Source organism: Microtus oregoni, unplaced genomic scaffold (assembly GCF_018167655.1).
Source record: "Microtus oregoni isolate MIOR12 unplaced genomic scaffold, Mior012 000107F_000, whole genome shotgun sequence".
Taxonomy (NCBI): domain Eukaryota; kingdom Metazoa; phylum Chordata; class Mammalia; order Rodentia; family Cricetidae; genus Microtus; species Microtus oregoni.
In genome coordinates, this window is record NW_024544722.1 from 1,743,799 (window position 1) to 1,815,887 (window position 72,089).

General features: G+C 36.9%; 3 pseudogenes; all 3 read left to right on the plus strand.

Annotated features, from left to right (window-relative positions):
- Positions 1 to 7,341: 7,341 nt before the first annotated feature.
- LOC121443448 lies at positions 7,342 to 8,289 on the plus strand (annotated as a pseudogene).
- Positions 8,290 to 29,302: 21,013 nt separating this feature from the next.
- LOC121443441 lies at positions 29,303 to 33,216 on the plus strand (annotated as a pseudogene).
- A 1,534-nt stretch (positions 33,217 to 34,750) lies between these two features.
- Positions 34,751 to 36,591, plus strand: LOC121443430 (annotated as a pseudogene).
- The last annotated feature ends 35,498 nt before the right edge of the window (positions 36,592 to 72,089 follow it).

A 72,089-nucleotide genomic window follows, 5' to 3' on the forward strand; every position in this document is an offset into this window, starting at 1 on the left:
GGTATTATGTAGAATTTCTTCTCTTTATCTTGTCTTATCAACTAGTAGTGTTCATCAAAGAAAGGACTTAACCTAGTATCCTAGCATTTAGCCTTTTTAAGTTTAACCTGAATTTAAGAAACAATGTAACAATAAGTTTTACAGTATATTGGGTTTCACATTCAATCTGCTCTTACAATTTAAGAAACTGCATAGCTTAAGTGATACACTCTTCCTCACCCCAACTCAGAATAATGTATTTGTACATGTATTTATTTTGGTAACCATTTGCTGAAAACAATCAACAGGTCAGAAACAGCATTGCTGTGGGACAATGGTCTTATACCCTGTAAAGATTTGTCACTAGTATTGGTTTAATTAAATGTTGATTGGCCAGTAACTGGAAGGAAGTATAGGCTGGGCAACCAGAACAAAAGAATTCTGGGAAGAGGAGAGGTCAGTCTGAAGTCATCACCCAGACACAGAGGAAGCAAGATGAGAATGCCTCTCTGATAAAAGGTACCAAACCACGTGGCTAACAGAGAAAAGAATTATAAGTTAATGCAAGTTTTAAGACTTAGTTAATAAGAAAGCCTGAGCTAATTGGCCAACCAGTTTATAGTTAATGTAGGCCTCTGTGTGTTTCCTTGGGACTGAATGGCTGCAGGACCAGGTGAGACAGAAGCCTCTGTCAACACATTATACTGCAAATATTCAACATAAATATTGGGAATGAAAAAAATGAAAACAGCCTGTTTTCCTGTATTGCTCCAACCCAGGGATGCTTAGCATGCATGGGCAGCCTGCATATAGCAGTTCTGTTGAAATTGGTTCATATTGGGTTTCATGGTTGATGAGGATGACTGACCAGGTCTCTCCCTCAAGAGTATACCAGATCTCATTACAGAAGACTTTAGGCTCACAAATGAAATTAAGTATTGCGAACAACATATTAATACAGTGTGTTAGTGTGTTAGCAGTAGTGTTTGCCTTTGAGAGTGTTTTAAGAATTATCTGTTGTCAGCAAAATTTCTTCAGAAAACGTGGTGATTTAAAGAAAATAGCCCAAAAGGGAGTGAAACTATTAGAAGGTGTGGCCTTGTGGAATAGATGAGTGTGGTCTTGTTAGAAGAATTTTATTACTGTTGAGGTGAGATTTGAGGTCTCTTATATGCTGAAAATACTGCTCAGTGTCTTGGATCACTTCCTGTTGCCTATAAACTGTAGGATTCTTAGCTCCTTCTCCAGCACCCTGTCTTCCTGCATGCTGCTATATCCCACTATGATGATAACGGACTGAACCTCTGGACTTTAGGCAAACTACCCAATTGAATGGTTTCTTAAATAAGAGTTGTTGTAGTCATGGTGTCTCTTTATAGCAATAGAAATTTTAACAATGACAAAAGTTGTTACCTGGGACTGGGGTATTACTGAGATAAGATGGACAATGTTTTTGTTTGGAGTATTATGGATTTGGAAATTTGGGTTAGGAAAGCAGTAGAATGCTTTAAGCACTGCTTAATGGGCAATACTAGTAGAAGCATGGAAGGTAGTGGTGCTAAAAGTTATCTAAACTTTTGGGGCCTGGATCAAGATGTTTCAGAGGAGAATAATATTAATATGGGGCCTAGAGATAGCACTTTTGGTGAAGAATGTAACTGCCTTTTGCCATTGTCTGAGAAATATGCCTGATGATAAAGTGAAGAGTTTTGGATTAATTCCCTTGGCAGAGGAAATCTCAAAACAGCCCAGTGCAGACTCTGTCAGATGGTTATTAGTGTTAACTCTAATTAAGATTTATATTGAAAGGGGTAAGCTGAAAAGGATAAATTACAAAATGTATACTTTGAGGAGAAAATGACTACTAGGTAGTGAAATGGAGCTAAGAAGAAAAACAGGTTATAAAATGGAATAAAGGGTGTGGTGACTTCAGGGCAAGAAATTTTCCAACTTTTGAAAAAGAATTAAGGAAAATTTTGGAGCACTGTTATGTTACACACATTTAGCCCTAGCACTAAAGAGGCAGAGAAAGGCAAATCTCTGAATTTGTAGCCAGACTGGTTTATAGAGCAAGTTCCAGCACAACCAAGATTAGGCAGTGAAGGAAATAATCATAAAACACAAGGCTGGTGAAAATGTTTTTGAACAAGGGGACCGTCATGTTCCAGCCCCAGCAAGTACCAGAACTTGGCAATTTTGGCTACATGGTTCTGGCTTTAGAGACAAGGAGCTACTAAGGAAAGCTACAGAGTCCAGGCATGTGGCAGGGGTGTTCCTTCACGAAGACCTAGAAAGACCATTGCATGAAACTGTGAACGTGAAGCCAGAGTTGTGAGATACCTGTCAAGGAAAGTTGCTAACCAGAGTGGAAACAGCTCAAGAGAAAGAAATATGTTTTAGTCAACAAAGCTGAAAGGTGTTGGAGATCTGAGGAGTATTTTTTTGCATGAGACAAGGAGATGCAGAGTTTGGAGTTTGACTGGCTGGTTCTTGGTTTTGCTTCATTCCAGTATTTACTCACTGTAGTAGGAGACTGCTTATTTGTTTCTGGCTACTCAGCCCCAAAATAATAGCACAGAAACAGTATTAATTAAGTCACTGCTTGGCCCATTATTTCTAGCTTCTTATTGGCTAACTCTTGCATCTTAATTTAACCAATTTCTATTAATCTGCGTATCTCCACATGACTGTGTCTTACTGGGTAAAGTTCTGTCCATTGTCTATTTCTGGTGGGACTACATGACTTCTCCTAACTCCGCCTTCTTTCTCCCAGCATTCAGTTTAGTTTTTCCCACCTAGCTCTCTATTCTGCTCTGCTCTATTATAGTCTCAAAGCAGTTTCTTTATTCAATAAAAGCAACACATAGACAGGAGCTCTCACACCACCTCACTATGCTTCCTTCTCTAAGTTTTGGAATGGTAATGTATATCTTGTGCAATCATATGTTGGGAGTATGTGCTCTGTTGATTTTACAGGTGAATGAAATTAAGAAATTGCATGACCCTCAGAAGAGACATTGAAGTTTGGACTTCTATACATTGTTGAAATTGTGATAGAGCATGGGGACCTTTGAAGTTGGACTGAATGCTGTTTTTGCATTATGATATGGCTAAACCATTGGGAGACAAGGAGTAGAATATGGTTATTTGAAAGAAAATGACCTCCTCAGGGAGTGGTGCTATTGGGAGGTATGGCCCTGTTGGAATAGGTCTGGTCTTGATGGAGGAAATGTGCCACTGTGGGAGAGAGCTTTGAGGTCTCATGTATGCTCAAGATATGACTCAGTGTCTTAGACCACTTCCTAGTGCCTGTAAGATGTAGGACTCTTGGGTACTGTCTTGTGTTAACCATGTCTATCTTCATGCTGCCATGTACCACTAATGGACTGAATCTCAGAAATGTAAGTGAATATCCACAGCTAAATATTTTCCTTGATAAAGATTGCCATGATCATGGTGTCTCTTCACAACAATAGAAACCCAAGTCACATCATAAAACAACAATTTCTGTAAAGAATCATATTCCTTCTTAAAATTATTTTTGTACTGTTCAGTAAATACAGATATGATGGTTTGAATAGGAATGGCCCCATAGACTGATGTGTTCTAATACTTTGCCAATAGCAACAGGCACTATTAGGAGGAGGGGTTTTGTTGGAGAAAGTAAGTTAGTAGGGGCAAGCTTTAGGTCTCAGAAACTCAAGCCAGTTTTCTTCCTGCTGCCCATAGATCCAGATATAGAAATTCCAACTCCTTTTCCAGTACCATATCTGCCTGCATGCTATCATGCTTATTGTCATGATGATAATGGACTAACTCTGAAGCTGTAGGCCATGTCCAATGATATGTTTTCCTTTATAAGAGTTACCATATTTACGGTATCTCTTTAAAGCAATGTAAGTACTAAATAAGGCAGAAGATGATACTGGGAACTGGGATATTGCTGTGATATGCCTGACTCTGCTTTTGTTTAGGAGGAATATGGGTTTTGGGACTTTGAATGATTTAACTGGGGCTTAATGGGTCATACCAGTAGGGTCATGGAAGACAGTGGTTCTGAGGATACTTGAACTGTGGAGATCTTACTCAAGAGGTTTTAGTAGAGTGGAATATTTGCATGTGACCTAGAGACTGTTCTTGTAATATTTTGGTGAAGACTGTTTGCCCATGTCTGAAAAATCTGCCTGAGATTAAATGAAGAGTTTTGGATTAACTTCATTTGCAGAGGAAATTTCAAAACAATCTAGTGTGGAGTGTATTCTGTGTTTATTAGTGGTCATACTTCTATAGATAGATCTATAAGGAAAAGGAGCAAGCTGAGAAAGGAAAAATATAAAATGCACAAGTTGAGGAGAAAAGGAACACCACAAAGTGGAATGGAGCTAGTAAACAAGATATCATAAAAATGGGAAAGATAGTTTTTACTGCCTTCATCTAGGAGAGAGTTAGTATCTCATATGCAAACAACAACAAAAGACCAACAAAACAAAACAAAAATCCAAAATCAAAACAAAACAAACAAGAAAACAGAAAACATGACTGAAAATAGGGCATAGAACTAAGCAGAGTTCGGAGAAGTTGAAATCCAAATTGCTGAGAAATATTTTAAAACGTTCTGATGTCCTTAGTCACAAGGAAATGCAAATTGAAGGTACTTAGAGGTTTCAACTTATTCAGCCTTTAAAAGTGAAGGACACTCTATGATTTGTGACAACATGAATGAATCTATTGGTCATTTCACTAATTTCAAGCCAGAAGCACAAATCAAATATATCATCTTATATATAGCATCTGCAGTCACAGCCCCCATTTAAGTCAATTTTAATCTTTCAAAACCACAAGTTAATTTCTACATAGCAGAACAGGTAAAAATTTCTGTTTAGTCACATTAGGCTATGAATTCAGTCACTTTTATTTATTATAATGCTCATAATACAAAGAGTAATTGTTTTCTTTGCTTTTAAAAATGTTTACCTAGTTTATAGCTTATATCATATGTGTGAGAAATTTTAGTATGCATGTAATTATAGCATGTTAGGATTATAGTTTCCCACTTCCCTGCACATTTAAGTTTTCTAACTTATTTTTGTGTAGTCAGTGCTATTGAAAGGTTCTTGGTAAACAAACTCATAAACTTGATTCCTAGCAAGTTTTTGTATTTGGTGATCAACTGGTCAGTTTATATAGAAAGCTGTAACGGCGTAAATGAATGCAAACAGATTGTAAAATATATGCACAGCTTTAATGGGGAAATTAGACTTACAGTACCATGGTTGCCGTGGAGAACAGGAAACAGAAGGGGCGGCTGCATGCACTACCAGGTAGATTTATAGGTAAACATTCGCCCAAGGCGGACACGCCCCCTAAGGCTGGGCTTAACCTTATAGAAAGCTAAAACTTAGGACTTGATTTATTACACCTTGTGCAAAATGGTATGCCAAGGAACAGTGTTTTTTTTCCTCCAAAGGTTTTGGTTGGGAAATCAGGGGTTCAGGAGATTTCAGAATTATCAGATTTATTCTGATACAAGCTATGGGATAAGAAACACAGGTAATGACATGTTTTGTACTTTACATTTGTTTAATTAATTATTTCACAAATTTAAAAAATATGTTTAATCATATTCAACACAACTCTTCCCAGATTCACACCCTTTTCCTACCTATACAATTTTGTATCCTTCTTTTCTTAACGTATAAAGACCAATTTGTACTCCTCAAATAGTATAGTGTATGTGGTCATCAACTAGAGTTTTGATTGACTTGCAAGGAATTACATGTTTTCTTTACCGTCAGCATTTACCAATTTCCAAAATAGCTCACTGCTTGGGATAGGATCTTGGGGCCAGCTCCAATCTCCATGTAGTATTTGTTGTGACTGACCTTGCATAAGTTTTGTGCATGATGCCATAAACACTGTGAGTTCTTTATGTGTAGCTGTTCCATTGTGTCTAGAAGACATGACTTCCTTGATATTACCCACAACTAGTGGCTCTTATACTTTTTCTGCTCTTCCTTCCATAATACCCCCTGAGAAGAAGAAGAAGAAGTGTGGCATATATGTTTTATTTAGGGCTGAGCACTCCATAGTCTTTCCTTCTCTTTACCTTGACCAGTTTTGGATCTCTATGATATTTACTACCTACTGTAAATAGAATCTTCTCAGATGAAAGATACATTGACCTAGGTATAATAATAACTCATCAAGAGTTAGTTTAATTCTATGTTCTTTTAACAGGGTTATAGAAGCACATTCTCCTTTAGGGGCTATGATATATCTAGCCACACATCTGTGACCTGACAATGGGGCAGTGTACAAATTTCATCTTGTGGATCAAGACTTATTACCAGTAAGAAAGTGGTTGGTTTTTGGAATACAGTTTTGAGTATTCCTATGCAGTTAAAAACTGATCATAGTCCAGCTAGCTTTTACTAGCAGGAATTTCAAGAAATTCTTTATTAGTGGTAAGTTCAACACATTAATAGAATCCCTTATAATACACAAAGTCAAACATTTATAAAATGAACATATCCCGTTCTCTTTTTTTACTGTTTTTTTTAAAAAGAAAAAAACTATCTTTTTTTTTTCATTTTACATACCAGTTTCAGTTTCCACTACCCCCCCTCTTCCCATTCCCTCCACCTACACCACCCTCATCCACTTCTCAGAGAGGGTAAGTCACATTGTTTTGGGGAAGGTCCAAGACTCTCCCTATTATATCCAGGCTGAGCAAGGTATCTATCCAAAAAGAATAGGTTCCAAAAAAAGTCAATACTAGCAGTAGCAATAAATCCTGGTGCCATTGCCATACAACTACTTTCATCCAGCAACTGATGGAAACAGAGGCAGAGACCTGAATAGGAGCACTGAACTGAGCTCCAAGAGCCCAGATGAGGAGTGGGAGGAGTGAGAATATGTGCAAAGAGGTAAAGACCATGATGGGAATGCCCACTGAAACAGTTTGCCTGAGCTAATACCAACTACAGCCGGACAAGGAAGGAAACAGCATAGGTCCAAACTAGTCCCTCTGAGTGTGGGTGTGTCACATCCAATTCTTAAGAAACAGCTCTTAAAAAATAGAAGGGGGAACTACTCCCCAAGATACTCTCACTATTGTCAAAGGAGCTGCCGGCTGCATTCCTGCGGCCTGGCTCCTGGCTGCCTAGCTAGCTTATGCCCCGAAATAATTACACGGAAACTGCATTCATTTAAACACTGCCTGGGAGTTGGATCAGTAGCGGGAGCAGAGAGCGGACCCCAGAGAGCCCTGAGAGCCCCACCGCTGCCCCCGGCCTAGTCACCATCACACCCCGGGAGGAGCTGCAGCCTTTGCCACAGGCCCCAGTCACCACCACCGCAACCATGAGCAGCGAGGCCGAGACCCAGCAGCCGCACCCTCAACACCGCCAACACCAAGCCCAGCTCCACCGGCAGCGGCGCGGGAGTGGTGGCCAGGGTGGTCTCACATGGGCGGCTCCCGCCGGGGACAAGAAGGTCATCGCAACTAAGGTTTTGGGAACAGTAAAATGGTTCAATGTAAGGAACGGATACGGTTTCATCAACAGGAATGACACCAAGGAAGACGTATTTGTACATCAGACTGCCGTAAAGAAGAATAACCCCAGGAAGTACCTTCGTAGTGTAGGAGATGGAGAGACTGTGGAGTTTGATGTTGTTGAAGGAGAAAAGGGTGCGGAGGCAGCAAATGTTACAGGCCCTGGTGGAGTTCCAGTTCAAGGCAGTAAATACGCAGCAGACCGTAACCATTATAGACGCTACCCACATCGTAGGGGTCCTCCACGTAATTACCAGCAGAATTACCAGAATAGTGAGAGTGGGGAAAAGAACAAGGGATCAGAAAGTGCTCCTGAAGGCCAAGCCCAACAACGCCGGCCATATCGCAGGAGAAGGTTCCCACCTTACTATTTGCGGAGACCCTACGGGCGTCTACCACAGTATTCCAACCCTCCTGTGCAAGGAGAAGTGATAGAGGGTGCTGACAACCAAGGTGCAGGAGAACAAGGTAGACCAGTGAGACACAATATGTATCGGGGTTACAGACCACGATTTCGCAGGGGCCCTCCTCGCCAAAGACAGCCTAGAGAGGACGGCAATGAAGAGGACAAAGAAAATCAAGGAGACGAGACCCAAGGTCAGCAGCCACCTCAACGTCGGTATCACCACAACTTCAATTACCAACGCAGACACCCAGAGAACCCTAAACCACAAGATGGCAAAGAGACAAAAGCAGCCGATCCACCAGCTGAGAATTCATCCTCTCCCGAGGCTGAGCAGGGCGGGGCTGAGTAAATGCTGGCTTACCATCTCTACCATCATCCAGTTTGGTCATCCAACAAGAAGAAACGAATATCAAATTCCAGCAATAATAAATGAACAAAGATTGGAGCTGAAGACCTTAAGTACTTGCTTTTTGCCCATTGACCAGATATGCTAGAACTATCTGCATTATCTATGCAGCATGGGTTTTTTTTTATTATTTTTACTTAAAGATGTCTCTTTTTGGTAATGACAGATGTGTTTTTTTTTTAAAGGTCTGGTTTTTCTCAATACACCTTTAATGGTTTTTATATTGTTTCATATCTGGTCAAGTTAAGATTTTTAAGAACTTCATTTTTAATTTGTAATAAAAAGTTTACAACTTGATTTTTTCAAAAAAAGTCAACAAACTGCAAGCACCTGTTAATAAAGGTCTTAAATAATAAAAATAAATAAATAAATAAACACTGCCTGGCCCATTAGCTCTAGCCTCTTCTTGACTAACTCTCATATCTTTCTTTAACCCATATCTAATAATATGTGTAGCACCACGAGGTGGTGGCTTACTGGGAAAGATTCAGCATGTCTGACTTGGCAGCTGGCTCCATCGCGTCTGTCTCACTTCCCTTCTTCCCAGCATTCTGTTCTGTCTACTCCACCCACCTATGTTCTGACCTATCAGGACAAGCAGTTTTCTTTATTAACCAATGAAATCAACACAAAACAGAAGACCCTCCCACATCACACTATTACTTTATTTATAAGAAATAGAAATTTTCTAAACAGTTCTTTGGACAAAGAATAACATAAGGGATTGCTGATACCTTAGAACACATGGATCCTTGTTTCTGATGACAAAACATCATTCACAATGCTCTTCAACCTAGTATTGCACTTATCATATGTCTTTTTATACTTCTCTTAGGATTTCTATGGCTCCCAAAAGGAATATAAAATCTAAAATTTAAAAAACAAGAAGGTAGAATAAATTGGAATATGGTCAAAATAATGATGTATGGTGAACAATGCCTTAGGAAACTGTGAGAAAGGCTCTAGGAAGAAAGGCAGAGGGCCTTTTACCTCAGGTGTATTTTGTTCCCTGGATTAATCTTGGACGCGCCTACTGTGTTAAACATTTACATTCAATTTATAAGATATGTTTATTATTGGTGGAAGTCAGAACCAAATCTGATTAGTGTGCCGCTAATCTGGATATTGCCCTCTGCCTTGCTTTCCCAGACATAATTTATAGTATTTACAGGTAATTGTATTAAATTTGGTTTGTCTTAAGAAAGTTCTGAGAAAAGGCTACTTTGTCAATATTTAGTATGTGCTACTAGCATTTATTTACATGTTTTTCTGAACTCAAGCAAATTTCCTTGAATTGCTGCTTTCTTTGTTACATTCATATATTTAAGTATACTGAAACTGAAGTAAGGTTGTCTGCAACATTAAACTATAGTCCACTCCATTCTTTTGGGACCTCAGATCCCATGTCCAGAGGACAAGGTTTGCACAGGTTGTCCGAAAAGTTGACAAATTGGTTACTTATGTGATTTTCATGTAACTATTATACCAGCAAACCTATCTTTTCACACCAGTCATTATTGTATCTTGCAGGGTTCACAGCTGAGTATGACTGATGATTATTTTCTCCTCCAATAGTATGCATAGCACATTTTAAGAATATACTAGGGAGAAGGAATTAAACTTTCATGCTGAGTAGAAACTGGATTTCTCCATGTTCTAAATTGAAGGTTTTAATGTAATGATAGTCATGGTTAAAGGGATCTTAAAGTTGCTAGCAATGAAATTTTAAAATACATACGTTAAATTGTAGATGGGGGCTGTTTGTTTGTTCCTGGCTTCAAAGACTTGAAATAATCACACAGAAATTGTATTATTACAACATGCTTGGCCTATTAGCTCACACCTCTTTTTGGCTAGCTCTTATATCTTAAATTAACCCATTTTTTATTAATCTGTGTATCCCCTGTGGTTGTGGCCTACTGATAAGGTTCTGTCCAGCTTCCAGCGTCTGTCTACTGCAGTGGCTACAGGCTTCTCCCAGACTCTGCCTACTCTCTTGCTATATCTCTTTCAGTCTGACTATATTCTGCTCTATCATAGGCCCAAGTAGCTTCTTTATTCACCAATGGCAATAAAACATATTCACAGTATCCAGAGGGGAATTCCACATCACCTCCCCTTTTCTCTAAATGAAAAGGAAGGTTTTAAATTCATATAACAAATCAACTATCAAACAAGACTTATAATTACAATATTTATATCTACTTTATCTTTTGTCATAACTAAGGAAAACCACAGCTATCTATTCTTTTCTATCAATGACTCCAGAAGAATATAATATTACCTAAGTAAACAAGAAGTGCATTGTAAGTAACTTCCAAAACTCTAGAATTGACAGAGACATTTTGCTGCCTGGACAGTCACCCAGAGTTCTTCTTTATCATTGGAGCATCCATATTCATCCCACAGGCCCATAGTATCTGGAAGACTTTCCCATGAAGCAGGAAATTTCAAAGACAGTTCTACCTATATTGGCAATTTGTCAGTCACTTATTCTGTGTCCTGCAGAATGCCTATCAGACTCTTTCATGAAGCAGGAACTCTGAAGGACTGTCTCATTTTAGGCAAGCTCAGCAGTCATTTCTCCATGTGTCCTGCACATCCAGTTCATACAACATTACATCAAGATGTCCAGGCAAGGACAGTTTCTTGGCTATCAAACTACATAAGGAGCCTCTTCAATGCCCATCATTCTCTTGAAGTAGATTGGTGTTGCCAGGAACAGATGTGTCTTATTGTCAAGAAAAAATCTAAGTTATTAAGAAACTTTAACTAACATATTCTTTTAGTTTTTGGAAGACTTGAAAAATACCTATTCATCTGAAATATATCTCTGTGCATCTAGAAAAGCTAACTAACATGACTACAAGCTTGACTATTACAGATGATTATTAACCTGTATTTCTTAATTATACATTACATTTTGAATGAGCTGCATAAACACAATCAAGAGCAGAAATATACATATAACAAAATTGACCTTAAATTTGTATCAAAAAAACCAAGATCTATACCTATGCAAAGCATTCATCTTTATATCATTTCCCCCTTTAAATGAAAACAAACATTTAAAAACAATAATTTAGGAAATTTGGGCATAGTTCTCTCCAAACTGCTTCCTGCTTTTTTTGGGGTAAAATATTTTCTTTTGGGGCCTTAACAGATAACTTTTGGGAGGTCTTGATCCATCAAACCACATTTAGTCTGTAAGGAATCCACAGGTTCTCATTCTCTGTGGAAACAAAAGCAGAACCTCTTTTACAAAGCAACATATCCTTAGACCAATATTTGGAAGTCAAGATACCTTGAAAATATATATGTTGGTTATGCTTAACATCCCCCAGAATCAAATATTTCTCTGTAGTCAAAAATTCAAAGAAAACACAGTAATGCAAACAATCCAGGTTCTTTGTGTATTTTCCATCTTTACATGACTTATTTTTATTTACTTCTTTAATCTATGACTGTCTGTACTCTTTCTCCTTAAAGTCTTCACTTGTTTTTAAACCATTTACTTCTTTTAAAACTATTTTTTCTCTCTCTCAAGACTACATACATTTATCCAATACCATGACCCATTTAGTGGTGTTTTCCATCTCTATTTGTCTTATTGTATGTGTATCTGTAATTATTTTTTGACCAGGAACACTTTTTTTTAAAAAAAAAAATGCTAAGTGGGCATGGTTAGGACCAACTCTGTGGCACTACTTGTTAGCTTCCTCCAGTCCAACATGTTGGAGGCATGTTCACTGCCTTGGAGAGCTCATGCACATTGCCCCAACTCTAGGGTCTCAGTGGATCTATGTCACCTTTAAGCAATTTGTAACATGGGTCTCAGTGGATCTATGTCACCTTTAAGCAATTTGTAACATGCTGCTCATAGACCCTCATTTAATTGCTTGGTCTCCTGAAAGAGCCAGAGTTTTTACTGCAACTAGCATGAACCAGGAAGCTGCCATTTAGAAATGAAATGGAATTTTTTTCTGCTACCACTGAATTAGGAAGACATCTCTTAAAGGAGCCACAGAGCTCCTGCTTGATGCCAGTGAACAAAGCCCATCCAAAAAAAAAAATGCAGCTAAACTTTGTTTTTGTGTGTGTGCCTAGAATTCTATACTAAACTCTCTCAGGTTTTACTTGAATTTATCTGACACATGTTGGCAAAACAATCTGTAGTCCATGGCTGCTTGTTCATTCCTGGCCACTGAGACCCAAAATAATCACACAGAAACTGTATTATTATATTACTGCTTGGCCTATTAGCTCACACTTCTTATTGACTAGCTCTTATATCTTTAATTAACCCATTTCCATTTATCTGTGTATTGCCACAAGGTTGTGGCCTATGGGTACGTCCATTTTCACTAGATTTATGCTAAAATGTTTCACTTCTCAGTTTGGACACATTTGAAAATATTTTTGTTTAATTTTATAGGATAAATATGGAGTTATAATATATTAGTGTAACCAAGCTGATTTAAAAATCTTAATTATATTTTATTTTATGAAGTTTTCTATAGTTATTTATTTTAAATGTTTTAAAATTATTACAGTGTAGTCAGGAAAACAATAATTATATCTAATTAATGAAATTTAAGAAAATAAAAATGTTACTTTGTTACCTAAGTGATAAGTATAAGACAATTAATTTGATAAATTTAAGCACTCAGAAAGAACTGAGCCAAAACTTCTGGCTATTTTGTTTTCAGAGATGTGAAAATAAAGTAGTTAAGGACAAAGGAAGAGGCCATAATATTCATATCTAATACTGGGTTATACAACAGAAAAAAATAGGCTTCTGTTTAAACAAAAATGATATGGAAATTTACCAGGTTCTTATTCTAATCACCAATATAACAACACTTTTATTGACTTCTTATTATATTAATCACTTTGCAAGTTTCAGAAATTCATGTGTCACTTTCTCTTCCATCTAGCGGCTTATAATTTAGTGGGAGGAGGCAAGTTTTATATATATATATATATATAAATAATGTAAGCCAAGCAAGAATAAATGTTAAGTAATGGTTTTAAAAGTTCTTTGGAATTTAAAAAATAAATATACAAGTGACTAGAAAAAATCTTTTAGGACACAATAGAGAATGTCAAGGTCGAAATGAGTGGGAATGGATTGATTTAGAACTAGAATCAGTGGGGAGTGAACTGAGGGCAAAAGAAATAGAATAAAGAGACAATAGACAGTGATGAGAACAATTAGATGCTAAGGATTTTACAGTTTCTGAAGAAACAGTGTTAAAAATTAAACTTTAAAATGAAAAGCAAAAGGACAAAAAAAGGAAGAATTTCCAAGTATGTCAGTTTAGAAGAGGTTTTTCTGCAACTACTGTCTCTTCAAGCATTAACCTAAGCAAATGTGATTCTTCTCTCGAGACTGCAGGGGGCAGTCTGACGCTTTCTACTGTTCTACTGAGGACCAGAAATTAAAAAATTAAAATGTGTATTTATTTTCTCTCTCTCTCTCTCTCTCTCTCTCTCTCTCTCTCTCTCTCTCTCTCTCTCTCTCTCTCACACACACACACACACACACACACACACACACGGTCTTTATACACAGATTACCAGTGAGGTAATCGATTTTGTCAGACAATCAACAAAACCCGTTTTACTGGCGACATTTTGACAAATATCCTAGTTAATTGGCTTAAAGATTCACTTTTCAGATTGATTCCTCAATCACACACGATCTACTGCAAAGTGCTGTTTTACAATGTGTAAGATGCTAAATATTAATCTTATTGTTTGGGTGAGGAAATGGATGGACAGTAAGTGGGAAAATGACAATTATAAATCGAGACAAAGACAGGACACCAAAACAACTGATTTTACTGAAACCTGTCATTTGATTTCAAAGGCAGAAATGACATTTGCTCCATTTCATTTGGCTTTGCCACAGCATTTGAACACAAATTGTATTTCAATGAAAGTTTATCCAATTGTTTCTTCTGTGAATAATAATTACTTGCATACACTTAAGTGCTTTAAGATTTAATCCTTATAGAAAATGAATATGACAGACATTACATGTCAGTATTAGCATTTTACAGATGGGCAGGCAGAAATTCAGCTAGAATTAGTTTCTTGCCCAAAGTTTGAAATTTGGTGTTTTAAACCTTAGACTAAATTAGAAGCTGGAATTAATACTGTTTACTTACTTATCTACAGTATTATGCTCACCAATTCCTTTGTTTATTAAAATGTAGCACTTTTCTATCATTTTGGAAACCTCTTAAAATAGTTTGATTATTTTAGTTAAATATTTGCACCCTCAGTAATAAAGATAACCAGTACTATCTGACAGAAAATAAAATCAACAATTTTGTTTTATATCATTAGTCAAATTATTTGAGTATTTTCTGAAACCTGAGAAAGTTTGCACAAATAAAAAAGCTAGGAGGTATTTCTGTTCTGATTAATAAAACCAAAGGAATAAATAAAGGTAGAATTTCAGTTACTTATTCAGATTCTTTTGTTCTCTATTTATAACATAGAATGCTGCATTTTTGGAGCAAAGTAGAATACTAGGAAGTACTGTTTGTTTAAAAAGAAAGGGTTGAATATTTATTAGTGAAAGTTACGATGCTTGCTTTAGTAATTCAGCTTCAGTACTGCAAATATTATCCTTGCCAGCATTTAAAAAATATTGATGATAGGAAATGCCAGCTCAGGATGGGGCTGATATAGTTCTATTTAAATTGTTTCTCCTCCAACAATTCTCTTCATTCTGGGAAAGAGTCCAATTTTGACACTCTCCTGTGTTCTGGGGTGTAGAATCCTTCATTTGAGGAGCATCAAAAGCAATCCTAAGGGGCTCTTTAAAAAAGGACAGCAGCCTGGGAGGGAGACTTCAAACTGTTGGCAAGGAGACAAATAAAATACACTTCACTTTTAAATGAATGCAAAATATTGTGAAACTGTGTCTTAGAGATTATTCCCAACATGCAGTTTCAAAAACATTGGTCTGTGTTCACAAAGAAGGGGGCATACTTAGCCCTAACCTCTGAATAATAAGTATTCAAAATGGCCTTTTCATGAAGATTCTCATTCATAAGTTTAGGCTTGTCATTTTTATTAGCCAAACAATTTGAACGTCTTGGGAAAAGAGAAAAACAAAACATTTTTTCTATTCCATTCTATTTTAAGTGAAATAATTGAAATGATTATCTTTCATTCATAATTCAAAAAGTCTCTTCGAGAGTTTGACATTGGATAAAGTTTTGAATTCACTTTTTAAAACATCTCATTTGAAACATGAATGTGTGCCTAGTTAGTGAGAGTTGTTTTTCACCTCAAAGTGAAAGTAAAGGGAAACTTGTATCTGCTCCTCTTAATGTTTTTTATTGATTTTATTTATTTAGTTGCATAGCCATGTGATTTCCCCAACTACTTAGGAAAATATATTCATGAAAATTCTCTCTAGCTCACCAGTGATAATGTATAATAAGAAAAGAACATAAATAATAAAGAAAAATACCATATAACTCCTACAGTTCACTTGGTTACAGCTTTTTACCCTTACAGATCAAGTACTGCATTAGGAATGTTAACTTTAGCAATATTTTCGTGGTCTCATAAAATTGTTTCTGACAGTTTCTTGGGATACAACCTAATTTTAATTTTTTTAAATTTAGATTTATTTTTGTTTGTGTGTGTGTGGGGGGGGGGTGTATACCATTTCTTCCTTCTACCATGTGGATCCCTGAGATCAAATTCAGGACAGCAGGTTTGACAACATATGCCTTTACTCACTCAGTCATTTAATTGGACCATGACTTCATCTTTTAAATTAAACTTTTAGAAGAAAGGAAAACATTCTTTATTTTTCTTAAAGTCTTAGAAATTAAACCTCTTACCTGCCTTTAAATCTGCCACCCTGATTCAATCCTTCTTGTTCCATTACCCCTTTTAAAATTTTTATACCCCTGCTTTCTATCTCTTCTCCCTTGAAAGTCACATTCTTAGTCCCTTACTAATTTTTTGACCTCTGTGGGAGTATTCCAAATAAATCATATCTAAAAATTTAAAGTTAGCAACCACAAAGAAGAGAAAGACTGCAACCGTTTAATCTCTCTGGGTCTGGGTTACCTAGGAATGATTATTCCTAGCTTCATCCATTTGTCTGAGAGTGTCATAGTTTCACTTTTCTTAATAGCTGAATAATATTTTACTGTGCAAATAAGCGCCATCTTGATTATATGGTCATCACTTAATGAATCTGTAATGAACTTGAACTAGACTATTTGCAGTCTTTAGCTGCTGTGAATTAATCAACTCTGAACCTGAATGAGCATGTTGTCTACAGTAGCGTATCAAGTCTCTTTCATAAATGCTTGTGTTAGTTTGAATGAGAAATATTCCCTATAATCTCATGTATTTAAACCCCTGGTCTCCAGTTGTTAGTACAGTTTAGGAGAAGTTTAGGAGGTGGGTTCATGTTGGAGGAAGTATGTCACTAGAGGTAGGCTTGGAGAATTTAAAGACTCATTCTGTTTCCAGCTTGTTCTCTCTTCTGTATGCTGTGGTTCAAGGTGTAAGCTCTCACCTTTTTGCTACAGTTTGCTTGTTGCCATGCCTCCCAACATGATGGACTCTTCCTTCTGAAACTGTAAGCCCATATAAACTATTGTGTAAGTTTCTTTGTCACAATGTTTTTCTCACATTTTCAAAAACATAACTATGCAATGCCCACGAGTGATATAGCTGGATTATGTATACATCTATTTTTGGATTTTTGAGGAATTCTACATTTATTTCCATTGTAACTGCAGCAATTTGCACCCTTATCAGCCACAAACAAGTTCTTCCATTTCCCAAGATCCATTCCCGCATTTGTCACCATTTTTTAAAATATCTAAGACATTCTGACTAGAGTAAGATAAAATCTCAAAGTAGTTTTAATTTTTATGTTTCTGATGGCTATGAATGTTGAACATTTAAAAAATATATTGCTTAGTCATTTGGATTTAATCCTTTGAGAACTTTCTGTTTAAATTTATTTTATTTGGGTAATTAACTTGATGTTTAAGTTTTATTTATTTCTTTTTATATTATAGATACTAACCCCCTGTCAGATATATAGATGGTAGTTTTTTTTAAATTCTTGGGCTGCCATGAATTTAAAAGCATCTACCCTATAACAGGTCAACAATGCTCATACTAGCTACAACAGAGTATTAAATAAAAATCCCAGTGACAAGACATTTTAAAGTTTCCACTTTTGAAGTTGTTGATCAGTAACATCCATAGACTTTTTGTTTACTTTATTTTATTTTTTATTTTATTTCATTTTTTAATTGCTTTATAATAATACCACTCAAGATTTCCACTTCCTCCCCTCCTCCCATTTCCCTCCCACTCCCCCACCCACCCTCCCCTCTTCCCCTCCAGTCCTAAGAGAGGGAGGGCAGGGTACTCTGCCCTTTGGGAAATCCAAGGCCCTCCCCCCTCCATCCAGGCTTAGGAAGGTATGCATCCAAATAGACTAGGATCCCCAAAAGCCAGTACATGCAGTAGAGACAAATCAAAATGCCATTATCTTTGGCTTCTCAGTCTGCTCCAATTGTCAGGTACATTCAGAGTCCAGTTTGATGCCATGCTCGTTCATTCCCAGTCCAGCTGGCATTGGTGATTGCAACAAAATAGTTTTCAATAGGTGAAAATTTTGAAATATTTAAAGGTTTTATCTGATACTTATATAATTTTGACTGAATACTTGTAGAACACAATAATTTTAGAGAGATTGTTCATTATAATATAAAATGATCAGGAGTTTTAAATATACTTGTGTTCATTTCTAGTATAAAAACATACTTAATTCTACCTATAATATATTAAAGCAAAAACTGAAAAGAGAGGATGCTGCCAAGCATTCTTGATTAACATAGTTGAAGAGTGGAATTATGTTTATTATAATCATGGTATTGTGAAAATGACCTAAAGCTGGATCAGTAGCCCAAACTTATTTAGAAATTATGTATTTAACCTGTTTCATTTTGTCTTAAAAGTAAGTATGATGGCAAAATGACTAAATAATAAGCTGATTAAAAAAATAGAGTATATAGTCCTGCCTACACCTGGAAGAAGAGGTGAGTGTCTGGGCTACCAGCTGGACAGTCTTGTTCTATCTGCCTTAGTCCAATAGGGGTACATCCTGTACCTCACCCCACCTACTGTACCTCCAAGTAACCAGGCAGCAGCACCCTTCCTGCCCACCCCCATTATCCGCATCTGCATCACCCACCACCAGAAACACAGGCTTCATGTACACCTGGAAGAAGAGTGACCACGAGAGCCACAGGCCTCACCTGCAATGATTGGAGGAAGTCATGAATAGACAGCAGTGAAAGAATACATTCAACAACATAAAGAACAATATAGCAGCACCAGAAACTAGTGGTTCCAAACAGGAAGAACTGAGTGCCCCAATGCAGATTACGCAGAAGAAAATGAACTTAAAAACAACTTTATGAAGATTATAGAGGTCGTTAAAGAAGAAGTGAAAAAATCCCCTAAAGAAATGAAAGAAAAGACAAACAGAAGATTGAAAGAAAGCAATGAATCCCTTAAAATCCAAGAAAACCAAGAAAAAAAACTATCACATGAGTGAGGAAATCTGGGACACTGTAAAAAGACTATCCCTAAGAATAATAGGGATAGAAAAATAATTGTCTTCAAGGCACAAAAAATATATTTAATAAAATCATAGAAGAAACATTTCCCAAACTAAGAAGGATATGCCTGTGAAGGTACAAGAAGCTTATAGAACACCAAATAGACTGGACTAGAAACAAAAGTCCTTTCAACACATAATAATGAAAACACTAAACATACAGAATAAAGAAAGAATATTAAGAGCTGTAAAGGAAAAAGGCCAAATAACATATAAAGGCAAACCCTTCACAATAACACTTGATTTCTCAATGGAGATTCTGAAAGCCAGAAGGTCCTGGTCAAATGTTATGCAGACATTAAGAGACTATGGATGCCAGCCCAGACTACTATATGCAGCAAGGCTCCCAATCATAAAAGACAGAGAAAACAAGATATTCCATGACAAAGCCAGATTTAACCAACATCTATCTTTAAATACAGCCATATAGAAAGTACCAAAAGAAAAATTCCAACCCAGGGAAGTTAGCTGCACCCATGAAAACACAGGAAATAGATAACCTCACATCAACAAACCCCATAGAAGGGAAACACATGAACATCACTACCACTACCAACAAAACCAAAAATAACATAAATTAACAATAACTGGTCATTAATCTCTCTTTATATTAATGGAATCAATACACCTCTGAGAAAACACAGGCTAATTGAGGTACATGGAAAAGTTTTCTGGACACTATGGGCCTATAGGCTGAAGATGGATGCCCCAACAGTACAGAAGAACTTTGGGTGACTATCCAGGTAGCAAGATGTCTCTGTCAATTCTAGAGTTTTGGAAGTTCCTTACAATGCACTTCCTGTTTGCTGAGGTAATAGATCCTTCTGGGACTCTTTGATGGAGTTGAAGAATAGAGAGTAATAATATAGTTTTCCTTAGTTATGATAAAAGATAAAGTAGATATAAATATTGTAACTGTAATTCTTATTTGATACATGTTTTGTTATATGTAATTTTACTATGTTAAACTTAAGGCCTTCCTTTTTGTTTAAACAGAAAAGGAGAAATGGTGTAGGTGGTATTTCTTTCTATGTGTTGTTTGTATTGGTTAATGAATAAAGAAACTGCCTTGGCCTGATAGGGACAGAACTTAGGCAGGCAGGGAAGACAGAACTGAATTCTGGGAGGAAGAAAGCAGAGGGGGAGAAGCATTGGATCCTATGTCTGAGATGGATGCCAGTTAGAATCTTTCCTGGTAAGCCACTGCCACGTGGTGATATACAGATTAATAGAAATGGGTTAAATTAAGATGTAAGAATTAGCCAATAAGAAACTAGGGTTAATGGGCCAAGAAGTGTTTTAATGAATATAATTTCTGTATGGTTATTTTGGGGCTAAGCTAGCTAGGTGGCTGGGATGAACAAGCAGCCTCTCCCTGCTACATAAGACAGCCCAAGAAATTTATTCCAATTTATTTTCAGACTTTGGAAATCAATATGTAAATTCTTAAAAATATATATAAAATGAAAATACCATAGAGATAGCTGTATTACTCCTAGGTATAGATATAATTTTAGCCAAATTAGTATTTAGAAAAGAACGATGCCTCATCACATAATAATCAAAGCACTAAACACAGGGAACAAAGAAAGACTATTAAAAGCTGCAAGAGAAATACCTAAGTAACATATAAAGGCAGTCTTATGACAATTACATCCAACTTTTAAACGGAGATTCTAAAAGCCAGAAAGGCATGGACAGATGTGCTGCAGAGTCTAAGAGACCATAGGTGCCAACCCAGACTACTATACCAGAAATTTTTTTAGTCACCATAGATGGAGAAAACAACATATTCTAGGATAAAGTCAAATTTAAAAAGTATTTATCTACAAGTCCATCCCTATAGAAAGTACTTGAAGGAAAACTCTAACCCAAGGAGATTAATTATACCCACAAAGCACAGACAGTATATAACCTCATAACAGCATAACCCAAAGAAGGAAAACCCACACATGTACAACACATTACCACTACCACAAGCTACAACAAAGTAAGAGGAATTAAAAATCCTTGATCATTGCACTCAATTCACCAATAGTAAGATGTAGACTAATATAATGTGTGCAAAACCAAGATTCATACTTCTGTTGCATATAAGAAACACACCTCAATGTCAAAGATAGATATTATCTCAGAGTAAAGAATTGGAAAAATACTTTCCAGCAAATGGCCCCAAGAAGCAAGCTGGTGTGGCTATTCTAATATTTAACAAAATAGACTTGCAACAAAAGTTGCAAAAGAGATGGGTACGGATACTTCATATTCACCAAAGGAAAAATCCATTATGATGAATTTTCCATTCTCAACTTCTATGCCCCAAAACACCACTGAAGCTTAAATCACAAATTGGCCCTCACTCACATATAGTGGGAGACTTTAATACCCAATATAATCAATAAATAGATCATCCAGATAAAAAAAATTAAGCAGAGAAATACAGGAGCTAACAGAAGTTAAAAACAAAATGGATCCAACAAAACATTTCACCCAAGCAGGAATGCATTGTCTTCCCAGCACCTAATGAAACATTCTTCAAAACTGACCACATGCTTAGTGACAAAGAAACTCTCCACAAATACAAGAAAATTGAAATAACTCTCTGCACCCTATCAGACTACAATGGATTAAATTTGGGTTACAACAACAATAGGAGCAACAGGAAGCCTACAAAATGATGGAAACTAATCAACTCTCTACTGAATTACTACTGTGTCAAGAAAAAAAATAGAAAGAAATTAAAGATTTTCCAGAATTCAATGAAAATGAGTGTACAATATATCTAAACCCATGGGACACAATGAAAGGTGTTCTAAGAGGAATTCCAAAGCACTACGAATCCACAGTCACCCTGATACCTGTTGATGGAAGTTTTTGTCCTGCTTAGTCCCATAGCCATTCAGTTGCAAATAAGCTCACAGAGGCTTATATTAATTATAAACTATTTGGTCTATTGCTCATGTTTATTACTAACCAGCCCTTACAACTTAAATTAACCCATAATTCTTATCTATATTTAGCCAAGTGGCTTAGTACCTTTTCTCAGTAAGTCATTCTAATCTTGTTTCTTCAGTGTCTGTGTGGTAACTCCATCTCTGCCCTTCCTCTTCTCAGAATTCTCCTAGCCTTGTCACCCCACCTGTATTTCCTATATAGCTACTGGTCAATTAGTATTTCATAAAATTAGTACAAGTAACACATTTTTAGAGAGTGCAAGAGTATTATCTCAAAGCATTTCCTCCATTTTTCAAAACCAGAACCTGAAACCCAATCTCCTTTGTTTAGTTTTTTTCTTGACCATTATCCATACAAACTTATAACCAACACTCTAACAAAGACATACATCAATAATCCATATTTTTGGAACATGGACATAGTTTTCTATTTTCTAGGCAACTTCCTGATAACTGAGAGTGTTTGTGATCTTTGGAGGGACCCTGAGAAAATTTAGGATTATGATCAAATACTGAGTGAGGTCAGATGATCTCAATCAGTCACCTTGAAGCTGTCCTGGATGTAGAACTCAGAAGAAATTACAACAGAGGTGCTCTGTGTTGTTGGATTATTGAGGCAATTCACTCCTATCAGAGATTTTTCAGGGGGGTTCTTCTCAATCAAACTTGGTTTTTCTTAACCTAGAATGAATCCACAGTCTTTCATTTTCTGTGGAAACAACAGTAAAACCTCGTCCCCAAAGTAACATATCATTTGACTTTAATTTTGAAGTCAAGATATTTTAAAAATATATAGGTTGGTTTAATCCGGTGGCATTTATAATCAAAATCTTTTAGCAGCTGTTGCTCCTTCCTAAGCAGAGAAACACTTCAAAGGCAACAGGATAACGTACAGAATCTAGGTTCTCTGTGTATTTTCTGTCTTTACACTTCTATTGCTCTATTTCTTTGCTTAAGGGCTTTTTGTTTTCTTTCCCAAGTCTATGTATACTTTTAAACACATTGCAAACCATTTAGAGTTTTTTTTTCCCATTGGGATCTGTCTTTACTATACATTTCTATCTGAACATATGAGTCTTTATGTGGTATTGCTAGGATTAAAGTAGCCACTTTGATGTGTGGTTCAACTTCATTTCTTTACTTCCTGAGAAATTAAATTCATGGCAGAGGTACTGGCTGGAGTCGTATTTATTGCCACAACTCTGTGGAGTTTCTAGGTCCATATCACCACCAAGAAGCATTTTATTGACTGCTCATAAACTCCATTTAAGTGTATGGTAGCAGGGCCTCTTAAAAGAGCCATGTTGTTTTTGCTGCTAATGCTGTGTCAGGAAGGCTCTAAAGGATCTGCACATCTGCACCTCTGCTTGCCTGTAAGCAAACAGAGTCCACCCACAAAAATGTTGCTACCAAGAAGCTTTGCTGGACTCTGTTTTTTTTTATGTCTAGAATTCCTTTCCAAACTACCTCAGGTTTTGTGTGGATGTAGTTTGCAAATGTTTGGTATCATTTGTAGACAGAAGTCTGTCCTACCTAGTCCCGTAACTATTCAGTCCCCAATGAAAATACAGAGGATTATATTAATTATAAACTGTTTGTCTTATTGCTCAGACTTATTACTATCTATTATAACATAAATTAACCCAAATTCTTATCTACATTTGGGCACATTACTTAGTACCTTTTCTCAGTAAGTCATTCTCATTTCTTTTAAGCTTGGAAATGAAGAGGTAATGTGGCTGTGGTTTTGCTCTTTCATCTCTCTAATCTCTCAGCATTTCCCCCTGGTGTGAGACAATTGTCTCTACTCTCTCAATTATATTTTAAATAAATGTGATTGGCCAGTAGCTAGGCAGGAATTATAGGTGGGGCAAGTAGGCAGGAAGTAGAGGCAGGTCAATGAGAACAGGAGAATTCTGGGAAGAAGGAAGTCCTAGTCTGAAATCATGACCCAGCCACAGAAGAAGCAAGATATGTCTGCCTCGTCAAATAAGGTTCTGAGCCACGTGGCTAACTCAGACAAGAATAATGGGCTAATATAAGTTATAAGAGTTAATAAGAAGCCTGAGCTAATGGGCCAATCAGTTTATAACTAATGTAGACCTCTGTGTGATTTCTTTGTAAATGACTTAATGACTGCAGAAACCAAGCAAGACAGAAAATTCAGTCAAATCTCCCAATATGTTTTTCTGGGTTGTTATTATTTAGACCTATCATAGCACATACTACATATACCTAAACTATAAAACATTTCAATAAATAAAGAGAATTACATTTCAATATCCCTTATGAACATCAATGTAAATTACTCAATAAATTATTGGCAAAGAAAATCCAAGAACACATCAAAAAGATCATCCACCATGATCAAGTAGTCTTCATTCTAATGATGCAGGGATGTTCAACATAAAAAAAAAATCAGTAAATACAATCCACCATAAAAACAAGCTGGAAAAAATACACATGATCATTTCATTAGATGCTGAATTTGACTTTGACAAAATTCAACAAACGTTCATGATAAAAATCCTGGCAATATACAACAAGTTGATAGCCAACACCAAATTAAATGGAAAGAAACTCAAAGCAATTCCACTAATTTCAGGAACATGACAAGGTTTTTCCACTATCTTTATATCTATTTAATATAGTACTTGAAATTCTAGCTAGATTAATAATGCAACTGAAGGAGATCAAGGGGATACCAATTGGAAATGAAGAATTCAAAATATCATTATTTGTAGATGGTAGGTGGTATACATAAGAAAGCCCAAAAATTCTACTAGGAATCTCCTACAGTTGATAAATACCTTCAACAAAGTGTCTTGTTATAAAATCAACTCAAAAAATCAGTAGCTATCCAATACACAAATGATAAAAGGGCTGAGAAAGAAAGCAAGGAAAGAATACCCTTCATAATATATGAATATTGCTATAAATAATATAAATTATCTTGGTGTAACTCTAACCAAACAAATAAAAAACCTGTTTGATAAGAACTTTAAGTCTTTGAAGAAAGAAATGGAGAAGATATCAGAAGATGGAAAGATTTCCCATGCTCATGGATCAGTAGGATTAACATAGTAAAAAATGGATATTTTATCAAAAATAATCTATAGATTCAATGCAATCCCCTTTAAAATTCCAACACAATTCTTTATACAATTCTAAGAACGATATTGAACTTTATATGGAAAAACAAAAAAAAAAAACAGGGTACCTAAAATAATCCTATACAATAAATAAATTCCAGAGGTATCACCATCTCTGATTTTGAGCTGCCGTACAGAGATATAGAAAATGAGGGATCAGGTGGTAGGATTGAGGAAAAGAGAATTAAAAAAGATGATTGGAAAAGGCGTCATTTTAGGATAAGGTAAATACCTAGTGCAAGGGAAGTGCTAAGAGATCTAGAAGAATGATCCCAGCTAAGATTGCTAGCATTAGGAACATGTAGCCTCAACTGGCACTCTCCTGTGACTAGATAAGACTTCTAGTGTAGGGATTAGGATAGCAACCCAGCCACTTAACCTTCATTCAACAGTCTGTCTTGCCCTACAGAATGTGCTGTGGTAATGGTAACACATAGATTGTGGGAGTGGTCAACTAATGACTGTTCCAGTCTGATACCCATGCCAGAAGTGTGAGGCCATCTGTGACATGATCTGGATAGCAATGACAGACATGGTGGATGCTTCAGACACTTAGGAATAAAACCAAAGATTACTGGCAACAAGAAGATGCAAAATGTATCTACCCTAATTGTCTTCAGAGAGGCTTCATCTAGCAACTGATGAAAACAACTTCAGAGACTCACAGCCAAACATTAGGCCAAACTCAGGGAGTCCTGCTGAAGAGAGGGATTGTAAGAACCAAAGGGGTCAAGGACATCAAAAGAAAACACACAGAGTCAATTAACATGGCCTCGTAGGGGCTCATGGAAACTGAACTGACCACCAGGGAGCCTGCATGGGACTGACATAGGCCCTCTGTATATATATGACAGTTGTGTAGCTTGGTCTTCTTGTGAGACTAACAGTGGGAACAGGCACTGTCTCTAATGCTTTTGTTGGCTTTTCGAACCCCATTCCTCATACAGATTTACCTTGTCCAGATTTAATATGAGGGGAGGTGGTTAGGGTTACTACAACTTGATATGCCATATTTTGTTGATATTCATGGGAGGACTGCCTTTTCTGAAGAGAAAATAGAATGGATGTGTGAGGAGTGCAATAGGAAAGTGGTAGGGAGGGCCTGGGAGGAGAGGGGGTAAGGAAAACTGTGGCCATCATATAAAAATTAAATAAATTATTATTAAAAAACTAATCTAGATATTCATAAACAGATGATTGTATAAAGATAATGTGGTAATGTACAATATAGAATTTTATTCAGTTCTAAAGAGAATGAAATTAAGACATTTTCAGTAAAATGCACAGATCTAAAGTTCCTTGTATAAAGCAAATTACGCCAGATTTTGAAAGATAAATTATGTAATATGTTTCTCTTATATGTGAAACTAAATTCAAATTATATATATATATATATATATATATATATATAAAATAAAGGTAGAAATGAGACAGTGAAACTGAACAAAGGGAAGGGAAAGAGATGAGAAACGAGGTTATTAGAATATATGTCATGGAAACAGAAAGGAAATCTATTTATGATGCAAAGAAAAAGGAGACTAGTGAGAGGAATAAAGTACTAATAAAAGCATGGGGGAATTAATAAGAACAAAGCATAATTGTATACAAGTATGAATGAAATGTAGTTCTTCATGTATTCACCAAGAAATACATAAAAACTTAAAATTTTATTATATGTAAGGACACAAGTAAATTAAAAGAAAAGGAAAGAATTTATTGCATGCAGATAGTCAAGGCAAGAAAGCAGAAGTGTTGTGAAATAATCTTTATACACTGAGTTTGTGTTGCCCTCATTGGTGTAATAAAGATCTAATTTATCAATAGCTAGGCAGGAAGAGGTTAGGCAGGACTTACTTGCAGACAGGTAGAGAACTCTCTGGGATAAAAAGGAGTAGAGTTGCTAGGAGATGCAGGGAGAAGGAAGATAAACATACTATGTTAAAAGAAAGAGGTACCAAGCCATGTGGTAGAATGTAGATAAGAAATATGGGTTAATTTAAGTTGTAAGAGCTAGTTAGTAACAAGCCTAAGCTATTGGCTGAGCATTTATAATTAATTCGATGTCTCCATGTGGTTATTGGGGAAGTAGTTGGTAGGACATTAAATTCTGCCTACACAGAAGTGAATACAACAGACAGAGTAGATTTTAAGCAAGCAAATATGCTATGTGAGATTGTATTCAATGATAGTGTCAACTGCCAAAGAAAATCTACCAATGTAAGCAGATATGCACTGAAAAATAGATTCCATAGATTTCCCAAAAAAGGAGAAAAGATTTCAATATTACTTGAGTCCACACATAGACATCATTGAAAGAAAACCTGACAGTTGTACAAAGGCAGTTGAGACAATAAAAACCTATTTCCAGTAGTTGATAAGATAACCAGAAAATCAAATTTAATTTAATTTAAAAGATAATCTGGACAACACTTAACATCAGTTTGACTAGAGAGAAATAACAAGAACTCTATTCAACATCAGAAGAATAATGTTTACGATTACATGGAGAAAACATTCAGGAAAAATCCATATATTTGTCTTAACGTGATTTTTCTAACCAGTGTGAAATGAAACTAGAAGTTGAAAGTGTAAAGAAAAGGAAACATACAGAAATAAAGGGAATTAGTAAGTATGTTAAAGAGGTATGGGACATGTGAGAGAATGGGAAGGAAGGGTAATAGAAAGTATGATTCACATATGTTATATGCATATATAAGAATGTCTTGATGAAGTCTATTATTTGAACTATTAATATTCTCAAAAATTAGTGGTTAAGGGGCATGGATGGATATTTTCAAAAATAAAACATATATATGCTGAACATATCTATGGAAAAATTTTTTAAAAATTAACTGACAGATAATGAGCAAATAAATGTTAAAATATACTAATTTTAAAATTCAACAGTACATATTCACTATAATGTCACAATGGAACATCCAATTATATAGCGTTACAATTTGCAAAAAAATATTATTTATCACTTACTTATCTATCATATATCTATATATGTATTATTATTATGTATTATTATTTTCTTTCTCTTACACTCTGGAAAGATTGCATCTAAAGATGAAGTAGGGGAGATATGTGGGAGTAAAGTGAAAAGGGAGAAGAAGAAAGGGAAGTAGATGAGAAAGGGAGGAAAGAGAGAAGTGAAAGAATAAACAGAGAGGAGAGAAAAAGATTTATAATTATTCCACAGTGTATAATCAATGTCTAAGGTAATGGTAGAAGTAAGGGAGGAGAGTGACATATGTACTGAGACAATACCGGATAAGTGTTTAGTTGATTCTAGACCTTTGAGTCATGTCACCGTAATTGGTGATCCATTATAATTGAAATATTAGTTTATACCATATTATAATTAGAGGTTATTTCTCTATCTGAATACATCAGATTATCACTACAGAAGTCATAATGCATTAATAATCGTACAGAATAAAATATTTTTCTGAAGAATTCTATTCTACAAATTTCCAATCTAATGATTAAAATTTGAATCATGTCAGTAATTCTAAGCAACATTCATATTAAAGTAGTTTCTGTACAATCTCTTATGTTTTATTCTTTGAAGATGAATGAACATGAATTGCAATTCCTAATTTTTAACACGTTTGGATGCCTTTTAGCATTTTATCTCACTTCTAAATTAGGTATAAAAGTATCATTTTCTACATTTTGTTTTCCACTGTGAGTTTTTTCCTAGCCTCATACAAAACTAGAGGAAGCATTTATTATTATTATTATTATTATTATTATTATTATTATTCCTCAAAGTGCTAGCATATTATTTTCAAGTTTTAATCCCTCTTTTGTAGCTTTGATGAAATTCCTTCCATATAAATATTAAATGATGTATGATATATAATATGAACTAGTTACACTAGGGTTAGAATCAATTGCTGATTGAAACTAATCAAATAGTAGACAAAAGCTTATAACCCTGACAAATTGAAGAATGCTTTGATTCATGGGATTAAAACAGTGAGGTTATATTTGAAGGCAAAAATATAACCCTGACATTTTCCTTTTCATAGAAAACAGATTCATGATGGCAGTTAATTTTCTAATTATTAATAGAACTTTAAATTACAGCTTTTCCCTTTTCAGGTAATTTTCTCAGTAATGGAATTAAGGATTTGTGGAACAATTTTATTATCAAGATGACTGTCTATCCCACTCTGATTATGTTGCCAGAAAATGGGCAGGTAATTTTTGTGTTAGTTGCTTCTATACCCCATATCTATCTTCATTGTGCTACTGGTACCATATCAACATACTCCCAAAGTAGATGGGAATTTTCCATTTTTATGCTTTAGTGCCTAGTTTTAAATTTTATGCTGTTTTTTAATATTTTTATACATAGTCCAGAAGAAACTTTTTTGACAAACCTAAATACTTGCTTTGGAAAATATATTAGTTAGGATTTTCTGGAAGAACAGAACCAACAGAATGAATACACATTGTATGGTTGTTTATTAGATTAGCTTCCACAGTGTGACCCTGGTAGTTCAACAATAACTAATATTGGGGATTCTAAAATCTTCGTAGTTGCTTAGGATATAAGGATAGATGTTTTAGCAGTCTCAATTTTGTACTGAAGACCTGGAGAACTGCTGACATATAGCTTATTTTGGAAGCTCAGTGGAACAAGGTTTTGTCATCAGTGAAGGAATGTTGTAGAGACCTGAAGACTAATTTGCCAGTGAGAGTAAAGGCAAGCAGAAAAGAAAAAAAAACAGAAAGAAAGAAAGAAAATAAAGGAAAAGGAAAAGCTTGTATCTTCTAGACATATTAACCAAATTGTCATCAGAATGTGCTGCCCACATCTGGGGTGTGTTTTCTCACTTTTAAAAATTTGATAGGGAAATCCCTCACAGGAGGGCCCAGCAACTTACGTTTAGTTGATTCCACATTTTACCAATTTGACAGTCTATAATATGACAGGAGTTATTATTTATCTTTAGTCTTCAGCACTGTTGGGACTATTTCATCTTCAGATTCAATCTTTCCAGTAACTTTGCTTTCTTTGTACATATCATAAATTCCTTTAGTACAGTGCTGATTTGGAATTCTTTTCATGTTTTATAGTAGTTATTTTATCAGTGTTAATTTTTATACAAAATAATGAGATTTTATTATGATATTTGATGCATATATATATATATATACATACATACATACATACATACATACATACATACATACATACATATACTGTCACTTTCTCTAGGCCCCTTTTCTTTTCCAACATTGTTTCTCTTCAACGTTCATGTCTAATTTTTTAGCTCCACATTTGTGAGAAAAATGATGCAGCTGTTTTTCTGAGTTTAACTCATTTCAGTAAACACAGTAATGTCAAGATCCATCCATTTCTGTGCAAATAATGTAATTTAATCATTTTTGATTTTATATATAATAACCACTAAAATTTCTTTATCTGCTCATATGATGATGGGAACCTGGGTTAACTGCATAACTTGTTTATTGCACTATTGTAACTAGTACCAAAATTAACACAGGTATGCTATATATCACAATTATATGCTGACTTTGGTTCCTTTTCATATATCTACCTAGAAATACTATATTTAGATCATGCAGGGTTATTATTTGGTTTTACGAGGAACCTCCACAATAATTTACATAGTAATTGCACTAATTTAAATTTCTACCAATAATGTTGAAATTTTTTTAGTCCACGTTTTAATGGCATTTTCTGTTTCCTTACTGATAACCATTCTTACTGGGATGATATGAAATCTTTGTATACAAATATAGCTGAGAACTGTGATTCATGCCTATAATCCCATCTCTTGGAAGATTGATACAGCAGGGATAAGATTTCAAAATCCATCTGATCTATACTGCATTAGAAGACAGAATGTAATATATGAAATTTTACCCCAAGACAAATAAAAAATCAATAAAAGTAAAATGGCTAAGAAGGATAAAGAGGAGAAGAAAGAGAAAAGAAAAATGTAGAAGAGAAAGAGACGATGAAGAGAAACAAAATAAAATCAAGTAGACAAAAAGAATGACAAGATAAAGGCAAGAATTAAGGAGTAAAATAAAGCATAACAACAAAAACACAAAAATTGTGTCACCTTCAAATACAGATAATTTGTATTTTTGTCTACTTTATTTCTTTTTCTTTCTTTATTAAACTAGCTAAGAGGTCAAGAACTATACAGAGTAAGATGTATACAGTAGCCACTGACTTAAAGTTTTCAGTCTTTTACTATTTAGTATACTATTCACAATAGGTTTTTGGACATAAAGCCTTTGATAAACTGAAACACTATCCATCTATTCTTATTTATTCATGTCTTTACCATGGAAAGATGTAACCTTTTTCAAACTATATAATTGAGACGATAATCTGGCTATCTTCTTGGTTCTATTTCTGTGTTATTTTACATTTATGGATTTATGAATTTGGAAACATCCTTGCTTCTCTAAGTTGAAATCATTTTGATTGTGGTATATGTTTTCAGTGCTCCCTTGACTCAGTTTGCAAGTATTTTACTGAAGATGTTTTCATCTGCATGTATTAGGAAACTGTTCATATTTTTTATTATTCTGATTGTTAATTAATATAATACTCATTTTGTACAATGATCTTGGTAGTATTACTGCTCATTTTACTTTAGGGAATTGTTAAAGAACATAGGTATTAGATCATCTTATATCCAGAATTTGCAAGGAACTCAATACAACAAAGAATCAAGGAAACAAATGACTCAATTAAAATGGGATAGGGATCTAAATAGAGATTTCTCAATATAAGAAAAAGAAATTGCTGTGAAAAACATCCAAAAAGTTTTAATTATCCCTAGTAATTAGAGAAATGAAAATTAAAAGAACTTTAAGATTTTGTCTCACCCAGTCAAAGAGCTAAGATCCAAAACAACCAATGACAAATGTTGGTGAGGTTTTGGAGAAAGAGAGAGACTCCTTTACTTCCCTGAGTCAACTGTCCTCAACCATGGCCATAGCCTTGACCAAAGATACTCTCAATATTGCCTTATTTACAAGAAATAGAAACTTTTTAAACAGATCTTAGGACAAGAATAACATAAGGGATTGCTGATACCTTAGAAGACATGGATTCTTGTTCCCAACGACAACACATCATTCATAATGCTCTTCCATCTAGTATTGCACTCATCATGTATCTTTTTATACTTTATCTGGAAATCATAAGGCAAATATTTAAAAATGGAAAGTAATTTCTTCTTTGGGAAAATACCAAATGGCAGATGATACTGGTGCAGTGGGAGTGCCCAAAGACTCAGGGTTAGAAGGAAATGGGTGCTTCTGCATCGGATTTAGAAGAGGTCTTTTGGTCCCCGGTCCTGGTCAAGACTGTGGCCATGATTGAGGACAATGGACTCAGGGAAATAAAGCTGAAGACAAGGAGTATATCCCTGTCAACAGGCTGGGCCATCTGGTTAAGGGCATAAAGATCAAGTCCCTGGAGGAGATTTACATGTTAGTCCTGCACATTAAGGAATCTGAGATTATTGATGTTTTTCTGGGTGCATGCCTAAAGATTAGGAGATCCTGCCAATGTAGAAGCAGACTCAAGCTAACCAGAAGATCAGGTCCAAGGCTTTTGTCAATATGGGGGACTACAATGGTCATGTTGGTCATGGTGTAATTCCAAGGGCTATCATCTTGGCCAAGCTTCTTATTATCCCCATGCTGAGAGGCTATTGGGGAAGCAAGATTAACAAGTCCCACACTGCTCAATACAAAGTAACAAGCCACAGTGGCTCTGTGTTGGTGGTGCATCTCAACTCTGTTCCCAGAGGCACTAGCATTGCCTCTGCTCCTGTGCCCAAGACGTTACTGATGTTGTACAGCATTGATGATTGTTACACATCAGCTAAGAACTGCACTGTCATCCTGAACAACTTGCCAAGGCCAACTTTGATGCCATCTCTAAGACCTGCCCTAAGATCTGAACCCCAGTCTCTGAAAAGAAACTGTGTTCATCAAGTCTCCTCAGGAATTTACTGTCCCTCTTGTGAAATACCCACTAGAAATTTTGTTCATAGAATACAGGCTTTAGCTGTGATCACCAAATGGGGTTTTTGATATAAAAAATAAGTTAATTAAGTTTTATAAAACTGGAAATAAATCTACCATATATCCCAGATGTATGTATCCTTGGCTTGTGGCTGAAGCATTTGAATTCCCACTCCTCAGTTATTTGCCCAGCAATATTCTTTGGTGCCTTCTTGAAAAGAGCAAGGAAATGTAAACAGCCTAAATGTCTTTTAGCAGATGAATGGATAATGAAAATGTGATACATATCCACAATGGAATACTATTCAGGGATGTCTTAGTTAGGGCTTCTATTGCTGTGACGAAACACCCTGACCAAAGAGCTTGGGAAGGAAAGTGTTTATTAGGCTTATACTTCAGCATTGCTAATCTTCACTGAAAGAAGTCAGAACAGGAGCTCAAACAGGACAGGATCCCAGAGGCAGGAGCTGATGCAGAGGTCATGAAGGGGGCTTGCTTACTGGCTTGCTTCCCTGGCTTTCTCAACCCACCTTCTTACAGCAAATGTCCTGTTTCTCTTTCTCATACTTTCTTTCCATCCCATCCTCTTCAAATGTCTGTGAGGCTTAACTGTGGTAGTTGTAGATGCATCTATTGAAACTGGGATCCACTACTCTGCAGTTTGATTGGTTGTGGTTTTCTGTAAGATTTTCTATCTGTTGTAAGAAGTTTCCTTGATAAGGAGTAAGAACTACCCTTATCTATCATTATGTGGTGGTTTAAATAAAAATGCCCCCATATGCTCATTGGGAGTGGCTGTAATGGTCTGTCCTGTCGCTTTAAGAGACAATCCCCTCCCATCCCCCAGGCCAAGGAAAGTTTTCTTCTGCCATATCTCTCCTGAAGAAGTCACCCCTTCCTCTCCTCTTTCACCTTCTCCCTTCTCCCTTTCTCTTTCCCTCCATAACCCACTAAATTAATATCCAACCTTATTCAGCATGGCATGCCTATCAGTCTCTGTCTCTCACCTGCCAAGGCTTCTCATGGGACCCACTGATCTGCCAAGGTCTCTCACCCACCACTGCCCTAAACCATCTTAAGTGGCCTAGTGCCACCACTTGGTGACCTGCAGCATCTTATTTTTACTAATATAGTGGCAGTGTTAGGAGGTATGGCTTTGTTGGAGGAGGTATATCATTAGCAGGTAGGCTTTGAGGTCTCAGAAACTCAAACCTGGCCAAAGTCTGACTGTTAGTTACTTCCTTCTGCCTGTAGATCTAGATATAGAACTCTTAGTTACTTCTCCAGTACCGTGTCTGCCTGCATACTGTGATACTTCCTGCCATGACAATAATAGACTAAATCTCTAAAACCATAAGTCAATCCCAATTAAATGATTTTCTTTATAAGAATTGTGGTGGTGATGGTATCTCTTTAGTTGTGGTTTTCTGTAAGATTTTCTATCTGTTGTAAGAAGAACAACAGATTGTAGAAACCCTAATGAAGGGAGGAGGAGGGGAGGAGGAGAAGGAGGAGGAGGAGGAGGAGGAGGAGGAGGAGGAGGAGGAGGAGGAGGAGGAGGAGGAGGAGGAGGCGAGAAGATGGCGACTTCGAACAATCCGTGGAAATTTAGCGAGAAAATTACACTGCACAACCAGAAGCAGGCGGAGGAGACGGCGGCCTTCCAAGAGGTCATGAAGGACGTGAGCCTGACGCGGGCCGCGCGGCTTCAACTGCAGAAGTCCCAGTACCTGCAGCTGGACCCCAGCAGCGGCCAGAACTATGGCGCGTCCCTGCCCATCGTGAACCAGATTGGAAGTGGCAGTATGGATTTCTCCTTCCAGACACCGTTTCAGTCCTCAGGCCTGGACATGAGTAGGACTACAGGACACCATGGGCTTGTGGACAGAGTATATCGTGAGCGCAGCAGACTTGGCTCCCCGCACCGTCAGCCCCTCTCAGTTGACAAGCATGAGCGACAGGCTAACAGCTGCCCCTATGGCACCGTGTACCTCTTGCCTCCTGCAGACACCAGCTGGAGGACCAACTCTGACTCCGCCATGAACCAGAGCACAATGGCACCTACCCAGGTAGAGTCCTTCACAGGCGGGTACCAGAACGCACAGCAGAAAAGTGTCTTACTGCACACTCTCCCAGGCATGAAGGAGACCCGGTCTTAGACAGACAAGACACTTTCTAAGCAGTCATGGGACTCAAAGTAGACGGGTTCCAGGCCCAAGTCCTGCAAGGTTCCTGGGATCAACATCTTCCCATCTGCAGAGCAGGAGAGCACAGCAGCCCTGATCCCCGCTACCCACAACACAGGGGGCTCCCTCCCTGACTTCACCAACACCCATTTTCCCTCCCAACTCCCGATGCCCCCGGATCCCGAGGAGCCCCCCGTTCCCTGCTCTCACCAGCTCTAGCAGCACTGGCAGCCTTGCACATCTGGGCCTCAGCAGCACTGGTCAGGGTGTGAGCACCCCCAGCTCTTCTCCACAGCCCAGGGCAGCAGTTATCAGCCCTCTGTTCCTGAGCACAGAGGCCAGGCAGCAACAGGCCCAGCAGGTATCACCCACCCTGTCCCCGCTGTCACCCATCACTCAGGCCGTGGCCATGGACACCCTGTCCCTGGAACAACAGCTGCCCTATGCCTTCTTCACCCAGGCTGGTTCTCAGCAGCCTCCCCCACATCCCCAGCCTCCACCTCCTCCTACCCCAGGGTTGCCCACTGCTGCCCAGTGCCAGCCTGACAAGAGGGCCCCAGCTGCCACCGCTCTCAGTCACTGTCCAGTCCGTCCACTCTCCCCCAGTCTCCAGCAGAGAACCCCGGCCAGTCACCTATGGGGATCAACGCTACCTCGGCCCCGTCTCTGCAGTACCGCAGGCTCACCAGCCAACCAGTCTCCCACCTCTCCAGTCTCCAATCAAGGCTTCTCCCCTGGAAGTTCCCCGCAACACACATCCACCGTGGGCAGCGTGTTTGGAGACTTGTACTATGAGCAAGCAGATGACAGCCAGGCAGGCCAATGCTTTGTCCCGCCAGCTGGAGCAGTTCAACATGCTGGAGAACGCCATCAGCCCCAGCAGCCTGTATAGCCCAGGCTCCACACTCAACTACGCCCAGGCCACCATGATGGGTCTGAGCCGGAGCCATGGAAGCCTGCAGGACCCACAGCAGCTCAACTACATGGGCCAAGGCGGGATCCCCATCATCCTCACGGTGATAGGAGAGCCCCCCCCCCACCAGCGCTCTAAGGACCTGAGCAGCACACTGGCAGGTGTCAGTGATGTTGGCTTTCACTGGGACCATCAGTTCTCACTGGACGAACTGAAGATCGACCCTCTGACCCTGGACTGACTTCATATGTTGAATGACCCCGACATGGTCCTAGCCGACCCGGCCACCGAGGACACCTTCCAAATGGACCGCCTGTGAGTGGCCGTGCTTGCCACCCATCGCTGGTCAGTCTTCGATGGCGCCGCTCCAATCCTGGGGATGGCGATGTTCCGTCCTCCTTTGCCAACGGCCAAGCTTGTGGTTCTGAGCTTGCAATGCTGCCCAGCAGCCCCTGCCAGCCGCTACCCTGGTTGTTCACCTCCCTGATGCCAGGCCAGCTATCTGTCCATCTATCTGTCCAGCTGCAGCCAGGCTGATCACAGGGACTGTGAGTGCCTGGCCCCCATGGACTTTCCCCACGCTCGCTCCCTGGCCCCTCGTCGGGGATGATGGGGCCCTCATCAGTGGTCCACTTCCAACGTACCCAAAGTGTCACTCACTCCCAGATGTGCGGCACAGGGTGCTGGGGCCCGAGCTTGGGAGTACCCCAGAGGCTAAGGTGCACCGTCCATTCAACTGTTCTCAGCTGTCACTGCCTCTCTTCATCCCTGCCCCTCCTCTGCCATCAACCCCAGTCCTGGTCGCGTCACACATGCCCACCATGCCCAGGGCGAAGACAGCAGAGCAAAGGGACAGACTCGGAGCAGAATAAACACTATTGGATGGCGGAAATAAAAAAGAAAAGAATAAAAAACCCTAATGAAGACAGAAATTGATACTGGGAACTGAAATATTACTGTGATAGACCTGACCATGCTTTTGTTTGGAGGAAAGTGAATGATAGGGCCAGGCAAATATTATGACAGGCCCCTAATAACTCAGTTAAGAACTAGGCCTCAGTTAACAAAGGGCAGTCAATCACCAAAGCTCCTGACACTAGATGAGCCATGTACTCCTGGGACAATATTCCCCCACAGGTGATAACCATATAAGGACAAAGGCTGGGACTTGTCCAGACTTGTCAAAGAATGGAAAAAAGTATAGCCTTAGCCCACCCCTGCTTGTCCTAATCAGTTAGAAATAAACTAATATGATTACTACTTATATAAGCTAATCCTAAGTAGAATGGTCACACTGCTTTTAAAATTCTGGTAGCTTTGCTTAAAATGAGCCTGCATATCACTTCCAAGGTTGTTGATATTTTGTAAAGGTGTGTGACCCTACATGCTTATGGTATAATAAATGCTCTTGCTGAATGCATTTTGACTGGTGGTATTTGGGAGACTTCTCACGAACCCTAAAAATCAACTTGGGACTTTAGATTACAAAAGCAGTAAAGTGCTTTAAGTGGGGATTTATGAGTCATACTAGAAGAATCCTGGAAGACAGTGGTACCGAGGGTGATTTGAACTGTGGGCGCTCTAGTCTTTTCAGAGGAGAGTAATATTAATATGTGACCTAAAGATACTTTGACACTTGTGATATTTTGACCAAAAACACTGGCTGCTTTTAGGTCTTGTTAGAAAACTCTACTTGAAGCTAAATTGATGAGGTTTAGATAAGCATGGAAATTTCAAAAGAATGTAGCATTTGCTCTGTCCTGTGGTTATTGGTGTTTACTCTTATAAAGGTCTATAATGATAAGGAGAAATCTGAGCAAGAAAACCACAAAATGTACAGATCTAGGAGAAAAGGGGCACTAGAAAGGAAGTATAGTAGAGCGAAATCCTGAATTTAAGGAAGTAAACAGATTAAAGAAAAGCCTGGGTGTTAAATGGAATAAAATGAGTGGGAACCTCAGGGAAAGATCCAACCCAGCTAAGCTTTCAAATTCTGAAAAGTAATTAAAGAAAAGTTTAGGGCTGGGTGTGGTGGTGCATGACTTTAATTCCAGCACTCAGGAGGCAGAGACCAGTAGATCTCTAAATGGGAGGCTAGCCTTGTGTACAGATTGAGTCTCAGGACAGTCAAGCTTAGGTAGTTTAGGAAACCACTGAAAACAGAAAAGTGGTGAAGGTATAACTGAATGAGGGGGGCATGTTTCAATCTTATTTAAGCAGCAGAACTTTGCAGCTTCAGTCATGAATCTGGTTTTAGAGTCAAGGATAAAAGAAAGGGGTTATGGAATCTTCCTCAGTGACTATGGAAAGTCACTGAGGCCAGGCATATGTCAGAGCTGACCCTGCATGGAAGCCTAGAGAGGACATTGTATGAAGCAGTGAAGGTAAAGTCTGGATTGCCTTAGAGAACCAGCATCATATCTGTTTGCATGCTGCCATGCTTCTCGCCATGATGGTAATGGACTAAACCTGGAACTGTAAATCTGCCCCAATAAAATGTTTTCCTTTATAAGAGTTACAATGTTCATGGTGTCTCTTCACAGTAATAGAAACCCTAACTAAGGCAGAATTTGGTACCAGGGACTGGAGTATCACTGTGATAGGCCTGACCATTTGAGGGGGTATTTTTGCGCCATGACATGTATGTGGGAGTTAAAGGAAAACTTACAGGAATCTTTTCTTTCCTTCTATCATGTGAGTCACAGGAACTATATTTGAATTTTATGGTTTGATAGTCAGTACCTTTACCTGGCTTAGTATTTACTTTAATGCCATACTTTTCATCTCCAATTTTATAATTTTTTACTATATTTCTTTTGCTTACTTTGGTTTTTGGTTTCTTGATCATTCTTAACTTCTAAACCAACTTTTTGATTTTCTTTTTCCTCTAAATTGTTTGGTAGTGTCTTTGTCATTGATTTCTACATTGAAAATTATTATTATTTATGCCTACTTATGTTTAATTATTGTTTTTAAGATTTAAAGTAAATCATTACAGCAACTTGTTTGTAATTTCTCTTGTTATTTTATGTAGGCACTCATAAGTGTAAACTTCTTTCTTAGAACTTCATTTGCTGCATTCCAAAATTTTTGGTAAATTGTGTTATTATTTTTTATTTTGTTCTAGTAATTTATGGTGCTTTGAATAAGAATGTGTCCAATAACATCATTTGTTTTAATGTTTGATCCTAGTTAATAGAATTAATTGGAAATGATTAGGAGGTGTGGCCTTGTTGGGGTAGATGTGGCATTGTTGGAGGAGGTATGTCAGTGGTAGTAGGAGATTTGATATTTCAAAAACCCTCACCAGGGCCAGTTTCTCTCTTTCTCTGAGCTGCTGCCTGAGGATTGAGATGCAGAGCTCTTAGCTACTGATTTAGTACCACGTCTGACTGAATGTTGCCATGCTCCCTTCCATGATGATCATTATGGGATAACATGCAAAAAGGTAAACAAGCCCCCAATTAAGTGTTTTCTTTTATAAGAGTTGCCTTGGTGATGTTGTCTCTTTAAAACTATAGAACAGTAACTAAGATAAATTTTAAAGTTTCTTGTTTAGTAAGCCATTGAATGTTCAAGAGTGTATTATTAGGCAATAATGATGGCTCAGGTTTAGTAAGCCCAGCACTTCTGAGAATAAAGTAAGAGGGTTTCTGTGAATTTGAGGGCAGCCTGGAATACAGAATAAGGAAAACACATACACTGTGGTTGTGAGACATGAAGATCATGAATATTTCTTTTGCTGGCTAGTTTTCACAATGCCTGAAAGTGCTATTCAGCTTGCAGGGTGAGAAAAGATATCTAAGTTCTTATCCTTCACTGGACCCTACATGTTACAATACTATCTTTCCAGGGAAAATGTACCACTGGTGTAATAGCAGCATGATTGTTATGGTAGTAACCAGTTGCTCTTTTATTGTAGTTGAATCCTTCCCCACAGAAGGGATTTCATGTTCAGTTCTATAATACTGGACAAAATCCCACATCTGGGAGGTAATAGACCCTAATAAAGGAACCTAGTGTCATTGTTTTGCTAAAGGATTAGGTGGTCAAACTATATTTTTAAAAGAATCTAGTAATAATTTGTGTTTCTATTGACAGATTGGTGTGCTCTCAACCTTGAGAAGAAAAACTGCTTTCTCTAGCAGTAACTGGATAGTGCAGATATTCATAAATGGTCAAAATTATGAGAATCAGTGACTCTGAGTTCTCGAGACACACACACACACACACACACATATACATATTACTCCTTCCTACTCAAGACTTCTGGGGCATTGTGGAAGACGCAGTGAGAAGATTATAAGACCAAGAGAATAAGAAAAGCCGCTGTAAAATATTATCTTCTGGGTGTATCATGACAGTTTCATGCCTGAATTTATAGCCTCTGTGGTTAATACTCAAAATCAAGCTAGTCAAGTTTCAAGAATATACAAGGCAGGGGTTCCTGAAGCCCTAAACTTAACTAAGGTGTTACTGAATATTGATTGTTGATAATGGGAAGGGAAAGACTTTTCTTTGAGGGTATGATCCCTAGTACCTATACACAAATGGGCAGCACTAATTTGATGTGGGATGCCCTTCAGTATGCTGTGAATGCTTTATTATCATTGGTTAATAAAGAAGCTGCTTTGACCTAGAGCAAAACAGAATATAGCGAGGTAGGAAATCCAAGCAGAAATACATGGAGAAAAAGGGCATTGAGAGAGATGCCAGAAGCTGCCATGAGCCTTGTGATAAAATGCTGAGTAATAGGAATGGGTTGATTTATGTTGTAAGAGTTAGTAAATAATAAACCTGAGCTAATAGGCCAAACAGTTTGTAATTAATATTAAGCCTCAGAGTGGTTGTTCAGAAAGTGTCATCCAACGTGGGGCACAAGCCCATGACCCTGAGATTAAAAGTCTCATGCTCTACCAACTGAACAAAAGTTAGACACTAGAAAATAAAGGGCCTTTGCCTTGACTGTTGATAGTATGCTGTCCAAATTGGACAAGCAGGACACAAAAGTGGGTGGCTTACAAATTTTGCCAACACAAAGTAGGACAGTCTTTCAAAAATCCTGTTTCAGGGGTTGGGAGCATGGGGTGGGGGTGGGGTGGGTTTAAGGGGAGATGGGGAGAAAGAAGGGAGAAGGGGTGGATGGGGAAAGCTTGAGGGAATGGGATGGTTGGGATGGAAAATGGTCGGATGAGGGAGCAGGGAAGTAGATATCTTAATTAAGGGAGCCATTTTAATGTTGGCAAGAGACTTGACTCTGGAGCGGTTCCCAGGTGTCCAAGGAGATGTCCCCAGCTTGTCCCTTGGGCAGCAGAGGAGAGGGTGTCTGAACTGGCCTTATCCTATAGCTACAGTGGTGAATATCTTGCATATCACCTTAGAAACTTCATCTGGTGATAGATGGAGATGGGGACAGAGACCCACATTGGAGCACTGGACTGAGCTCCCAAGGTCCATATGAAGAGCAGAAGGAGGGAGAACATGAGCAAGGAAGTCAGGACCGTGAGGGGTCCATCCACCCACTGAGATGGTGGGACTGATCTAATGGGAGATCACCAAGGCCAGTTGGACTGGAACTGATGGAACATGTGATTAAACTGGACTCTCTGAATGTGGCTGACGGTGGAGGCTGATGGAGAAGCCAAGGACAATGGTGCTGGGTTTTGATTCTACTGCATGAATGGGCTTTGTGGGAGCCTAGTCTGTTTGGATGCTCACCTTCCTGGACCTGGGGGAAACAGAGAGGACCTTGAACTTCCTATAGGGTAGGGAACCCTGACTGCTCCTTGGATAGGAGAAGGAGGGGGAGGGGGCGGAGGAGGGGAGGGAAGTGAGCGGAGGGAAGGAGGTGGAAATTTTCAATAAAAATAAATTAATTAAAAAAACAAATATTCTAGACTTAGACTGAAGATTGATTCTGCAAATTTGAAGAGGAATCTCGGGTGACAGTCCAGGCAGCCAACTATTTCTGTCATTTCTCATATTTTTGGGAAGCCACTTGCTTGCACTTCCTGTTTACTCATTTAATATTACTTCTTTCTTAGGTCTCTGAGAGAGCTGAAGACTACATAGATTTTCTAGTTTACCAGACTCATAAACAAAACTCACTAAAGTGCTATAAAGTGTATAAGGTTGAAAAACATCAAAAAGTTTTAGATGGTAATGGAAGTTAGAATAAAAACTGAATTAGGTACAAGACTTTAGACTCACCAAAATAGGATAGATAAGGAGTATTTTCTCTGAATTTGTCAAATTCAAATGTACTAGAAATTGCTGATATATTTATTGCCTGTATATATTGTATATAGTTATTGTACTTATTGTAATGTAGTTTTTCCTATATTAGTTACAATCTTTTTATCTTACAGAAAAAGTATAAATGTGGTGATATTTTGTTTGTGTTTTAACAAATAAAGCTTGCCTGAAGATCAGAGTGCATAGCTAGAAACTAGTTAGTCATAGAGGCCAGGTTGTGCTGGCATACACCTTTAATCCCAGCAATTCAAAGGTAGAGGCAGACAGAATTCTGTGAGGTCAAGACCACCCCGCGCCACACAAGATGGCTTTAGTATAAAGGAAAAACGGAGATCACACATTTGATCTCTGCACATGGGATCACTTACCTTTAATTCCAGCACTAGGGATGTGGAGTCAGGAGTTAGATGACTGAAAGAAGCATGCCATTGGGAGCAGGATTGATAGTACAGTCTTCTTCCACTTCCAGTTCACTCCTTTGACTTCTTTGCAGTTGAAGATATGACCTCTAGGCATTCTGCTCTGACAATATGTTACCATGTTTCACCTGACATTATGGACTTTCTTAGAAATATAAGACTATGCTGTAGAAATTTCTACAGCCAGTAGCCTTTAAGTTACACACCCACTTTGGCATGGCCTACTATACTGTAAATGCCAATGTAAAACATGGGTCCTGCTGCTCTTCCAGCTGTGGCATTGGATTGCTGTTCCCCTTTCGAGCAGAGGATTGTAATCTGTGAGTCTACCCCTAAATAAATAACGCTCTATTTTTGATGGGGCAGGGTGGCACATGCCTTTAATCCCAGCACTTGGGAGGCAGAGGCAGGCAGATCTCTGTGAGTTTGAGGCCAGCCTAATCTACAACAGCTAGGTCCAGGACAGGCCCCAAAGCTATAGAGAAATCCTGTCTTGAAAAACCAAAACAAATAATCCTCTAGTATACTCAATTCTGAGCTAGTGTGGGATTTCTTTTAAGCATACACCTTCAAATAAATAAAATAAACTCTATCTTCCATAACTCGATTTTATCATGGTATTTAATCATAGCAACAAAAAAATACAGTGTGTAGTACCGCAGGTTGCAATGATGGTATTTGTAAGGGGTGTATGTTTATATGGTATTCAAATATGACTGTCCATAATGTTCATGAGCCAATGTGTATAAATATACCTGCATATGTATTTAGAAACATACATGGATATAAATAAAACTGAAAATTAAACAAAATGGACATTAAACATACATAATTTGCACCTCCCAAATATATCCCAACTAATCTAGAAATAAAGAGGCATATATAAATTATATTCAAGTTATGTACAAAATTAATTTTTAAAATATAGTTGAACTTCAACATTATGAGGTCGAATGACTAGTCCATGAAGAAATCTAATAAAATTGAGTTATATATCTAGTGTCCATGTGTTGAACTGAATTGAGTTTAAAGAATTTCATAGGTAGAGAAAGTTTGGTTGCCATTCACTGGAACTAGTTACAATAAGACAAGCCAATCAAAATTTACCACTTGTTCTTTCATTCTTATTTACTTTAGTAAACATATCAATTTTCCTTTAGTGTTTTAAAAATTTGTTTTAACTGGCAAATGAAACAGGGATGTATTATGTATTAATGGGGCAACATGTAGCATTTCAATACTGACATATATAATGTATAAGTAAGTTTAAACACTTATTTTCTCATCAAGCACAACTTTATCATGAAAAAAGTTAAATATATCGTAGGAGGAAAGAGCCTGCTTGTTCATTCCTGGCTACCCAGCAAGCTTAGCCCTGAAATAACAACAGAAACTGTATTGTTAATCGTTGCTTGGACCATTAGCTCTAGCTCCTAATTGGCTAACTCTTACATGTTAATTTAACCCATCTTCATTAATCTGTGTATTGCAATGTGGCAGTGCCTTACTGGCAAATTTTTCACATTTCTTACTCTGGCAATGGATTCATCGTATCTCTCTGACTCTGCCTTCTTCCTCCAAGAATTCAGTTCCATCCTCTGCACCTACCGAATCAACAGGCCAATGCAGCTTCTTTATTCATTAATGGTAATCACAGTACACAGAGGGGCCCCCCACATCACTTCCCCTTTTCTGTTTAAATTAAAAGGAAAGTTTTAACTTTAACATAGTAAAATTAAATACAATAAAACAGGTATCAAGCCAGAATTACAGTTATATCTATTTTATCTTTTATCATAACTAAGGAAAACTATAACTATCTATTCTTCAACTCCATCAAAGACTCCAGAAGGATATAACATTACCTAAGTAAACAGGAAGTACATTGTAAGCAACTTCCAAAACTCTAGAATTGACAGAGACATCTTTCTGCCTGGACAGTTACCCAAAGTGTTTTTGTACCATTGGGGCATCCATCTTCAGCCTGTAGGCCCATAGTATTCAACAGACTTTTCTATATCCACAACATCATTTACTGAAAGGACCTCCTTTAAAAACATGTGTTCTTAGATCATTTATTATAAATCAGGTGGTTTTAGATGCATTGATTTATTTTAAAGATGTCTGTTATGTTTCATTATCTGTGTTTTTATACTGTTACTGTACTGTTTTGATAACTATTGCTTTATATCATGGTTTGTGAGTTCATATGAGCCTTACTCAGTTGATTTAGAGGACTTTGTTCTTCTGATGTCATACCCTTTAGCTCTTATACTTTCTACCTCCTCTTCCATGGAGTTCTTTAAGCTCTGAGAAAGAGAGAAATTTAATGGAGATCTCAAAATTTGATTCTCTCTATATAATGTTTCCCTATGGGTCTTTGCATATGTTCCCATCTACTGCAGAAGGAAGCCTTTATGATGATGACTAGATAAGGCACTATCTATAAGTATAGCTGAATATTATTAGGAATCATTTTATCTTTAATCTTTTTTAAAATGACAAATAATATTTGGTTTTATCCCAGGGCTTTAGGCTATCTAGTTTCTGATTATTAGTTACCTAAGCAGTATCTAGTTTCTGATTATTAGTTACCTAAGCAGTATCAAGTATGAATTCCAACTTGCAAAGTAGGTACTAAGTAAAATCAGACATTGGTTGGTTACTGTCACAACTTTTGTGCCAGCATTGCCCTAGCATATTTTGCTGGCAGGTCAGTAGTTTTGATCAAAGCTTTTGTGGCTGAGTGTTCTTTTGGTAGCCTGCAGAATACCTTCTTATACCAAAGACACTAGAATATAGATAAAGGTTATGTATAAATGCCATCTTGAACTCTCTATGTTTAATGAGTTGTGTGGGCATTGTCCTCATCAATGAGGCTTTACTGTCAGTTTGTGGAGAGCAATCTATTGTCTTGACAACAGCTTGTTCAAATGGGAGCTCACCAAATCCAGCTGGATCAGGACTGAACGAGCATGTGATCAAACTGGACTCTCTGAGTGTGGCTGACAATAAAGGCTGACTGAGAAGCCATTTATAAAGACACTGGGACTTGTTCCTACTGCATGTACTGGCTTTTTGGGACCCTAGTCTATTTGGTTGCACAGCTTCCTAGGTCTGGATGTAGGAGGGAGGGCCGTGGACTTCCCACAGGACAGGGTTCCCTGCATTCTCTTAAGAAGGGAGGAGGAGGGAGGAGGGTGAGTGGGGGAGTGGGAGGGAAATGGGAGGAGTGGAGGAAGTGTAAATTTTTAAATGGAAAAATAAAAGAATACAACAACTGCTAATGTTAGAGTGAATGAAGAATGATTAGGTTTACACTCTAAGATCTGGGACAAGAGAAGCATTCTAATTTTTTCCTTGTTGTTCAACATATACAGGATGTTTTAACTAGAGAAATCAAAAATAAAAAAGAACAAGACAAAAAATAAATAACTATGAAATTGGAAAAGAAATTCTAATTGACAGTGTTTTTAAATGATGTTATATTATATAGGGAAACCCACAAAGACTCCACCAAAAATTATTTGGTCTTGGAAAAAATTTAGCAAATTAACAGGATAATAATAAATATCCAAATTTCAGTAGCATAGGTTTATATTTATAGTAGACTACCTGAAATGGTTCCTAGGAGAAATATATCATTACAATAGCTACAAATATATACCTAGAAACAAAATTTTGCATAGCGGGATTCTAAAATTTTGATGAAAAATTTAAAGGGACTTCAAAAATATTATGAACACATCATTTTGGTTATTTGTTGGAATACTTACTGTTGTTAAAATGTCCTTAGTACTCAAACTGACCCACAGGGTAAGGGCAAAAATTATGAAAATATCAATGTGATTATTAATTTTCTTTTATTACTGAGAAAAATATAGGAAACACTTTAATTTCTCCTAGCCAGTATTTTGTGGTTATTATGCAAAGTAGACTTTCATTTTAACACAATAGGTGTGAATACTATTAATAATATTTGCCATTTGATTTCATTCCATTCATTGTCAACCTGCTGATATTTCCTTGTTTATATTTGTTTAGTCAGATTGTATTCCAGATCTAGAATTATTTTTTGTGATATACATAAGTGTTGAAATTAGGAGCGGTGGGGCTGCGTTCCTGGCACCCTGATGGAGGAAGGTCATTGGCTAATAAAGGAACTGCCCTGGCCCATTTTATTGGTTAGAAGATAGGTGGGAGGAGAAAACAGAACAGGATACTGGGAGGAAGAGGAAGTGAGCTCAGAGACTTGACAGCTCTCCTCTAGGGAGCAGACGCCTGAGAGAGACGCCATGCCCTGCTCCCGGCATGAAGCTCCGACCCAGGATGGACTAGGCTAGAATCTTCCCGGTAAGACCGGTTCTCACAGATTATTAGAGATGGGTTGATTGGGATGTGAGAATTAGCCTGTAAGTGCTAGAGCTAAAGGGCCAAGCAGTGCTTAAAAGAATACAGTGTCTGTGTAATTATTTTGGGGTATAAGCTAGCCGAGCAGGCGGCCGGGGTGCTGGGAACGCAGCCCCGCCGCCCCCATTACTACAGCACCCGGCTGCCCGCATGGCTAGCTTTACCTGAAATAATTACACGGAAACTGTATTCTTTTAAACACCGCTTGGCCCATTATATCTAGCCTTTTCTTGGCTAACTCTCACACGTGGACTAGCCCATTTCTTATAATCTGCTGTAGCCCATGAGCTGGCTTACCAGGAATGATCTTAACCTGCGTCTGCCTGGAGTGGGAGAATCATGGCGACTCCTTCACTCAGCTTCTTTCTCCCAGCATTCTGTCCTGTTTACTCCACCCACCTATGTTTTAACCTTTGAGGGCCAAGCAGTTACTTTATTGCTTAACCAATGAAATCAACAGATTGATATATGACAGTTCCACATCACTTCCCCTTTTTCTGTTTAAACAAAAAAGAAAGGCTTTAAATTTAACATAGTAAAATTACATATAGCAAAACAGTTATTAAGCAAGAATCACAATTACAATATTTATATCTATTTTATCTTTTATCATAACAATGGAAAACTATAACTACCTATCCATTCTTCAACTCCATCAAAGACTCCAGAAGGACATAATATTACCTAAGGAAACAAGAAATCCAAAGCTCTAGAAATGACAGAGACATCTCGCTGTCTGGACAGTCACCCAAAGTTCCTCTGTACCATTGGGGCATCCATCTTCAGCCTTCAGGCCCATGCTATCCAGCAGACATTTCCATGAAGCAGGAAATTTCAAAGACAGTTCAGTCACTATCTGCTGTGTTCTGCAGAATGTCTCGCAGACTCTTTCATGAGTCATGAACCCCAAAAGACCGTCTCACCTTTAGGCAAGTTTAGCAGTCCTCTCTCTGCAGGTTCTCTGTGTCCAGTTTATGCAATAGTCCAGGCAAGAGCAGTTTCTTGCCCAAATGGCTATCAAACTCCATAACGAGCCTCTTCAATGCCCATCTTCCTCTTGAAGTAGACTGGTGCCACCAGGAGCAGACATGTCTCATTGTCATGAAAAGTCCTAAGTTATTAAAATATTTTAAATGCCATATTCTATAGCCTTTGAGAGATATGAAGAATGCCTATCTGAAATATATCTCTATATATCTAGAAAATCTAAGTAACATGACTACAAACTTGACTATTATTTATGTTTATCCATCAACAACCTATATTTCCTAATTAATCATTACATTGTACATAAACTACACAATCACAATACCTTAATCAATATCAGAAATACATATAGCAAAATTGACCTTAAAATCCATACCAATGCAAATTATTCATATCTATATCATATCCCCCTTTAAATGTAAAAGAACATTTATAAACAATATTTTGGGAATATGGGTGCAGTTTTTTCTCTCCAAACTGCTTCCTGCTTAATGGGGGCGCTGTTTATCAGATCATTTAGGGTGTAACCTGTGTGCCAGGTTTATCTCAGTTGGTAGTTGAATGAAGTAATTTTTTTAGGGTGTTCACAGGAACTTTTCGGGAGGTCATGTTCTATCATCCCATATCGGGATAGATGCAATCCACAGGGTCTGGTCCTCTGTGAAAACAAAAGAAGACCCTCTCCAAAGCATCATATCCTTAGACCCAAATTTTGAAGTCATAATACCCTTATATCCATTCTGGTTTAGCTTGGCAGCCCATGTAAAGAAATGTCTCTCTGTACTTAGCTATTTTTACAGTCAAAAATTTTAAAGAAAACACAATGTACATAATCCAGACTCTCTGTGAATTTTCCATTTTTACATGGCTTATTTTTCTTTATTTCTTTTTATCTCTTAACTATCTGTACTCTGTCTCTTTAAAGACTTTACCTTTAAAAAAAAAAACCATTAACTTTATTCTCTACATTCTTTTTCTTCTCTCTCTCAAGCCTACGTACATTCATCCAACAGTGTGACACATTTAGTGGTCTGAATCTGTCCTATTGTGAATCTGCAATTTTTTACTATCCAGGAACACTTTTGATTTGCGCCTTTAAATCACTAGGCGCTTAAGAATCTAAGCTGTGACATCCCTAGGTCAAAAACAGTTACTGCCTGCTGGCCCCACCCAGTCCAACATGGCGGAGCCTCTCGTGCCTCAGATCCCTGCACATTGCACCACTAGCATGGCGGAGCTGCTTGTGCCTCTGAGCTGTGGCACACAATGTCCCCCTTTTAGGCACACAGCAGTCTAGTTGCCATCAAACAAATCGAAGCACTTTACTCCAAATGCTCCATTCAAAAGCTCTGTCTCTCGCAGGAGTCAGACAGAGATTGCAATGGCGGCACAGCCCAGAAAGCCAGCATTTGAAAACAGCCAGTTTTTTCCTGCTGCTGAGTCAGGAAAATTTCAAAATGGAGGACGTACCATTTTGTGCTAGTTCTGGGGCTGCCAGGTAGGAGCAGCACTCAGCACTTTAATTCTGAGACTGAGCATGCAGCACAGAAATTCTTTTCATCCAAGTTACAGCCAAATCTGAGACGCAGAGCACTGTGCAGTCCTAATCCGCCATGCTCTCCCGCCTGCCTAAGCCTGATTCAGCCATCTGCCCAGGTGCAGGAGGGGAGTGCTGAGCCATCAGCACAGTCTCAGAGCACTCTCCTTCCGATCCCAAGTGGGAACACAAACATCCAGTCCCATAAAATCCATTGAAATGCTTTAAAGCCAGAGTTCACACTGGCAGCACAGCCCCAAGAAGCTGCGCTTTAAAATGACGCAGCGTTTTTTTCTGCTGCTGATGCCGAGTCAGGAAATCTCTCTACAGCACACCACCAACAAACAGCAAAAATCTGTGTTAAACTCTCTCTCCCTTATTTTTAAGCCTTCTCAGGTTTTTAAGTGGATTTAGCCCATCATGTCTGGGCGCCATCTGTTGAAATATGAGCGGCGGGGCTGCGTCCCCGGCACCCGGCCGCCCACATAGCTAGCTCTAGCTTATGCCCCGAAATAATTAGATGGAAACTGTATTCTTTTAAACACCACTTGGCCCATTTCTATCTAGCCTCTTCTAGGCTAGCTCTTGCACCTGGACTAGCCCATTTCTAATAATCTGCTGTAGCCCACGAGCTGGTTTACCAAGAATGATCTTAACCTGCATCTGTCTGGAGTGGGAGAATCATGGTGACTCCCTGACTCAGCTTTCTTAATTTAAAATGAGGGATGGATTCTTTGGTATCTTTTTCTGTTAATACATGTTAGTCTGGAGTTCATGTGCTTTTCCTAGTTGTTCAATTTGTTGGAAATAGATGGCAAGTAATATTCTTCATAGTAGGTTTCTGGATAATATTCCCTTTCTTTACTTTTGATCACATAAGGCCTCAGTAGTAAAAAGTCTTATGATAATAAGAACAGTGATTGAAATTATAGTATGTTAATTAGGTCTTTGATGTTTAAAATGTGCTCAAAGCAAGTCTAAATTAATACTGTTGTTTTGGGTAAACATAGTTATTTAAAATTAGTAAAATGATGAATGGATAGTTACAAAGCAGGAGGAGTTGGATTAAACAGCTGGGAATGTCTTGTAACTTAAGAAACTTCTCATATAGTTCTCATCATTTATAACTTTGCTGATTGTGATAGTATTAAATACTGAGAAAAGACACTTCCTGAGATACACATGGCTTGATTACATTAGCATCTTAGAAAAGATCCACAAATGTTCATCCCTTTCACAAGAACATTATGCACATATTGACATTTGTATAATTACTATTTTAAAAAGATAGTTCTTTCACAAAAATAGTATTTGTAGCTCTGATGGAGCAATGCTAATAATGTCAAGAAAAGGAGATTTCTTAAAATATTATGTTAATGAGCTTAGAGAAATCTCTAACATATTTAACAAACAATATAGAGAAGATATTTTGAAAATAGAATTAATTCAAAATCGTGCTCAATGTCTTCCTAATGAGCTTAGAGAAATCTCTAACATATTTAACAAACAATATAGAGAAGATATTTTGAAAATAGAATTAATTCAAAATCATGCTCCATGTCTTCCTAATTGTCTATAGCCACCCTCTAAAAATCTATTTTAAAGGACTAATATAACTAAATCAAAATTTCTATGCCATTTTTTCCAGAAACACAAACCCTAACATTTGAATGAAATAACAAAATATGAAATAGCCAAAACAATTCAGAGGAAGAAAAACAAAATTGAAAGCAGTCATCCACCATGTTTTCTGCTTTGATATTATATTATAAACCTATACTAATCAAAGTAGCACAATCCTACAGGAAATTTGATGTGGAAATTTCATTTTTATGCTGTGACTACCATTCATAAGTAAAGAAAATGCTTTGGACCTATAGCAGGTCAGAAGTTAGGTAGGTGGGAAAAACTAAACTGAATGCTGTGAGAAAGAAGGAGGAGTCAAAAGAGAAGCCATGGAGCCTCTGTCAGAAATAGACATGCTGAAACTTTGCCAGTAAGGCACTGCCATATGGCAATACACAGATTAATGGAGATGGGTTAAATTTATATATGAGATAGCCAATAAGAAGTTAGAGCTAATGGGCTAAGCAGTGATTTAAAGAACCCAGTTCCTGTGTGATTATTTCAGGGCTAAGCAGCTGGAAACAGCAAGTGGCCCTCCTCCAACAAATTGGTGCCAATCTGGCAAACTAAAATCCATTAAAAATCTGAGAATGCTTACAAAGTAATTTTAGATGCAAAAGAACAGAGTTAAGCATGGCTTATTGGCAGCCAGCATTTTTCTGGCAGTGTTTCACAGCTTCTCTAAGAGTGGTCTTCCTGATTCTGTGGGAGCAGAAAAAAAGGCTGAGCTGTTTTGAAATGCTGACTTTCTGGGCCATGCTGCCAGCGCGACTTCTGGCTCTTTCAGGAAAATGAGATTTTATATGGGTTTTGTCAGCAACATGGGCCAGCTGTGTGCCTAGAGATGACTCTCAGAGGTGTCAAGCAGCTCTGCCATGCTGGACTGTGTGGAGCAAGCAGAAAATACATATTTCCCCTAGCAATGGTGCAGCTTAAGTTTTTAAGAAGCGCTTAGCATTTTAAGAAGTGCTCTTGGACAGTAAAGAACAACAGATACACAATAGGACAGATTCAGACATAAAAACCCTCTAAATGGGTCACAGTGTGGATAAATGTATGTAGGCTTGGGAAAAAGAAAAAAACAGTATAGATAGTTATAAAATAAAGTATTTTTTTTTGTTTTTTTGAGATAAGGTTTCTCTGTGGTTTTGGAGCCTGTCCTGGAACTAGCTCTTGTAGACCAGGCTGGTCTCAAACTCACAGAGATCTGCCTGCCTCTGCCTCCCAAGTGCTGGGATTAAAGGTGTGTGCCACCACCGCCTGGCTAAGTAAATATTTTTTTTAAAGACAAAGTCTTTAAAGAGACAGAGTACAGACAGCCATAGATTAAAAGGACTAAAATAAATAAACCATGTAATTATGAAAAATACACAAAAATCTGTATTATATATGTTATTGTGCTGTCTTTAAATTTTTTGACTGTGAAGGAGCTAAGTACAGAGAGACATTTCATTGTATCTGCTGCTAAGCTAAACCAGCATGTATAATATAAAGGTATCTTGACTTCAGAATTTGGGTCTGAGGATGTATTGCTTTGGAAAAGAGGGTTTTTTTTTTTTTATAGAAGATGAGAACCTGAGGCATCCTCCCAGAGTAATGTGGTTTGATGGACCAAGACCCACTGAAAGGTTGCCTTGAACACCCCTCAAAAATTATTTCACCCAAGAAACAGCAGGAAGCAGTTTGGAGAATAACTATGCCCATATTACCAAATATTGTTTATAAATGTTCTTCTACATTTAAAGGGGGATATGCTATAGAGATATGCATTGATATGGATCTTGGTTTATTGATACAAACTCAAGGTCAATTTTGTTATATGTATATTTCTGCTCTTTATTAAGGTATTGTGTTTGTGCAGCCATTTAAAAATGTGATGTATAATTAAGAAATATAAGTTAATAACAATAGTCAAGCTTTTATTCATGTAAGTTAGGTTTTCTAGATATATAGAGATATATTTCAGTTAGATAGGAATTCTTTAAATCTTTCAGAGACCTTCAGAATATGGCATTTAAAATGTCTTAATAAATTTGAACTTTTCATATCAATGATACACATATGCTCTTGGCAACACTAGTCTACTTCAAGAGGAAGATGGGTATTGAAGATGCTCCTTATGGAGTTTGATAGCCATTTGGACAAGAAACTGCGCTTGCCTGGAATGCTTGATGAATTGGACATGCAGGACCCACAGAAAAATGACTGCTGAACTTGCCTAAAGGTGAGGCAATCATTTGGTATTTCTGCTTCATGAAAGAGTCTGCCAGACATTCTGCAGGACACAGAAGAAAATAACTGACAAACTTCCAATATAGGTGTGACTGTCTTTGAAATTTCCTGCTTCATGGAAAAGTCTGCTGGATACTATGAGCCTATAGGCTGAAGATGGATGCCCCAGTGATAAAGAAGAACTTTGTGTGACTGTCCAGGCAGCAAGATGTCTCTGTCATTTCTAGAGTTTTGGAAGTTGCTTACAATGCACTTCCTGTTTACTTAAGTAATATTATATCCTTCTGGAGTTTTTGATGGAATGTAGAATTTATAGTTATAGTTATAGTTTTCCTTAGTTTTGTACATATATATTCCTAAGTTTTATTTTATTTATTTTTAAATCATCCTGCCTATAGGACAGTTAAAAGGTTAGATAATACATCTTAGTGGTAGAAAAATAAGAAAATGGCTAGAGGAGAGAGGGATGAGACCTCCAAAGATTTCTTTTACCTTATCTCTTTTTAATTCAACTATGCAGTGGCCATTTTAGTGGAAATCCCTTCTAGACAGCCAAGAATATGAATTCGCACAACACAGGGATCTGTAAGTCACAGTGGAAAAAGCCATTAAGAAATAAAAAAAACCTGAGCAAAGCAATTTGAGACAAAAAACTGTACAAAAACACTAATTATTTTGTTTTGTGTTGACTGTCCACTGCTGGACATGTGGCCTACCATTAGATGTGGGTAATATACCCAGTAAGATACAATCCACAGCAGAAGTCTTCTTTCGTATTGCAAAATGATGTCAATTGCAGATAGCTTCTTAGTTAGGAATGGGAGCCTAGGTCCCCTTCTCCCTCTCTGTACTGGCACTCTGTCTGGTTTGCATCTATATAGGCAATGTGCATAGTGCTACAGTCTCAGTGAGTTCACATGTGCATGGGATTTTGTGTATAAAATACAACTCCTTTAAAATGTTTACGACTACTATTATATAGATTTTAAAGCAAAAATATTACAAAGAATAAAAAATAGAATTTTGTTTTCTTTTAAAAAAAGCATTTCATTGAGGTAGAGACTTATAGTTTTGAAGATTCAGTCAACTCTAATCACTGTAGGACATGGTGGTCTGTAGGCAGACATGGTGTTAGAGAAGTAACTGAGAGGTCTACATCTTGCAGGCAACAAAATGTAGTTTTAGTGATACTCTGGTGAATCCATGAAGAAGAAATAGAAATTAAATGCATATAGTCCTGAACAGTGGATCTCAAAATAAATAAATTAAACCTTAACATATAAGCTGAGACTATTCAATAATAATTGTTACATGCTTCAATGATCAACTTAAATGATGGTTAGAATAATTAGGTGCAAGAACACTAAAGATATAGATAGTTTAGACAATAAGAAAAATCAACTAATCCTACAAAATACCTTCAGATATCTGGAATGTACCTCAGAAGGTAGGCATCTTCCTGGCACATACACCCTGATTTCAATGTATGTCAAAAAAGTGGTCAAAGTACATGTTGTCTTTTAATGAAATTTTGTAGATGAAGGACAACACAGTTTACACAAAATAAATTACAATAAGTAATGAATAAATTATCTATAGGATAACACCCAACAATAGGATACACACCAAAGTACCACTAGAAAAGTATCCTGAATAGGCCATATTAGCTGATAAAACAATCCATGGAAATAAAAAAAGAATTAGAATCATAAATTATAGTCTCTAAAAACAATGGGTAAAGTCAACAATTAATACTAAAAGACAAAGTAGAGTATGACTAAATATAAAACATATACAAAATGATCATTCCTCAAAGGAATGCATATACCTTACCCCTTCCCAATGGTTCAGAGTAGGGGTCTAAAGGTTGTGAAAGTCAGAAGTGATAGAAGACTACAAGGAAACTTTTTTTTTCAGACAAAGCTAGGCAATCTCACATATGAACTTATAATGGTTGTGACAGCATGTACAATACCTGTGCAAGTTCAAACCAGACAAAATTTCAGCATGGAAAGGAGTATCCCCATCCAGTATGCTATTGGCAATTGATAGCTGCTTGAAGACAGAGACTCATTTTTTCTATGAGTATTATTCTTTATAAGTTGAGCATGTCCTTTAAAAGGACAAGTATTTGTTATCTTTATATATAAAAGCAGAACTAAATGGTTTGAGTAGTCAGAATTTACATATTCAGGCATGCAACAGTAATGATTGAAGAAAGAGGCATTTATTTCAAGATGAAGTAAGGAGGATAGACATGTGAAGAGTTGGAGGAAGGACAGAGAACAAGGAAATGGTGTAATTATGTTTCAAATTTTAAATTTTTTTTAAAAGGCTGGATCTTGGACTAGAGAGATGGATCAGTGATTAAGAGTACATACTGTTCTTACAGTCATACCAGAGTGAATTCCCCGGTACCCACATTGGGCAGTTTGCCAACTGCCTATAAGCTAGGTCCAGAAGTATAAAGCACCCTCTTTTGGACTCCATTAGCACTTGTACTCACTCACATGAATAAACTCACACACAGGCACACACACACACACACACACACATACACACACACATACATAAAAATAAATATTTAAAAGACTAGGCTTTATGGATTTAAAATTATAATTCAACAATATACAATATGAACAGGAGTTATAAGTATAATTTATTAGTTCATAATATAAATGTGAAATATTTAAAAAATATTTCCTGTTTTTATATTTATAATTTATACCCTACTTATCTTCATCTTCCAAAAAAGATTAAGAAGGATTAACAATAAATTAAATAAATAAACAAATAAAAAGAACATAAAGTAAGCACATTTATGTACACTGGGAAGAAATTTTTTTGAGTTGAACGTTTAGGCAGAAAAAATCAGAATGAGTTAATTGTTATAGTATTAATTGGAAATTTGCCACAGAGGTTCTTTATTGAACACTTGGTCCCCAGCTTAAGGCATTATTTTTAGTGCTTCTGGGCAATTTAGGAGGTGAGGTCTTACTGGACTATTAGCTAATGAGAACTTGTAGTTAAATGTTAGTCCTGGTCCCTAATACCTTCTATTCTATTCTGATTTCTATCTGCCACAAAGTGAGAATGCTTAGACATATTCTAATATGATGTTGTCCCTTATCATTGGCACAAATGCAACAGGGCCAGGAATTATAGGGAGTTTCAGAAAGTATGAGTTTAATAAGTCCTTTCATGTTTGTGTCAGATATTTTGTTACAACAATGAAAAATCTAAGTAACACAGTATTGAAGTGGAAAAAAGGCCATTTGTTTGTCCCACTCACCCAGAGCCAAAATAATCACACAGAAACTGTATTAATTAAATCATTGCTTGGCCCATTAGCTCTAACTTCTCATTGGCTAACTCTTACATCTTATTTTAACCCATTTCTCTTAATCTGTATATCACTATGAGGTTGTGGCCTACCAGCAAAATTTCAGCATGTATATCTCCTGTGGCAGACCCATGGCATCCCACTGACTCCACTCTTCCTTCTCCAAGCATTTAGTTCTGTCTTCCCAGCCTACCTAAGTTCTACCCTATCAACATGCCTAGATTGTTTCTTTATTTATAACCAAGACAAAAAGGACCTCCCACATCATTTCCCCTTTTCTGTTTAAACAAAAAAGGCTTTAACTTTAACATAGTAAAATTACAATAACAAAACAGTTATTAAGCAAGAATTACAGTTACAATATTTATATCTACTTTCTCTTTTATCATAAGTAAGGAAAATTATAAGTATAAATTCTACAACTCCATCAAAGACTCCAGAAGGATATAATATTACTTAAGTAAACAGGAAGTGCATTGTAAGCAACTTATAAAACTTCAGAAATGACAGAGACATCTCACTACCTGGACAGTTACCCAAAGTTTTTCTGTACCCTTGGGGCATCCATCTTCAGCCTATAGGCCCATAGTATCCAGCAGACTTTTCCGTGAAGCAGGAAATTTCAAAGACAGTCACACCTATATTGGCAGTTTGTCAGTTATTTTCTTCTGTGTCCTGCAGAATGTCTGGCAGACTCTTTCATGAAGCAGGAATACCAAATGATTGTCTCACCTTTAGGCAAGTTCAGTAGTCATTTGTCTCTGTGTCCTGCATGTCTAGTCAAGCAGTTCAGGCAAGAGCAGTTTCTTGCCAAAATGGATAACCAACTTCATAAGGAGCCTCTTTGATGCCAATCTTCCTCTTGAAGTAACTGGTGTTGCTAGGACCAGATGTGTCTCACATTTAAATGCCATTTTCTGAAGGTCTCTGAAAGATTTAAAGAATACCTATCTAAGTACAATATATCTCTATACATCTAGAAAATCTAACTAACATGACTACAAACTTTACTATTATAGATGACTCTATTAACCTATATTTCTTAATTATACATTACATTTTTAAAGGAGCTACACAAACACAATACTTTAATCAAGAACAAATATAAATATAACAAAATTGACCTTTTGTATCAATAAATCAAAATCTGTACCATTGCAAATCTTATAACATATACCCCTTTAAAGGTAAAAGAACATTAATAAAAAATATTTGGAATATGGGCATAGTATTTTAAACTGCTTTCTGCTGTTTAATGGGTAAAGTATTTTCTTTGTAGGAGCAACCTTTATGGGGTCTCGTTCCATCAAACACACCAGCCTGGAAGCAATCCACAGGTTCTCATCCTGTGTGGAACCAAGAGAAGAATCTCTTTTCCAAAGCAACATATCCTTAGACCCAAATTTGGAAGTCATGATACCTTTATAATATACATGCTGGTTTAGCTTAGCAGCCCATACAATGAAACATTTCTCTATACTTAGCTCATTCACAGTCACAAAGAAGACACAATAATATACATAATCTGGACTCTATGACTTTTCCATTTTTACATGGCTTATTTATCTTTACTCCTTTTATTCTATGACTATCTGTACTGTGCCTTTTTAAAAACTTTATATATTTTTATAAACTATTTACTTTATTTTATAACTCTCTATACTCTTTTTTTCTTCTCTCCCAAGCCTACATACATTTATCCAACACTGTGACCCATTTAGAGGGCTTTTATTTCTGAATTTGTTCTATTGTGAATTTGTAATTCTTTACTGTCTTGAAGAGCTTTAAAAATACTAAGCAGCTTGGTTGCCACTTCTCTGGATGCTGGTTTTGCCTCTCTTCATTTTTAAAATGGTGGAGGCACCATCACTCTCAGCTCTGGGGCTGCCAGGCAGGAATCCCACTCGGCACTTCAACCTTGGGAATGAACATGTAGCACATAAACTCTTTTTATCTGTGTAACAGCCAAATTTGCCACACAGCACACTGTGCAGCCTGGAAACTTCCCTGTATATGGAGTTGGGTATCTGTCATGCTCTCCCACCTATGCAAACCTAGTAGACCTGATCCCACCACCTGCCCAGGCAGGGTGCACTAAGCCATGGGCATGATCTCAGCTACTTTCCTCCTGACTCAGAGTGGGCACACAAAGAGCTGAGCCCACAAATTCCATTTAAATGCTCCATAGCCAGATTTGGCACTGCAGCATGGCCCAGGAAGCTGCACTTTAAAAACCACACAGCTTTTTTTTTTTTTCTGCTATGGCTGAATCAGGAAAACTTCTCATAATGGAGCTGTAGCAAGCCAGTAGCAGAAAAAATGTGGCTAAACTTTGCTTTTTGTGTCTAGAATTCCTTTTCAAGCCCTCTCAGGTTTTACATGGATTTAGTCCACCCTGTTGGTACCAATTTGTTGGGGAAAGGGTTGCTTGTTGGTTCCCACCTGACTAGCTTAGACTTAATATAATCACTTAAAACAGTATTAATTAAATCACTGCTTTTCTCATTAGCTCCACCTTTTTATTGGCTAACTCATACATCTTAATTTAATCCGTTTCTATTAATCTGTATATTACCACGAGGTCATGGCCTACCAGCAAAGTTTTAGCACATCTAATTCCTGTGGTGGATCCATGATGTCCCTCTGACTCCACCCTTCCTTCTCCAAGCATTCAATTCTGTCTTCCACTCCTACTTAAGTTCTGCCTTATCAACAGGCCAAGGCAGTTTGTTTATTCATTAACAATGACAGAAGGACCTCCCACATCACAGTATTTTTTATATAGTTGAGATTTAGGCTGGTAATGCTGGTTTATTTGTTTCAATAACCTCCCACAGGACTTCCTTCATTAATATCATTCGTATCCATATCCCTATAAATGTGTTAGAAAAAAATAGGTAGATGGTTGAATTAAGCGTAATCCTTATTTTGAGTGTCTATCACAAGATTTGAATTATCAATAAGAGAGAAAGTATAGGAACCATTGCTATTCTAGCAACTCCAAAGTCTCATGTTACGATAGGAAAGGAAAATGAAGATCTGTCTACATAGAAACTTGAGTTGTTTGAAAGTTTTCCTTGAAAAGGGGGCTAGTTGAATCCAGATTACATTTATGATTTTTATCAAAAGGCCTTTGTGAAGAGAGTAATTCCACTGACCCTGTTCTTCAACTCACTTGGCTTTATATTCCTATGAATAATAGCTAAATTAGAATTTACTTGAATTTCAAAATATAAGTAACTATATTGGCTCAGCATTTCTTTGGAGTTGTCCTCAAGGAAGATATTATTTTATTGGCTTTGCCTGTCATTCTTAGTGACACATCTTAGTGAAATCTTGTGGAAGACTAATGTTTGTATCCATAGGCTGACAAATATGTGTTTCTTTTAGGAAAGTTTCTTCTAGGAAAGGAATGGGAATTCTACTTCTAGATAGGTATCAGCAGAGATGTTATGTCTTTAAGACTTTTGAGTTTTTAAAATAAATAACCAATGGTCTCAAATTTCTTTATTATTTAAATAATCGTGTATTTGAATTTTTGAGTTAATTATCATATGAGTTTTACCTTTGAGTTTAATAGACAATTGAGAATAGTTTATGTAATTTTTGTTTTAAAATATTTTATTAATTCACTGAGAATTTCATATAATGCATTTTGAATGTATTAAGCCTTCTTAACTTCTCCTATTATCACCATCTCAGCCTTCTCATCTCTTCTCACTCAAATTTGGGATTGATTCTTTTTCCTTTGAGTCTTACGATTGAGGTCAGATTTGTTGGGTAATCAGCCTACTAGGCAGTCAAATAATTAAAGAAAAGAAAACCTGCTTTTCCTTCTCCCAGCATCTAAAAATGCCAATAGCTCTTCAGTTGGTGGTGGGATTCTGTGTCTATTTTCCCCTTCTGTATTTGGATTTTATCTATTTGAAACTTTTGTAAGTCCTATGCATGCTGTCACAATTGCGTTGAGCTCATGTGTGCATCTCACATTGTATCTAACAAACAAAGTTTCCTTGAATTTGTCCATCTCCTCTGGCTCTTATACTCTTTCTGCCTTCTCCTCTGAAAATATTTTAATTCTTGGTGTGTGCCATGGATGTCCAAATTAGAGCTGAACACTCAAGTCTTTTTATATCTGCCTGTTGACCAGTTGGTGGTCTCTGTGTTAGTTTCCATCTACTGCAAGAAGAAGCTTCTCTGAAAGGGTTAGGGATACTCTGATCTATTAGTATAGAAATAAGTCAGCAGGAGTGCTGATAAGTCCTGTAAACATGTATAAAAGGTAAAGGGAAACAGCATGGTCTACCAATATTCCAACAAATGGGAGATTTAATTCTATAACATTCTAAAAACTCACAATTACTCGAATTGTTTATAGTTCTAATTCATCTCTTAGAAATAAGGCAAGCAAACTCCTATCCATAAAATGTGGTGGATTTTTCAGGAGTGTGTGTGTGTGTGTGTGTGTGTTTGTGTGTGTGTGTGTGTGTGTTTATTTGTACAGGATATAGCTAGAAATAAGGAAGGAATGTTGGTACCTTTTTAAAAAGATGCAGTAGATTCTTAATTATTCAGGAATTTTTTGTTGATTTTCTAGAAATATTCTTAAATGTATAGTAAAACTTTGCTCTACCTCCCTAGACTGCCTCCATCCACCTTGGACTATCCCCACTGAGTATCTTGAGCAGCAAGATTTACTGATAATTTTTATGATTCCTACTTAAGGATTTAAAATGGAACTCCCCCATATATAGAATACTTGTGTTTATAGAGTGGACAATACATGACCTCTATACACAAATTTTCAACATTTAACAAAGTAGTATCATGCAGAACATGTATTCATATATGTTATTCTGCAAGCAAGTCTGCTTGTACTAGTGATTTGTACAGGAAGCAAATAATTTCCAATTGGAATGCCATCTGGAAGTGTCTTCTTTTGAATACCTGAGAAGTCCATTCATGAATAGCAAAGTATCACTGTCAAATAATCTCTTTCCCTTGTCCCTAAGGAGCAGCTGAGTTTCAAATTGTACACACTTGTTTGTTGAAATTTGATATTAAAAAATATCATGCTGCAGTGCAGAGATTATATATGGGCTGCAAAAGAACATCTCTATGATAATGCCATTTACAAAAAAAGCAGGAAGTGCCTGGATTATCTTTTTGCATTTGTCCTTTTTCATTTCTTTTTTGCAACATTCATTTTTTAAAAACATTATTCATATCCAACATCAAGTGTAGACTTATTTAATATTAGTAATGCAATCTCTATGATTTCTGCCATAGATCTGTTGACTTTATAAATTTATGGAGCTGAAGAACATAGGTATTTTTGCTTGAAATTAAGAAATCACAGTAAAAATTTGGTGATTTGTATTTTGTCTTAACTTCTGAAGTTGTATGTGTATGTATGCAGATTCATGGATGCATATGGCAATATACATAAACTGAATATATTAGTTTGCTACAGATGTTAAAACAAATGACCACAAACTGAGAATCTTAAATAATAGAAATGGATTGTCTCCTAATTCTGTAGGCCAGTTGCCTGAACCCTAAATTGCTGCAAGGCTGGTTCCCTCTATGACCTTTAAAAGAAGAGTTTTCTTCAAGTTTTTCTCCTTGACTTGAAATAAATAGTTTTCAGGTTTACAATACACTCCCCTTTATCTGTTTCTGTTTTTAGTTATTTCCCCAAATTTATCTTTTTATAAGGCTATGAGTTATATGAGCTTGAGAACAGCTCTTATTACCTCATTTTAATTTAGAAACCATGTATCTATTTAAGAATGTATTTTGAGATATCAGTAGCAAAGTCTTCAAACATGGCTTTTGATAGTCACACTTCAAACCAAAGCATTGACTGTAAATTTCTTTTCAGTGATTATATTTTTTAAGTTAAAAAAATGAAAGTATAATCAGATAGATTTTTGCTAAAGTGTGACTTCTGTACTTATCTTTGGATGAAAGAATTCTGAATTTAATTTTTAGATGGAAGTTTTGTACATAGCATATATTTAGTAAATATTTGGAGAGGGAATATTTGGAAGAACTCAATGATTGTATTATGGGCATCCTTGATCTGCTTTATTTCTTCACAGATTTATCATATGAGACCTGACCACAACTTTTCAAAATTATTTTTTTTATTTTTGATATTAGGATATAATTATATTTCTTCCTTTCCTTTTATTTCTTTATGTCCTCCCATATAATCCTCTTTTCTCTTTTTCAAATTCATGACCTCTCTATTTATTAATTAGCACTTCACAGACTATATAATATTACTCGAACATATATTTCATGACTGATCATTTGGTAGTGGACAAAAAATTGGTGTGCTATTCCCTGGGGAAGTCTATTTCTCATGCTTACATGTTTTATTGGTTGCCTGCATTTATTTGTGTAGAATTGAGGTTTGGTAGACTGCTTTTTCTCATCCACTTTACTTTGGAATGGCTATTGCTGTTATCATTGTTCATTCATGCTTTGGCAGTCATATTGGTGAGACTTTATGGCTTTAGCTTCTAACATTCCTAAGAGACACAATATCACAGCAAACTTCATAATACTCTCAATCTTGTAATTTTTCTGACTCCCTTTCTATAATGATTTCTTAGCCTTATGTGTGAGAGTTTTAGATGTATCAAGTAGGACTGTGCTCTCATGTTTTGCTATGAGTATTTAAGCTATGAATAATACTCAGAAACTCTATCTGGAAAATATTTCCATAAGATACTAGTATAATTAATAAAGCTGTTGCCCAATTTTGCACATTTTCCCCAAAATCTAGCCTTAAGCATCAATAAGCTTCTAATGTTTAATTTTCATTGAAGTCTTTGTTTTATTTTTCTTTGAAAGTGTAGTAGACAATGTAATAAGGATCCAAATGGTGGTAAAATCCAGCGAAATTAAGCTTTAAAACTAGCCCATTGTTGATCATTAATGTTGGGGAGAAGAAAGGCATCTCTAATTTTCAGATGACAGAATCAATCTAAAGTTACAAAATTCACATTCCACAAATGAAGAATTCATTTTAGCTAAGGGTAAAGGCAAATATAAAGAATCTTTGCTTCAGAATTGCTGTTGGAAATCCTACAGCCTGTAGTCTTTAGGTTATCAGCCCACTTGGGTGTGGCCTCTTATACTATAAATGCTGATGTAAATTGCAGTTCCAGCCTCTATTCTGGCTATGGGATTTGGTTGCTATTCTCTGTTAGAGTAGAGGACTGTTATCTGTGAGTCTACACCTAAATAAATAATCCTTTATTATGCTCAATTCTGAGCTAGTGTGAGATTTCTTTTTAACATCCACCTTCATCTGGTGTTCATGTGAATCCTGACTCCATGTCTGCCGGGTGGACCTGTGTAAATGGCTCAAAAGGTCTGTGGCCCAAAAGATCTCCCACTCCTGTTCACCTGGCTTGATTTTACCTACTAAGTGGTTTTTTTTTTTTTTTGGCATAACCCCACCACAGTGGAGCTAAGTATGGGTAAGTATGGGGACTTGGGAATTTCCCAGGCTCACTCATGCTTCCCCCACAACTACCACTTTCCTTGCCACAGGGTGACTTGCACAGCCTCTGGTTTGTGTTCCCTGCTCATGAGCTCTGGGATCTTGCTCCCTATACAGAACTAATTTAATTGCCTTTAATTTGTCAAGCAAAGCATATTTATCAGTATTTAGCCAGGATCCAAGGCAGGAAACCAAAGTGGTGCACAAGACTGTTTGTGCTGTGCAGCAGTCAGTCAGGTCCCTTTGACACATGACTACAAACATGGCACCTGTTGAACAATGAAAATTATTACAACTTCAACATTTACTGAAATATCATAACAAAGGTAACTTTTTGATTAATAAGTACATCAATAAATTTGGAAGTTGTATAATGGCAAACAATATTAACATCCAGGAATTTAAGAACCTTTTTACTTATACAATTGATTGTATTCTTTATTTCTTCTGATACATCTATTTTTGGATATTGGAACTCAGTTTTCTTTTGCATATTATATCCTTAGGAAAATACTTTGATGACAGAGCCAAGAATGAGGCACTTTAAGAAAGGATACATTCTATAAAGACTAATAATGAACAGCTAGCTGACTTGTTTGATGCCATCAAAAATCAAAAGTAACCTGAAAAATTAAAATTATTGAAAAGGATAAGACTAATTTGATAGAAAAATTCAATCCATGTCAAAGGGTTCTGAAAAATTATGTTTTAAATAAATGCTGTTTAGACAGTAGCCAGGCAGGAAGTACAAGAAGAATGACCAGACAGGAAATGGAGGTGGGTCAATGTGACAGGAGAATTCTGGGAAGAGGAAGGCCCATTCCTCTGCAGTCCTGCCCAGACACAGAAGAAGGAGGAAGGTGTGACCTACCCTGCTGAAAAAGGTACCAAGCTATGTGGCTAACATATACTAGAATAATGGGCTAATGATATAAGTTATAAGAGTTAGTAAGAAGCCTGAGCTAATGGGCCAATCAGTTTATAACTAATGTAGACCTCTGTGTGATTTTCTTTGGGACTTAATGAGTGCGGGGTCCAGGCAGAACAGAAACCCAGACAGCAGGGGTAGACTCACAGATCAAAATCCTTTGCTAGAATGGGGAACAGCAATCGAATCCTGCAGCCAAAAAAAGAGGCCGGACGTGCACTTTACATTAGCATATATAGTATATATATATATATATATATATATATATATATATATATATATATATAGTGGACAGGTAACAACGCTCATGGCTTTAAGAATTTCTACAGCACCTCCCCCTTTTGTTTAAATAAGAAAGTTCTAAGCCTAATACAAAGTTATATACAATAAGAACAAATGTCAGGTATAAAAATTAGAATTACAACCAGCATAAACAATACCAAGCAAGAAACATGTAATAAATGATTTAATAATTATCCTATCCTAATGAGTTTAAGTCTTGTATATAAATAAATTGGCCAACTCATAAGAGGAAAGTAACTACAACTTTCTAGTCTTCAACCCCATCAAAGACCCAAGAAGGGAAAAAATATTACTTGAGTAAGCAGAAAACACAATCAAGCGACTCCCAAAATGTGCAACAAATGATCGGAACAACTGGCTTCCTGGGCAATCATCCAAATCTCATTTGCACCATTGGAGTAACCAAATTTGCCTAAGGCCTAGAGTTACTGACAGACCATTCTCAGAGGCAGGAAAATTTTCAAAACCATCTTATGCTGCTTGGCAAGGTATAGCAGTCTTTTTTCTTGTATCCTGATTGCCCTGTCCAGACACCAGGAAGTTCCTTGCCCAAAGGTCAGTTTTTCCAAGAAGAAAATAAGCTCCAAGTGGGGTGTTTTTTTGGTGCTCAACATTCTTTTCGGAATTGATCAGTGCTGCCAGGAGCAAACGTGTTTCACATCAAGAGAACCATAACTTATTTAAATGCCAATTTCTACAGTTCTGTGAAGTGGGTGAAGGTTACCTATCTATGCAGAATATAATCTCTATGTATCTAAAGAACTTGATTAGTCTAACTATAAGTATGACAAATATGAATGACTATTGACCTATAAATCTTAATACCTCCATAACTTAAAGACTAAGACTACATACTAATATTAAACAATCTTTAAACAAATGTGCAACAAACGAGGACAATGATTTTAAAATGTATAATTATTTTGATCAGAGGTAGAAATGTATATTGCAATATGATAAATATATCCTAAAATTGTATCAATATACAAAATGTCTTAAAAAGAGGTAGAAGCATACATGCATACAATATGACAAAATAACTTTGCACATGCCAAGAGAACAGGAAGAGAAGAGAGCGAGATGGCAGTGGAAGGTCAGAGGTAATGGGAGTGGGCGTGGCTTGTCTCCCAAAAAGACAGGCAACCACAACATTTCTAATAACTTCTTAGTAAGGTTGGAGATGTATATCAGAATTGTGGTTGGATTGATACTGTGTAGACCTTGCAGAGTTATCTTTCAAAGCGAGTTGTACTTATTGATGCAATAGTGGCATGGCTATTATGAGATAATCTGTAGTAGTTTTTTTTCACTCTTTGGGGTCCACACCCAGGTATCAAATAAATACATGGAGACTTGTACTTACTTATGGATACCCAGCCTTAGCTTGGTTTGCTTCTAGCCAGCTTTTCTAACTTAAATGATAATGTTTCCCTTAACTACTTTTTGCCTCTGGGCTTTTTACCTTTCTTTATTCTATATATCCATCTTTTCCTCTTACTTCATGACTGGCTTTGTGAGTGGGTGGCTGGCTATAACATCTTCCTCTCCTTTTCCTTCACTTGCCCCCCTCTCCTCTATTTATTCTCTCTGGCTGGAATCCCTGCCTATCCTTTCTCCTGCCTTGCTGTTGGTCATTCAGCTCCTTATTAGACCAATCATGTGTTTCAGGCCGGCACAATAACACAGTTTTACAGAGTTAAACAAATGCAATATGAAAGAATGCAACACATCTTTGCATCACTACACAAATATTCCACAGCATAAATGAATATAACAACCTTTAACTAATATTCCACAAGAATATTCCATAAATAAAGGGGAGGGCATGGGAACTAGGATTAGTATGTAAAATAAAAAAGATAGCTTATTTTCTTTTAAAAAAATGATAAAAAGTAATTTCCAGATCTATCTATTTTCCTGTGAATTTTGTAATTTTATATTTTTTACAACTGAATAGAATTCCATTGTATGTATGTATAATATTTTCTTTTAGACATATAATTTCACATAATCAGGAAAATCTATATGAATATGTATATATGAAATAATGTTATAATAGGTTAATATACATTTTAAGAGTTAATAATAAGCCTGAGCTAATGAGCCAAGCAGTGTTTTAATGAATATAGTTTCTGTTTGATTATTTCAGGGCTAAGCTAGCTGGACGACTGGGGCAACAAGCTCAGCCCTCATGTTACAGATGAATGTTAAGAAAAATAATTGGAATCACCTTTTCTAAGGATCAGAAAGAAAAAAGTAATTAGAAAAAAATTAATAAATCCTAAGGTATATCTGTGACATAATGAATCATGTTAAATTATATATTATGAAATTTCCAGACAAAAAACTAAATAGGTAGGACTGCAGAGGAATGGACTTCCTCCTTCCCAGAATCCTCTTGTTATCATTGCTCCACCTCTCCTTTCTGTCTGGTTGACCTACCTATGCTTCCTGCCTGGCTGCTCCGCGTTCAGTTAAAACATGATTGACAGAATACAGAATTGTCCCACACCATTGCTACATTCATCAATCCTGTTTTTGTATCCTAAAATCTACTGTTGAACAACTATACTGATTTGTTTTATCTCACCTATTTAAAATGGTTGCTGAAAAATCCTCAAATTTCACTTGATGTCATGAGTGTACATGTGTAAGAAGTTTGATATCAAAAGTTTAAGAACTCTTTCCTTAAGATCAAGAGCATGTGTGTGTTTCCCTTCTTTGGGTTTTAGATCTTCCCCAAAGCAATGTGTCTTACCCTCTCTCAGGTGTGGATAAGGGTGGAGTGGGGGAGTAGGTGGAAGGAATGGGAGGAGAGAAGGGAGTAGGAATTGAGATTGGTATGTAAAATAAAAAAAGATAGTTTGTTTTCTTTTATTAAAATACAAAAAGTGGAAAAAAGATCAAGAGCATAACCAAGATTTTTTCTTTCACCAGTAATGTTAAATAAAGATTGTTCTGGAAATCCTAAGGTTAGTAATTAGGGAAGAAAACAGTATAACATATAAGAAAGGAAATATAAAATTGTGTCTGTATTTTTCTCCATATGGAAAATATGAAAGAACTATTAAGGAAACTACTAGTAATACATTAATTTGACAAAATTCTTACATTAAAAACTAGTACATGAAAACTAATTATTTTCATTGCTACTCTGTTCACAATAGCTAAGAAATAGAAAAAAATCTACTTGTTTTTCAACTGACAAGTGAAAAATGAAAATGCAATGTATATATACACTGTGGAATACTATTAAGATCTAATTAAAATGACATTGTTAAAATTACAAGCAAATGGATATGGCTAGAAAAGATAATATTGAGTGAGGTGACTGAACCCCAGAAAGATAAACATCTGATGTGGGATTCCTCTCTGTATGCTGTGAATACCATTGGTTAATAAAGAATCTGTTTTGGGCCTATTGCAACCCAGAATAGGGTAAATTGGGAATTCCAAGCAGATAGAGGAGGAGAGAGTAGGTAGAGTTAAAGAGACACCATGGAGCTGCTAGAGGAGCAGATACCAATAAATCACAAGCCTTGTGGTAAAATATAACATAATAGAAATGGGTTAATTTAAGATGTAAAAGCTAGCTAGGAATACTCTTAAGCTATTTTTTAAACAATTTTGCAATTACTATAGTTTCTGTGTGGTTATTTCTGGCCTGGCTGGTCGGAAATGAACAAGCAGCCTCTGCGTACAAGCATCACTTATCCCCTCTCATCTTTTTGTCCTAACTCCAAAACACTAGTATGTGAATACACACCCTGGAGTAACCACAGACAACCTGAAAAATAATAAAAAAAAAAGAAGCATGGGAGCTAGGGTAATATGGAGGATAATAGCAGGTGAAAGTAATCTATAGGGATTACTAATATGGAAAAAAAGTTGGTTAAGAAGTCAAAACAGAGAAGATGGAATGATGAAGGTAAAATAGCAGTAAGAATGTCTGAAAAAGTCATAAGAAATATACTAATATTTATTCACCTAAAATTATATATAATACATATAAATTTGTGTATATACATATATAGTTCTAATAAAAAAAATTCCATCTTTGCTAATAATGGCCCAATTGTTGGTTAGGTTTACCCAAGAGATTCCCTAAACATTATAAGCCATTGATATTGCTCTTGGTTGTTTCCCATAGGTGGCTGAAAAATCCTTATTTTTGGAGACACCATAAATGTTGAACATAAGATCCAAAGGATCACCATTGGATTTGACCTCCATGAGGACAAATTTTTATAATATCAGAGAGTACAATTCAAGCTTCCAAGGGAGAGAAGCAACCAAAAACCCTACACAACTATAATTCCTAATAATGATAACAATGGCCAGCATGGCACAATTACACAAATGTTGCAGTAGCGACACTCATATATTAGTGGTTACCAACAGCTCTCTAACTTACTGCCTGTTGCCCAAATGTTTGCAAGAATTTTCACATAAAGCCTGAGAAAGAATTTAAAAAGGGATTCTAGAGAAACAAGAACAGAGAGTCATGCACAATTTATTGATAACTGCCTTTTCTCTGATAGGCTCTGTTTGCTGGCATCGAGTAGAGGTAAGACTCCTTTAAGAGAACCTTCCTGACTCAATGTTAGAGGCTAAACCTCACAGCTGTTTTTAGATGCTCTGCCACTAAACATTTAAATGGTGTTTATAAGCAACCCACATCAGGATTTTTGATGGTGGTATAAACCTAGAAACTCCACAGTATTATAGCAATAAATCTGGTCCCTGCCAGTACATCTACCATGAATCTAGACTCTCAAAAAGCTAAGGAATGGGGTACATCCAATGGTCAAAGTCACAGCTTTAATCCTAGCCATAATGCTTAGCAGATGAAAGATTTATGTGCTCAGAAAAGATAGACATATACAGTAAAAACAGCTTCAGAATGAAAACAAAAAAAAAAAACAAGACAAAACACTCTTTTTAATTTTTTTATTTATTAAAAATTTCCACCTCCTCCCCTCCTCCCATTTCCCTCCCACTCCCCCCACTCCCTCTCCCTTTCCAGTCCTAAGAGAAGTCAGGGTGCCCTGCCCTGTGGGGAGTCCAAGGCCCTCTCCCCTCCATCCAGGTTTAGAAAGGTGTGCATTCAAACAAACTCGGCTCCCCCAAAAACAGTACATGCAGTAGAATCAAAACAAACAAAAAACAACAACAAAAACCCTCTAAATGATTTACAGTGTGTTTAAAACAAATATGTAGGCTTGAGAGAGAAAAGAAAAAGGATAGAGAAAGTCTTTAAAAAAGAAATAGAGTAATTGGGTGTGGTGGCACATATCTTTAATATCAGGATTTGGAAGGCAGAGGCAGGGGTGTCTCTGTGAGTTTAAAGTCAGGCTGGCATACAGAATGAAATCCAGGACAGCCAAAGATACAAAGAGAAACCCTGTCTCAAAAAAAAAAAACAAAAATAAAAATAAAAGAAATGGAGGAAAGAAGCCATATAAAGATGAAAAACACACTAGTTCTCTGTGGGTACTATATGTTCTTGTGTAGTACATGTTATTGTACTATAAAGGTATTATGTGTTATTGTGTGTATATTGTGTTATATAGTACTATTGGTATTATATGTTATTATATTATCTTTGAATTGTTTGACTGCTGAGGACGGAGCAACAGTTTCTAAAAGACATTTGATCATAAATCCTGCTGGATTAAATGACTCTATATATTTTGAAAGTGATTGAATTCAAAATTTAAGTCAAAAGATATGTTACTTAGAAGAGGTTTTGCTTTTGTTTCCACAGGAAATGAGAGGCTGTGGATTCATTTTGGGTTAAGAAAAATAAGATTTGATCAAGGAAGACCCCCTGAAAAATCTCCAATAGGAGAATATGGCCCTGATAATCCAATGTTTGAGAGGACTTCTGTTGGAGTTTCCTCTGAGTTCTACATGCAGAACAGCTTCAAGACTTCTGGTTGAGATGATGCACCCTCACAGAATAATACTCTAGTCAGCACTTGAACATAATCCTACGTTTTCTTTGGATTCCCCATAAGATCATCAGCATCCCTAATCTTCAGTAAGCAGTCTATAAAACTATGTCCACATTTTCCCTGAATTGATTATGGATGCTTGTCATTGTTTAGACTGTTGGTTACAAGTTGTATTGGATAATGCTTAGGAAAAAGCTAAACAAAGATTATATTCAGAGTTTTTATTTTGAAAAAAGGGGGAAATACTATAGGAGAACAATCTTGTACACTGTAAATTTTGTCACTTGCATTTGTTTAATAA